At 44.0% G+C, this 72,089-nt stretch overlaps 1 long non-coding RNA gene across 1 annotated transcript; it reads left to right on the top strand.

Annotated features, from left to right (window-relative positions):
• The first annotated feature begins 12,412 nt into the window (after window positions 1-12,412).
• Window positions 12,413-36,195, top strand: LOC115081236. The gene is made up of 3 exons (XR_003853753.1): window positions 12,413-12,470; window positions 30,395-30,679; window positions 35,880-36,195. It is a non-coding gene; the product is annotated as an uncharacterized LOC115081236 (long non-coding RNA).
• Window positions 36,196-72,089: the final 35,894 nt, after the last annotated feature.

The following is a 72,089-nucleotide window of genomic DNA, read 5'->3' on the forward strand; positions in this document are numbered from 1 at the left end:
TGTTTCACCATCTTTTAGTTGATTTTGACATTTGTCCTTTTATTTCTCCATAGTCAGCAGCGGTTTTTATTTTTAAATTATTTATTTATTTATTTTGATTTTTGGCGCGAAAACTCCCTATATATCGCGAGACTCCCTGCCTGGCGTCTTTTCACAATTTACCTGCAGCCAGACCAGCAATTACACAAACCGCAGATAAGCGGTACAATTTTATCGGGTGACCTCCGTCCACATGGTAGGTAGAGCCTAGTGCTCCATTTTAGTTTAAATATTTTTTTTGCCAATTTTACCTATCTAAATCGCTAGGTGTGGCTTATACTAACATCCAGCACTGCTATAGCTTGTTCCCAAAAGCTCGGGAGACTCAATTTAAATATTGTATTTAAGTTTATGGCAACAGACATTGTTTCAAATCTGGCGAGCAGTTTCCCATGTAGAGTCAGTGATCGTTTGAGACCTTTCATTTTCAAATGTGATAGCGTTTAAACTTTTGACACAATTCAGCTGGCAGTCAATTTACAACTTCTCATACAAAAATTAATTGAATACCTCTTATGTTTGTGCAGAGAATTCATTTAAACAGGTTTTTGTATTGGCTACATAGCATTGATAGCTAGCCATATGTCAATTAATAATTTGATATTGACATATAGCTTCCCAGTTTGGAACATCTTTCTTTTTCATTTTATTATTATTATTTTTTATCTTTCAAGTCACATTCATTTTACTCCCTGGTATTCCATCACTTTTAATCACAATAATTGCATCGTGATTGACACTGACACCAAGACAATCCTCTCCAGTGTATTCCCATCTGTCTCCATCATCTCTGTTTGCAATTACACCAGTACACAGACTGTGCCCTGCTTTTTCTCTTTCTACATTGTTCCTGCATTCCATTATGTTGTCTACACACATACATGTTGTGATTTGTATCATTTTTAACGTTTGAACACCCATGTATGTTGTTTTTTAATTTTATAATTTATTTATGTGTGTTTATTGATTTTTTAACTTCGCATATATATTTGTTTCTAGTTGCCCCTGAGGCAGCTCTTGACCTAAGAGTGAAACTTGGCCAGAGTCGGGTATTTTCAATAAAGGGCTTTTTGTATATACACCGATCTTCGCTTCTTCTACTGCTATACAGCCAACTGGATAGGCTTCCGATTTGTTTTCTGGGTCAAAATGGCAGATGAAATTTAATGTGGATAAGTGCAAGGTGATGCATATAGGGAAAAATAACCCATGCTATAGTTACACAATGTAGCGATACAGAGGCATTATGACATTTTCCGTTTTATTCACCATTCCCTTTCTAATAATTCCCAACATTCTTTTTGCTTTTTTGACTGCCGCAGCACACTGAACCGACGATTTCAATGTGTTATCCACTATGACGCCTAGATCTCTTTCTTGGGTTGTAGCACCTAATATGGAACCTAACATTGTGTAACTATAGCATGGGTTATTTTTCCCTATATGCATCACCTTGCACTTATCCACATTAAATTTCATCTGCCATTTTGATGCACAATTTTCCAGTCTCACAAGGTCTTCCTGCAATTTATCACAATCTGCTTGTGATTTAACAACTCTGAACAATTTTGTATCATCTGCAAATTTGATTATTTCCCTCATCATATTTCTTTCCAGATCATTTATAAATATATTGAAAAGTAAGGGTCCCAATACAGATCCCTGAGGCACTCCACTGCCCACTTCCTTCCACTGAGAAATTTGTCCATTTAATCCTACTCTCTCTTTCCTATCTTTTAGCCAGTTTGCAATCCACGAAAGGACATCGCCACCTATCCCATGACTTTTTATTTTTCCTAGAAGCCTCTCATGAGGAACTTTGTCATGTCTTGCCAGCACATCTCAAGATTACCACTGCCCTAGCATTGCCCTAGCATTTTTTGCTACTGGCACCTTCCAAACTCCTCCGCCACCTCCATGTGCGTTGATCAGGTGCTTGCTGCTTTTCTAAGGGGAACATGCTAGTATATATCCTTTCCTGTGTGCAGACGGCATCAAGAACAAATCATGTAGGATTTCTATCAGATAATCACAGAAATCAGAAGCAAAACACCTCTCAGAATAATCAACAATAGAAATAAACAGAGAGGGAAAAGGATCAAAGTCCAAATTCCATAAAACAATCCTTTAAATCTTTTAAATCTCAAATGACAATATCATAAACAACAGCTCCAAGATATTTTAATCTGCAGCCTCTCGCCACGTAATGGGCCGCAAGCTGTATTCAGCCTTTAGAGCAGTCTGAAATTTTAATCATTTATTGTCATTTGTGAAAAAGGTATTTCCTTATATGATTTTTATTACATATTTATTCCTAATCTAAATTAGACCAATAATTATTTTTATAAATCTCAACACTCCCAATTTATAAGCATCAAATAGGTCTGAGGAACGTAGTTAAAGATAGAATACTTAGCCCAAATAGTTGAAGTATTTAAACCAGCAAAAGCAGCTTATCCACCAAAATTCTCAAAGTTCCCAACATGAGTCATGTTTCAACTGTACATCAGTCTTCTTCAGGGGATTTTAATGTAACTTGTATAGGCAAATATTCTCCATTCCTACGAGTTAAAAACAAAAATAAAATCACACCCACAAACTTACAGGAAAAAAGTACTCCAATATTTAACACCACACCTCCTAAAACAACACAGAGAAAATAGTCTTATAGAGAAAACTTACCCGGACGACAAACCCCATCTCTTAACATAATTAAAAAATGGCGCCACCGCGTCTCAAATGAGTAACTCCTCCCTTTTGTTACTAAATTTAAATTATCTCCAAGACTCTAAGTCACCGGAAATCCGCATCAAACTACTATCAAAGAGAACTACATTTCCCATGATGCAGGCTGAACTACTCAACATCAAAATCTAAAAAATCGACCAGTCAATTTCTTTGTTGAGACTCTTTGGATCCACCGTGTTAAAGAAATATATCCATTTCTGTTCTCTACGTAATAAATGACTATCAAAATCACCCCCTCGATTACAAGGCAGCGGTTTCTCAATAACCACAAATCTCAAGTCTTCAAAAGTATGGCAAAACTGTAGACAATGTTGTACCACTGGAGCCTCAATTCTATTTCGTGCAATGGCACTCCTAGGCTCGATAATCCGAATTTTGAAGCTCCGTGCAGTTTTTCCAATATATAATAAAGGGCACGGACACCACAGTCCATAAATTACACCTTTAGATTGACAGTCTGTATAAGATTGAAATCTAAACTTCCCATTACCAAAAAAAAGTAAGGATCCACCTGCAAACGATTGATCACATACACTGCACTTATTGCAGGGAAAATGTCCCTTCTCAACTGCACACTCAAATACTCCTCGCATTTTCTCATCAGAGAAATCTGAACATACAATCATATCTCTCAAATGTTTACCCCGTTTAAAGGCAAATCTAGGTATGTCCTGCAGTCCCACATGTAAACTCAAGACATGCCAATACTTTTTTATGATATTCTGAACTTGATATACCTGGGGGGAGAAAGGTAACACACAGGTAGTTCTATTTAAATCCTGTTGTGTATTAGATGCTAAGAAAATAAAATCTCGATTAACCCAACGGGCCCATTTGTTCTCTTTTTTAATTATCCCAGAGGGATAGCCTCTTTGTTGAAAATTAAAAATCAAATTATTTGCTTTTAATTTATAATCAAAGACATCAGAACATAACCTCCTCAATCTTAGAAACTGTCCATATGGTAAATTGGACTTCAAATGATGAGGATGGCAACTGTCGTATCGTAACAGTGTTTTTATCCATAGGCTTACGATAGATAGAAAAAAACAAAACCCGTCAATTGTAGAGAAATAGAGATATCAAGATATGCTACTTGTCTTTTATCAAAGATATGAGTAAATTGTATGTTAACATCACAGCTATTTAGCCACATCATAAACATTGTAAATTCATTCTCCTCACCCTCCCAAACAACTAGAATGTCGTCTATGTACCGCCTCCAGAATTTTACATGAGTGGCATATGGGTTAACACGAAGGAATTTATCCTCAAAATCCCCCATATAGAGATTAGCAATGTCGGGAGCCATCTTGAATTGAAACAAGATTCGTCCGTCATAATTAAGGCTGCCGATAAAGGTGGAGCAGTGGTAGTAATGGATGTAGGTGATTATCATGAGGAAGTAGTTCATCAACTGAGTGATTCTGAATATTATCTAAGGTTAATGCAAGATCCTACTTTTGAAGTGAAAATGGAGATAGATTCCCTGGTAGAAGTGGCAGCTAGCAGATCTTGGATTACCTTAAGGGAGAAGAGATTTCTCACTGTGGATTTTCCAAAAATGCCTGTACTTTATTTATTACCGAAAGTGCATAAGTCTTTAGAAAAACCTCCAGGGTGACCTATTGTGTCCACTAAGGGCTCACTGCTTGAACCGTTATCAGTTTTTGTAGAAAAATGTCTTGCTCCTATGGTGAAATTATTACCATCATATGTTTGAGATTCATCGGACTTAATGTCACAATTAGAATCTATCACTCCGAATCTATTTCCTAATCCTCAATTGACACTTGCCACCATCGATGTAGTGTCTTTGTACACGAGTATTCCCCAAATGGAGGCTTTTGATATTGTAAAGGCCAGACTGTGTGGTATAACCTCTCGTATTCCGCCAGATTTTATTACATCACTGGCAGGTATCGCTCTAAGAAAAAAAAATTTCAAGTTTGAAAACAACTTTTTCTTGCAAAAAAAGGGGGTGGCGATGGGTGCCACGATGGCTCCCGACATTGCTAATCTCTATATGGGGGATTTTGAGGATAAATTCCTTCGTGTTAACCCATATGCCACTAATGTAAAATTCTGGAGGCGGTACATAGACGACATTCTAGTTGTTTGGGAGGGTGAGGAGAATGAATTTACAATGTTTATGATGTGGCTAAATAGCTGTGATGTTAACATACAATTTACTCACATCTTTCATAAAAGACAAGTAGCATATCTTGATAACTCTATTTCTCTACAATTGACGGGTTTTGTTTTTTCTATCTATCGTAAGCCTATGGATAAAAACACTTTGTTGTGATACGACAGTTGCCATCCTCATCATTTGAAGTCCAATTTACCATATGGACAGTTTCTAAGATTGAGGAGGTTATGTTCTGATGTCTTTGATTATAAATTTAAAGCAAAAAATTTGATTTTTAATTTTCAACAAAGAGGCTATCCCTCTGGGATAATTAAAAAAGCGTACAAACGGGCCTGTTGGGTTAATCGAGATTTTCTTTTCTTACCATCTAATACACAACAGGATTTAAATAGAACTATCTGTGTGTTACCTCTCTTCCCCCAGGTATATCAAGTTCAGAATATCATAAAGTATTGGCATGTCTTGAGTTTACATGTGGGACTGCAGGACATACCTAGATTTGCCTTTAAACGGGGCAAAAATTTGAGAGATATGATTGTATGTTCAGATTTCTCTGATGAGAAAATGCGAGGAGTATTTGAGTGTGCAGTTGAGAAGGGACATTTTCCCTGCAATAAATGCAGTGTATGTGATCAATCGTTTGCAGGTGGATCCTTACCTTTTTTTGGTAATGGGAAGTTTAGATTTCAGTCTTATACAGACTGTCAATCTAAAGGTGTAATTTATGGACTGTGGTGTCCGTGCCCTTTATTATATATTGGAAAAACTGCACGGAGCCTCAAAACTTGGATTATCGAGCATAGGAGTACCATTGCATGAAAAAGAATTGAGGCTCCAGTGGTTCAACATTGTCTACAGTTTTGCCATACTTTTGAAGACTTGAGATTTGCGGTTATTGAGAAACCGCTGCCTTGTAATCGAGGGGGTGATTTTGATAGTCATTTATTACGTAGAGAACAGAAATGGATATATTTCTTTAACATGGTGGATCCAAAGGGTCTCAACAAAGAAATTGACTGGTCGAATTTTTAGATTTTGATGTTGAGTAATTCAGCCTGCATCATGATAGTAGTTTGATGCAGATTTCCGGTGACGAAGAGTCTTGGATATAATTTAAATTTAGTAACAAAAGGGAGGAGTTACTCATTTGAGACGCGGTGGCGCCATTTTTGAATTATGTTAAGAGACGGGGTTTGTCGTCCGGGTAAGTTTTCTCTATAAGACTATTTTCTCTGTGTTGTTTTAGGAGGTGTGGTGTTAAATATTGGAGTACTTTTTTCCTGTAAGTTTGTGGGTGTGATTTTATTTTTGTTTTTAACTCATAGGAATGGAGAATATTTGCCTATACAAGTTACATTAAAACCCCCTGAAGAAGACTGATGTACAGTTGAAACATGACTCATGTTGGGAACTTTGAGAATTGTGGTGGATAAGCTGCTTTTGCTGGTTTAAATACTTCAACTATTTGGGCTAAGTATTCTATCTTTAACTACGTTCCTCAGAACTATTTGATGCTTATAAATTGGGAGTATTGAGATTTATAAAAAAAATTATTGGTCTAATTTAGATTAGGAATAAATATGTAATAAAAATCATATAAGGAAATACCTTTTTCACGAATGACAATAAATGATTAAAATTTCAGACTGCTCTAAAGGCTGAATACAGCTTGCGGCCCATTACGTGGCGAGAGGCTGCAGATTAAAATATCTTGGAGCTGTTGTTTATGATATTGTCATTTGTGATTTAAAAGATTTAAAGGATTGTTTTATGGAATTTGGACTTTGATCCTTTTCCCTCTCTGTTTATTTCAATTGTGGATTTCTATCAGATGGCATGTTTCCCGCTGTCCCTGGGGCAATTGATTGCGCACACATCCCTATAAGGGCACCAGGGGGAGATGAGGCTGCCTACTGCAATTGTAAGGGATTCCATTTCCTCAATATGCAGGTGAGCAGTGACATAAAGGGTTAAAATAGGTCTGGCGATGCGGATAAAGCCCCAGGACGGGTGTAAGTTCCGGGGCTTTACTAAAGGGGCGGTCCGGGGCGGGAGCGGTCCAGGGGTGGGGCCAGAGGCAAAAGGTAAGATAATAATTTTGGCGGGTTAGAGTAGGGCTGGGGGGGGGAAAGGTGAGGGGAAGGGGTGGGAAGGTTAGGTTAGAGGGAAGGGAACTGGGAAAGGCAGCGTGGCTTGGCGCGCGCAAGGTGCACAATTGTGCACCTCCTTGCGTGTGCCAACCCCCGATTTTATAATTTGCACCTGCGCGCGAAAGTTATAAAATCGGGTGCACATGTGTGCGCGCCGGATAGCGTGCGCACATGTACGCCCGCACGCAATCTTTTAAAATCTACCCCTAAGGGACTCATACTGGACGTTGTCCTCAAGTTTCAGGGATCCACTCATAATGCCTACATCAGGAATTCATGACCGTTTCCAGGAAGGTCACATCACGGAAGGGGGAGGGGGGGCTGGTTACTAGGTAAGAAACAATCCATTGCTAACACCATATCACAATCAACCTCCTCTGTGGGTGTCCCACATCTCTACATGGGTTGTCTGTCCTGGAGGAGAACTCTGACCTAACCTAATCCCATAATGTCCAGTCCAACCAGAAATCCTAGATAACAGCTTACCTCTGGTTTCTCTTTTGCAGGTGATAGAGGCTATCTATCCCCTCAAAACCTGGCTCATGATGCCATGTGGCCACCCCAAAGAGTACAACGGAGGTGCAATACAACAGGGCCCAATGGATCACAAGAGCAGTCATCGAGAGAACCTTTCGCTTACTCAAAATACGTTTCCACTGTCTCAGATGAGGGGGATGCCTTCTCTACAACCCACCTGAAGTCTGTCATATATTCCTAGCCTGCTGTATGCTACATAACTTGGCCAAAACCAGACACATGCCTCCTCCAGAGGGACTAGATGAGGATACAAATGAAGAAGGAGGAACAAGAGATCAATCGGGAGGATTTGCAAGTGATACATCACCACAGTCAAAGACATGCTATAGAGGAAAGGAACACTCTTATATAAAGATATTTTTGTAGGTGAATGTGAATTTATTGAAACGTGAAGAGAAAAAAAATAAAGTGCTCTATATAATAAGGTTAATGTCTATCGCTCTTGCTTTATCTTTCTTGGGATATAGGGGGGCGTTGGGTATGCTGTGCCTTGCCTTCCACCTTAACGATGGGCCTACAGAGGGCACAGGACCAGGCTCTTCATGAAGGTGGATGCAGAAGGGTATGGCAGGTTGGTTAAGGACTGCTTCTGGTGCTGGTGTTAGCTGGGGTTGCCAAGGAGGAAATCTTGTCAGCAAATCCTTCCATACTTTGGTCTGCTCCGCTATTTCCTGGCGCAGATCCCTCAGCTCCTCCCTTAGCCCCTATCCCTCTCGCTCAATCACCTCCTGCAGGTTGTGGAGTTCTGGACACAGTGCAGCCATCTCCTCAAGCAATCAGCTTGATCAGGAGGCATTCTGCAAGCCTGCCCTCCACTTGTGGGTGTTGTGCACCCTCCTCCTCTGTAGCGGTATCAATGCCAGCTTGCTGCTCTTCCCTCACTGGCCCCTTATGCACCACATCCTCCAGCTCTTGCTTGCCACAGAGTTGTGGCTACTCTTCCCTCATGAGTGGCTCTTGTTGTAGCTCTGTTGCATCCTCCTCCTCTGAGGTATTGGGTAGTTGCTATATGCAGCGCCATGGCCTCATCTTGGCTCCCTGCAACAGTAAACGTGGTACATGTTGATGTTTCACATCATAGGTGTATAAATGTCTAAACATTGTCTATGTCAGTGGTTCCCAACCCTGTCCTGGGGATCCCCCAGCCAGTCGGGTTTTCAGGATATCCACAATGAATATGCATGACAGAAACTTTGCATTCCCTGCCTCCATAACATGCACATTTTCTCTCATGCATATTCATTGTGGATATCCTGAAAGCCCGACTGGCTGGGGAGATGGGGGGAGCATCCCCAGGACAGGGTTGGAAACCACTGGTCTAGGTTCACAATCATTTCAGGTCCTCAACTCCTCTTTCTGACCTGCAGATATTCCCGTGAAAATATCAATCATGTACCCCTTCCAAACATCTTGTTTCTCTTACCACATACTTTTACTCTGCTAGGCCTAGCTGCTGAGGTAACCAACTATCTGCATACAGTCTTGAAAAGGGTTACTTATTGGCTCTAGATCTGGTGCTCTACAAGCTCATCTATCATATTTAAGTCATATGGTTGAATATGAATGTAACCCTTAGTTGGGTGCTTTAAGTCCCAAGGATACAAAATATTATTTATACCTTATGGGGCTGCTCTGGCTAACTATTCACTCCCTCGCTGACTCATAATCCCTGGGGAGGACTCTATTTATGGGGGGAAGCTCTCGCTTATGGCCCAGATGATGAAAAAAGTTACTAGTGTGTGTGCTATATTTTAAGTGCTTCTCATGGGGTGAGAGTCTGTAAGAACTCAGACAGGACCAGATCAGGGTATTAAAATAAAGGTTAACAAAAGAGCATAAGATATGCCTTACTGGATCAGACCAAAGGTCCATCAAGCCCAGCATTGTTTCCAACAGTGGCCAATCCAAGTCACAAGTATCTGGCAAATACCAAACATTAAATAGATCTCAAACTACTATTTCTTATTGATTAATAGCAGTTTATGGATTTTTCCTCTAGGAACTTATCCAAACCTTTATTAAACCTAGTTACACTAACTGCTGTAACCACATCCTCTGGCAATTAATTCCAGAGCTTAATTGTGCATTGAGTGAAAAATAATTTTCTCTGATTAGTTTTAAATGTGCTACTTGCTAACTTCATGGAATGCCCCTTAGTCCTTCTATTATCCGAAACAGTAAATAACTGATTCACATTTACCCGTTCTAGACCTCATGATTTTAAAGACCTCATAGGGGAGCTGTTCCCTCCCATTTATCATTTTAATTGCCCTTCTCTGTACCTTCCCTAGTGCAACTATATTGTTTTTGAGATGCGGCAACCAGAACTGTACACAGTACTTTAGTGATGAAGGAGAGAGAGGCAGGAGCTGATGTTGGTGAGGGAGAGCAGGCTACACTGACAGTGCAGGAATAGAAGATGAGTGAATCCTCTGCCACAGTTTCTCAGAGTCCATCTGTCTCCACCGTCACTTCAGTGCCAGCATCATCCACCCACAAGGATGTAGACAGAGGCAAGGGATCACAAAAGAAATCTGTGATTTGGAGGCATTTTCAAATCAGGGAGGACTCACTCTTAGCTCATTGCAACCACTGCACGAAGGAGATCAGCTGAGGGAGGCAACTGGGCCATTTAAGTAATTCTGGGATGGAGCATCACCTGAAGAAGCAGTACCCCTTTCAATTTGCAGCTGGGGATGGTAGTAGCAGTAGTCAGAGGACCCCTTCTGCAAGGCAGAGGACACTAGTATTTGAAAAGGGGCAAATGTTCCTCAAGTTGCTTCCAAGCCTTCAGCTCCTTCTACCACTCAGGTGGCAGGCCAGCAGCAGCCTTCCCCAGCTATACCTAGGAAGCGACAGCCAACAATGGAGGAAATGGGGTGATGTTCGGTGGCACTGTCACAGGGAAAGAGGCAGGCAGCATCCAAAGTGGTGACCAGGAGCATTGGCAAGATGATCGCTTTAGATGATCAACCCTTGTAGATAGTAGAGAAGTTGGGTTTCAGGCATTTGCTGCAGCTGTTAGCACCAAACTATAAAATGCTCTCCAGGACCACTTTCAGCAGAAAGGTCATCCCCTGTTTGTACAATCATTGCTGCGGTCACATCCAGGTGCTGCTGGTGAAGACACAGGGGGAGCAGTGTGCATTTTACAAGCAACATATGGAGAGTCACAAATGCCTCACACTCTTTCCTGAGGTAAGGGCAGACAGCAGCTCCACAGGGGATGCAGCAACAGGGCACATGTGGGCTTTGCTGCACACTCACCTGCAGACGGTGCCCATACCTCTGCCAATATTTTAGGAACTATTAAACAAAAGCTGGATCAGAGAGACAGAAGTCTAAATGCAGGGTTCTTTGTCACTGAAGGAGGCCCTGGGGCTGGGGGTCCAGGGACCTGGAGCATGTCTACCTGCATGGTTTAATAAAGAAGTGTAGGAAACTAGCTGGGCACTTGCAATGAAGTGCGAAGGTGAGCTTCTCTGTGAAAAGCAGGAGGAATTAGACATGCCTCAAAAGCATATCATTCAAGATGTGGGCACCCACTGGAATTCTACCTACATGATGCTGCAGATTCTAATGGAGTATAGGGAAATATCTGGGGTCTTACCTCCCTCCCCTCTGCTTCCTGTTCCAGAATTCCCTCCAGTTACTCTGAAATATATATACTGAGCATTTGTTTGAGTAAAATCTTATTTATTAAGGAACTACCATAATGACACATATACAGGGACAGCACTTATCATTATGGAAACAAAAATAAGAAAACAATGGTTACAAAAGCATGCTTGACATCCAATTCTTATCAGATTACAGTTAATACTAGCCTCATCTCCCCTAGCTTAGACTTGCATACAAGAGCTAAAAAGCCAATCTTTCTGACCCATTGATAGGGATGGAGTAGAACTCTTACAACTAAATTTTAAAAGGAGCGTGCATGCACCCATAGACTCGCATATTGGGCATGCGAGCAAAAATAAACTCAATTTTATATTATGTGTGCAAGTACATGTATCATTTAAAATATCCCTACCAAGCATGTACTCACAAGTGACCATGTTTGGGGGGGGGGGGGGGGGGGAGAGTGAGAGAGAGAAAGAAAGAGAGAGAGACTCTTTTAAAGAGCCAGTCTGACACTCTATATATCTCCTACTGTAAGAGGGGTACTCTCAACCTAGGGTAGGTTTTGGAGGGAGCAGTGTTACAAGGGTCTACAGATCCTTGCGCCCTAGGCAGACCAATGTAACACCATCCCCCTAAACCCACCCTGAGTTGAAAGTGCCCCCTTATAGTGGAAAATATATAGTGTCAGACTGTCTCTTTAAAAGAGTCTCTCCCTCTCCCTCACCCCCCAATGTTCAGGATCTCTCCAGCCCAAAATCTCCAGACTTGTGCCTCATTAGGACCAGTGATAAGGTTACACAGGTAACATGATGCATGTTGCCATATTCAGCCTTGTAAAATTCAGGGGCTATGCATGTAAGTCTTGGCCCCATCCTTGAACGCCTATTCCCCACCCCTCTTCTGCCTCCTTATTCTTGATGCACATCTTCCTGGCTTCTTACAACTAATGTTGCTTGCGCATGGCCCACATACGCGTGTATAGAGCTGCTTTTGTGCGAACAACGCTTTTAAAATCTACCTTTTATTTTCTCACCAACGCAGCAGACATTCAGTGCAATGGATGACTCCTACCATGTGACAGGGGCCGGCCAATGGCACCAGTAGTCCCCTGTCACATAGTAAAGGCAAAAGGCTGCCGGGTGCCATTTTGATCACTGGCAGTGGACAGCACAGGAGTGAGATTGTTCCCAAGCCCCCCACTGGACCACCAGGGACTTTAGGTGAGTCTTGGGCAGGGGAGGGTGCGTAAGGCAGAAGGTTGCCTAGGGCACCTAACTCCCTTGCACCGGCCCTGGATGTTAGGTTCCATTTTAGGATTTACCACCCAAAAATCTGGGAGTCATAGCTGATATTACATTGAAAGCGTCAGCTCAGTGTGCTGGGCAGTCAACAAAACAAAACAGAATGTAAGGATTTATTAGGAAGGGAATGGCAAATAAAACGGAGGATGTGCCTCTGTATCATTCAATAGTTAAGTCTGCAGCTTGAATACCGTGTGCAAAGTATGACTTGGGTATATGTCTCTGGGGAAAGCTAACCGCAAGCCTAAGGATCTGCCCAGAGTGGCTGAATGTAGTCAAACTGTACTAAATGGATCCCTGGAGCTCTAGAAAGTGTTTTAGCTGGCTGTTTCCCGGGAGATTTGGGGCTTGAGCTGATACAGACAATAGCTATAAGCAAGGAATTCTACTTCCTTCCATTGTAGAATTAGTTAAACAGATTTGAGGGTACTTAGCTTTGCTCCAGATGGAGTAAAGACTCCACCTGGGCTTCTGACAACTGAGGGTCCTGGAGGAGAGACTGCGCTGCTGTGTGAGTGACTCGTTTCAGACTTTCAGGGGCTATCTTTCTCTTTCCAGCCATGTGCCTCTCACACCAGCTCTCCATAACTGCTGTAGAAACAGCACTGCTATTTGTTTCTGGAAGCCAGTGGCTTTCATAGCTCTTCCTCTTTCCCTTCTTAGCATGCACCTGGAAAATAAAGGACTAGACTCTGTTATAACTTTCCTCATAGGCTGGCATTTTCTCTGCGTGCCTGCCTTGTTTAGCTGGCTCCTGATTGGCTGTCTCCGTCACTGACGTGCCCGCCTTGTTTAGGTGGCTCCTGATTGGCTGCCTTCGTTACTGACGTGCCTGCCTTGTTTAGCTGGCTCCTGATTGGCTGTCTCCGTCACTGATGTGCCCGCCTTGTTTAGCTGGCTCCTGATTGGCTGCCTTCGTCAGTGACGTGCCTGCCTTGTTTAGCTGGCTCCTGATTGACTGTCTCTGTCCTCCAACCCTCCTGGCCAATCGAGCAGTGGCTCATTCATTCCCTGTGCGGTTAACCCCTGCAGCTGTTGTAGTTTTTAGAAACAGTCTTTCAGCAGCTCGGTAAGGCTCCATAGTTTAATTTATCAAGCTTCCTTCTTAAATTTCACAGTTCGTACAGAGGAAAAAAAAAATAAAGAACTGTACCCAATGATTCATTCATTTTTCAACACACAGATGCAGTTAGCACCAGCCCAATTCTTAGTGTAATGTTCTTGGTTACCAGCCATAACTGCAGGCTCAGATAGGCTCGTTGGGCTAGGTCACTCTGTTTTAAGGACCCAGTCACAGGAGTTAGGAGAGGAGTATCCCATTCTTATAAAAAGCACCTCTTGTGAATCTGCTGGGATGGTGAGCTCATGTTGGCATAACAGCAGGTGGGGAGAGAGAACAGCGTGGCATATTTGTTTAGCTTTTGAATGAGCAGAACCTACTTATTTTTATATTGGGAGGCATATCCCTTTCCAGTACATAATCTAACTGTTTTAGGTAAAACGTTCATTCTTTTTGGATATTGATTTTTGGGATTGTTTTGTGAATCCCTGCTCCTGGCTCAGGGAGAACAGGGGTAGAGAACATAAAAACATGAGACTTGCCATACTGGGTCAGACCAAGGGTCTATCAAGCCCAGTATCCTGTTTCCAACAGTGGCCAATCCAGGTCACAAGTACCTGGCAGGATCACAAGGGATAAATAGATCCCAAGCTCCTTATACCAAGCAGTGGATATCTGCAACTCCACCTTAATAATGGTTTCTGGACTTTTCTTCCAGAAACTTGTCCAAACCATTTTTTAATGTAGCTACACTAATAGGTTTCACCACATCCTCTGGCAATGAATTCCACAGCTTAATTATATGTTGAGTAAACAAACTATTTTCTCTGTATGTACCCAGATCAGTCCAGACTTCTGGGTTTTGCCTTCCCTCCCAGAAGATGGAGACAGAGGACGTTTTACTGACACTGACACTTAAACCGAGGTGCACCTGCATTACCGCACTATTTCTCTGTCTACAGCAGATGGTGGAGGTGCAAAGCCTGCAGCCTGACTTCTTTAAAAAAAAAAAATAGAGACCATAGCTAGGTCAGATCTGCACTTTATAGCACAGCTTGCCTCCTGGAGGGTTGCTAGGTCCTGGTGGGAACATCCCCTCTGGTGTTCGAGGTGGACGAGCAGGGGGTCAGGGACCCTTTTTTAGCTCGGTCACTCTTCTTGCCGGGCAGAACTGACACCCGGTGGATCTCGATCACTCACTCTGAAGGACCAGCAGAGCCTCAAGCCACTCACTCTTGTGCTTTGTGTGCTGATTAAAGTTGGTATTAAAAAAAAGTTTCAGAAGAGCAGTCGGGAGTAGCTACAAGGCCGTATACCTCCCGTTCAGAGGTTTCCTGTCTCTCCTGTTAGCTCCTGCACAGTCCCTTCCTGGTGCCTCCTTCCCAGCTGGCTCGGCGGGTCTTTTCCTTTTCCCTGGCCGGCCACGATCTTCATGCCTCATGGAAAGGCCTACTCCGTTTGCAGGGACGCGCGCACGTGTCTGTCCCGCAATAGCCTCTGTGCTTGCTGCCTCCCTGGGGAGAGGGACTTTCAGGCAGTGCTCCGGGGGATCATTCCAGCAAGCACTGTGAGCTTGAGAGGCTCGGGTCAGCAGCTCTCCTAGGACCCATTCCCACTGAGTGCGGGAATGGTGGCCATTTTGGCAACATTCAGTGCTCCCGCGCGATCCGTGGAGTGGGGCAGGGATTTTCCCCTTCATAAGAACATAAGAAATTGCCATGCTGGGTCAGACCAAGGGTCCATCAAGCCCAGCATCCTGTTTCCAACAGAGGCCAAAACCAGGCCACAAGAACCTGGCAATTACCCAAACACTAAGAAGAACCCATGCTGCTGATGCAATTAATAGCAGTGGCTATTCCCTAAGTAAAATTGTTTAATAGCCATTAATGGACTTCTCCTCCAAGAACTTATCCAAACCTTTTTTGAACCCAGCTACACTAACTGCACTAACCACATCCTTTGGCAACAAATTCCAGAGCTTTATTGTGCATTGAGTGAAAAAGAATTTTCTCCAATTAGTCTTAAAAGTGCTAATTGCTAACTTAATGGAATGCCCCCTAGCCCTCCATTGTCTCCGGAGGTTGGGACCTCCGGGGAGGGCCTGAGACTTTTGGGGCTCCTTTAGGGAGTGAAGAGGACCCTGGGGGGGGGGGATCTCTGTTGCATCCTCCTCCTTCTCCTCTGGCTTTTTGCTTCTCCTTCACAAGGCCTACAAGGCACAAAAGTTGGCTTGGCATAGGTCAGCAAGGGAGCCTCCGGTGAAGCAGTCTAAGCGGGTCAGGGCCGATGTGGGGGACATGAAAGTTAGGCGGTTCCTAGGGGCCGTGCCACTACCATCCATTACTGATACCTCTCTGGACACTTCTGACAAGGAAGACCACCAGGAACCAGACCCTCAGGATTTGGTTCCCGCTGGAGCTGAGCAAGACCCAGATCTGGCATCATCACATAGTATGGTGGTCGAAGGGAATGATTCCAAGGTGGTCTGTTTATTCCACAAGGAGGAGTTGTTTCCTCTCATTCCTGCAGTTCTTGAGGAGCTGGGCATCGACATTCCTCGGGAAGGTTCCGAGTTGGGTGCCGTGGACCCGGTCATGCTTGGTCTTCGAAGTCCGGCTAGATCTTTTCCTTTCCATCCTTCGGTCAGTGCTATCCTGTTCAGGAGTGTGGGATACCCTGGAACAGGTCTGAAGGTCAGCAGGGCTATAGATAGGTTGTATGCGTTGCTTGAAGAAGCGCTGGACCTTCTCAAGGTCCCCAAGGTTGATGCCTCTGTCTAAGCAGTTACCAAAAAGATGACCATTCCAGTTATGGGCGCTGCAGCTCTGAAGGATCTTCAGGACATAAAGCTGGAAGTACATCTCAAAAAGATTTTCAAGGTGTCTGCACTTGGAGCCCAAGCTGAGAGCGGGCCTGTGCTGGGTGCAACGGTTGCAAATGGACAAATCTTTGTCTGAATCTGAGGCTCTTCAAGCAGAACGGTTGTAAGATCTTCTCAGAACCTCGTCCTGGACCATGATGTTGGTGGTTTTGGCCCAACTGCTCCTCTGGCTAAGGAATTGGTTGGCCGATGTTTCTTCCAAGTCTCAGTTGGGGTTGTTACCCTTTAAGGGGAAGTTGCTGTTTGTTTAAGGACTTGGAAGAGATGATTAAGTCACTCTGTGAGAACAAGATTCATAAGTTGCCGGAAGGCTCTTTCCCTTTTCGCTCTCGCTTCAAGGGGAGTCACAGGTTTCGAGCATCCAGGCCTTCAGGAACCACTCAGAGGCAGTTCTTGGGTCGACAACAGTTCTAGAACCAGTCCTTTCAAGGACATGAGTTCGGCAGAGATGGCTCTTCCCAGGGAGCAGGTGGTACCAAATCTTCCTAATGATGCCAGACTGGTTCACTCCTCGCTTCCGGTAATAAGAGGCCGTCTAGGCTTATTTTACGAGGAGTGGACCAAGATCATGTCCGACCAGTGGGTCCTAAGTGTGATAAAACTAGGTTACACTTTAGAATTTGATCGGTCACTAACAGACCGCTTTCTGATATCCCCGTACTCTTATCGGGAAATGAAAATGGCAGAAAGAGACACCATTGTTGCCTGCGCCAATTGGGAGCCATTGTCCCAGTTCCCCTGGACGAGCGGGGGACAGGTCGCTATTTCATCTATTTCATCGTTCTCAAAAAGGAGGGTGTGTTCCGTCCGATCCTTGATTTAAAGAAGGTGAATGAGACTCTCAAGATTCCTCAATTCTGGTTGGAAACTCTTCGTTCTGTCATCACGGTGGTTCACCCGGGAAGAGTTTCTTGCTTCCTTGGATTTAACCGAAGCGTACTTGCATATAGAAATTCGACCTGATCATCAGAGATATCTATGGTTCATGATTCTTGGGGAACACTTTCAGTTTTGCACTCTACCCTTTTGGTCTAGCGACCGCACTTCGGACCTTTACCAAGGTGATGGTCGTGGTGATGGTGGTTCTCCAGAGGGAGGGCGTTCTGGTCCATCCATATCTGGATGATTGGCTGATCCGTGCAAAGTCAGAAGCCCTTTGTCGGAAGGCCGTGGATCTGGTTCTTTGGCGCCTGAAGTCTTTAGGATGGATGGCTAATTTTTCCAAGAGTCATCTTGTCCCCTCCCAGAGTTTGGAATTCCTGGGGGCACATTTTGATACGAAAGTGGGAAAGGCGTTTCTTACCGAGGAACGGATTTCCAAGCTTCAGGCCCATGTTCGCAGATTGTTAGACTTAAGAGTACCTACAAGTACTCGGTGTATGGTCTCTACCTTGGAGTTGGTTCCCTGGGCCTTTGGCCATCTGAAGCCTCTTCAGTCTGCATTACTTTCTTGCTGGGATCCCTTATCGGAAAGTTTTCAGCTTCCTCTTCCTCTCTCGGAGTTTGTGCATTCCAGTCTTTCTTGGTGGCTCCTCCCGAACAAGTTGAGCCGCAGTGTGGTTATCGATGTCCCGATATGGATGATCGTTACCACCGATGCTAGTCTCTCCAGCTGAGGGGCAGTGTGCCAGAGTCAGTCCATTCAAGGTCGCTGGTCACCAGAAGAAGCCTCTTGGTCCATCAATCTCCTAGAGACGAGAGAGGTACATTTGGCTCTGCTGGCATTTCTACCCTTGATGAGCAGAAAGCAGGTAAGAATCCTGTCTGACAATGCTACTACAGTAGCTTACATCAGTCAACAAGGAGGGACCAAGAGTCGGGCTGTAGCTCAGGAGGCCAATCTTTTGGTGGTCTCAGCACAGCAGAATCTGGATCACCTGGCAGCCTCCGACATAGCGGGCTTGGACAACATGCAAGCAGACTTTTTGAGCCAGTAGCAGATAGACCCCGGAGAATGAGAGCTGTCACAGGCAGTGTGTGTCTCGTCATTCGCAAGTGGGACTCGCCGAGTGTGGACTTGATGGCAACCTTCCACAATGCCAAGGCCCCACATTTCTTCAGTCGTCGAAGAGAAAGAGGGGCGGAAGGAGTAGATGCCTTGGTTCTGCCCTGGCCACTGGACGTCCTTTTGTATGTGTTTCCTCCTTGGTCACTAGTAAGCAAGATCTTATGGTGCATAGATGTGCATCCAGGCAAGGTTATTCTGATCACTCCAGAGTGGCCGAGGCGTCTGTGGTTTGCGGACCTAGTCATCCTAACCCAGTACAGGTCTTTACGGCTTGCTTATCTACCGAATCCTCTGCATCAGAGCCCCGTTTATCTGGATCAGGCAGATCAATTTTGTCTAGCAGCTTGGCTTTTGAAAGGCAGCATTTGAAGAATAAGGGTTATTCAGACGCATTCGTCACTACCCTCTTACAGTCTCAGAAGACTTCCAATTCTCTTGCTTATGTGAGAGTCTGGAGGGTTTTTGAGACCTTGTGTACCAGTCAGTGAGTGGATCCTAAGTGAGCTGCAGTGGAGCATATTTTGGCTTTTATTTTGTCCTTTAATTCTCTCAGAGTTCAAGTGGCAGCGTTAGGATGTCTGCGTGGTAAGGTTCACAGAATTGCTCTTTTGATTCATCCAGATGTGCATTTTCTTCGAGGAGTGACGCATTTATGCCCTCCGGTTCAACAGCCATGTCCTTCCTGGATCCTGAATGTGGTCTTAAGGAATATGTGAGTGCCTCCCTTTGAACCTCTAAGATGTGTGACTATGAGGGATCTCACCCTGAAAGTGGTTTTCCTGGTGGCTGTTTGTTCAGCTCGTAGAATTTTCAAGCTTCAGGCCTTATCTTGCAGAGAGCCATTTTTGAGAATCTCGGATGATGGGGATATTCTTGCGGACACACCCTTCCTTTTTGCCTAAGGTGGTATCATCTTTTCACTTAAATCAATCTGTGGAGCTCCTGTACTTTTCCACTTTAGATCCCTCGGAAACTTGTTTGAAGGACTTAAGACGTTTAGACGTGAAGTGTGCATTAATGCGGCACTTCGAATTCATCAACAGTTTCCACATGTTTGACCATCTTTTTGTTCTGTGAAGCGGTGCCAAAAAGGAACATAAGGCATCAAAAGCCACTATTGCTCGGTGGTTGAAGGAAGCTATTAGTTTGGTGTATATCTGTCTGCATCATCCAATCTCTGAGGATCTTCGGGCACATTCTACTCGTTCTCGGTTAGCCTCCTGGGCCGAGTGTCAGCTGGTTTCTCCACAGGAGATCTGCAGAGCAACTACTTGGAAGTCATTGCACACTTTCACCAGCCATTATTGTTTGGATGTCCATGCTCTGGAACTCAGGGGCTTTGGTGAAAGTGTGCTTTGAGTGGGGCTCTCTCAGTCCCGCCCTATTTAGGGAAGCTTTGGTACATCCCAGGAGTCTGGATTGATCTGGGTACAGAGAAAGGAAAATTGGTTCTTACCTGTAGTACCACAGATCAGTCCAGAGTCCTGCCCTCTGGTGGATTTGGGTAGTTGAGAGAGTTCACTCAATTTGTCTTTCTTCTCTATATGCTCTCTGAAGAATGGCAGAGGTTCCGTTAGTCCTACATGGGTTTTTTCTGTGGGCGCAGTTTCGTTTTTAGGTTTTCCTTCTTCCCCTGCTCGTTTGGGGGACTCTTGTTGGTTTAGATGCTTACAATCTGACTTGGGTACAGATTAATACTGAGGGACTGCAGGTGGTACCTTGGCTTAAGTGTCAGTGTTAGTAGAATTATAATGCTAAATTAATTGGATGGATCGGCAGACTGGATGGGCCATACGATCTTTATCTGCTATAATGTTTCCATGTTTCTATAACTAGAAGTCCTAGTGGAAATGTGGGTGCTCCCATAGGTCTGTCTGGCAGGCTATTCAAGTGACTTGGTAGATATTTAGATCATTCTGTAAAAATAGAATCAAACTAGCAGCTGGACTGCTAGCAGGCTGCAAGATCTGTAATTAACTAGAAGTCCTAGTGGAAACTCAGGTGCTCACATAGCCGGGTCTGTCTGGCAGTCTGTGCAGGGGACCTAGGTAACTGGATGTTTGTGCTAGAATTCTGGCTATTACAGAGTCTTGTGGACAGGCATGGGAAAGGGGGGGCATTGAGGAAAACTAAGAGATTGTTTGTTTTTAAAAGTATTGCTCATGCTAAAATGCCCATATGAGCAAGTATCTGGACCGCACACCAGCAATGCATATTTTAAAAGCCAGAAGTTACACTTGCATGTATGTGTGAAGGAGTAAAATGTAAAAAAAAGGGGAGGAAAAGGAGTGGAATTGGTGGCAGGGCATGGGTTTTTCTGGGGCGAGGCCCGTAGTTGCACGCGTAACTCCATATTTTAAATCCGGAGGCCGCAGTGGTTTGTTAGCCACTTATTTATTTATTTAACATTTTTTTATACCGATATTAGTAGCTACATCATATCGGTTTACAGCAGAACTGAAGTTAGAAATTACATTAAACGGGTGCAAGGAAGGGATTAAATGGGAACAAAGATATAGCTTGGAACTGGCAAACAAGAACAACAGGCTGCTTGCAATCACAATAAAAACAAGGAAACAAGATAAAACATTGTAACGCAACTTATACCAGGTATCAGGTTAAGAGCTGGTGTGACGTGTTAAGGGAGCAGGGAATCTATTCGGGGTAGGCCTGTTTGAAGAGCCAAGTTTTTAAATTGGTTTTGAATTTACTGGTGCAAGGCTCAAGCCGGAGGTTCGCGGGAAGTGAGTTCCAGTGGGTAGGCCCGGCAATGGAGAGGGCTCGGTCTCTCGTGGAAGTAAGGTGTGCCTTCTTGAGGGAAGGCACATGGAGGGTTCCTTTATTGGCAGCTCTGGTGGGGCGGCTAGAGAGTGTGAAACAGAAAGGCTCCTCAAGCCAGTTAAGAATTGTGTATGTAGATGGATTTGTGGATAATTGTAAGGGTTTTATAGAGGATACATGAGGGGATCGGGAGCCAGTGCAGGCCTTTAAGGATGGGAGTGATATGATCAAATTTACAGGCATTAGAGATGGTCCTTGCTACCGCATTCTGAAGCATTTGGAGTGGTTTTATGGAGGAATAGGGGAGACCTAGGAAGAGGGAATTACAGTAGTCCATTTTAGATGCAAGGGTGGCCTGGATGACAGTGCGGAAATCATTAGAGTGGAGTAATGGTTTTAGTTTTTTCATCACATTGATATTAAAGAAGCCATCCTTGAGGATTGTGTTGATGTATTTTTTGAGGTTCAGTTGCTGATCAATCAGAACCCCGAGGTTTCGGACAGAGTGCTGAGCGGAAATGATACTATACGCAGGGTCATTTGCGAGGGAGGGTTTGGGAGGATGGTGCTGTGATATGAGGAGCAGTTCCGTTTTGGAGGTGTTTAAGGCAAGGTGGAGATTTGTAAGGAGGGTGTTAATGGCTGCAAGGCAATTTCCCCAGAGTTTTAAGGAGTCAGATAGAGAGTCATGAATAGGTATGATAATTTGGACATCGTCGGCATAGAGAGAGAATTTGAGGTCCAGGTCAGATAGGAGCTGGCAGAGGCGTGTAAGGTAGATATTGAATAGAGTGGATGAGAGTGAGGAACCTTGAGGGACTCCCTGGGTGAGGGAATAGTGAGTGGATTCAGCATTGCCTAGTTTGACTGAAAATTGTCTATTTGAGAGGTAGGATTTGAATCATTGCAGAGCTGAACCTGAGAGGCCTATGTCAGATAGGTAGGAGAGAAGGTGTTTGTGGCTAATTGTATCAAACGCAGAGGAAATGTCAAGAAGGGCAAGGATGTAACTGTGACCTTGGTCCATACCTCTGATGATGTGGTCAGTGAGAGTGAGTAAGAGGGTTTCAGTATTAAGATGCTTGTGAAAGCCGAATTGTGAGGAGTGAAGTATGTTGTTATCTTCGAGATAATCAATTCCCAACTTACAGACTATCTTTTCCATGATTTTAGAGATAAATGGGAGGTTTGAGATGGGATGGAAGTTGGCTGGATCATTAGAGTCTAATGATGTTTTTTTGAGCAAGGGTTTGACCACTGCATGCTTAAGTGAGTCGGGGACTATGCCTGAGGAGAGGGAGCAATTAATAATGTCGGATAAAGGTTTGGCTATGGTATTAGGAATCGAAAGGAGGGCTTTGGTGAGGATGGTGTCTGTAGGGTGGGATGCGGGTTTGCTCTTTTTGAGGATTTGACTCAATTTCCTTGGAGGAGGTGAGATCAAGGGAGTCGAGGCTGGCTGAGGTTGGGCAGGGGCCCGAAGGGATAGTGTGGGGGGTGGGGGGGAATCTGAGGAGAATGTTTGCTATTTTTTTGTGGAAGTAGAGTGCCCCAACCCCAGACCCTCTTCTTTATTAAAACGTTGCACCCTCTCCCTGGAAGCCGAGCAACCCCTTCCCTACATAGCCCACATTCCCAACTACCCATGACTCACCAAATCTTCCCTGGTGGTCTAGTTGGGGCCCAGGAGTGGTCTTCCGGACCTTGTGCCACCATTTTGAAAAATGGCACCAGTCACCCTTTGCCCTGTCATATGATGGGGGCTACTGGTGCCATTGGGGAGTTGAGTTAAATGGTGCAGGCTGGGTCTAGGAGCAGAGCAGTCACTTCCAGGCCCCGACTAGACTACCAGGGAATATTTGGTGGGCCAAGGGAGTGAGCTATCGTGGGCAGGGAGTGTGCTCAGCTTCTGGGGGGGGGGGCTGCTATGTTTTAACAAAAGAGAAAGGTTTGGGGTTGAGGGCTGGGCCTGTGACAGAGGTATTTAGATATTAAATATTAGATTTTATGGGGAAACAGCCGCTTCCAGTGGTGGTGGTGGTCTCAGGGAGTCTCTGGAGAACTCACCGGTTGGGATGTTTATTAAGGATTCCTGTGCATACTGTTTGCAAATAGTGCACATAATAAATGAAAGGGAAAAAAGCCACAAAATTTCATTATTTTTCCCTATCATGTAGATTAAAAAAACAAAATGAAATGACATAGACAATATTATTGATATTGTCTACGTCATTTCAAAGAAATGCACATCCCTATAAGAGACATCTATAGAACTCCCCACAAAGTCACACTCTTTAGACATGGATCCAGTTTTGTGACTCTGTCACACTTGTATTTTATGGTGATGTCATCTTTAGTTCATTCCATTTTTCAGACCTGCTGAAGGAAGAGTATCTTCTGAAAACTAGTCAAGAAACATTTTGGTCCAGTATAAAGATATCACCTTATAATCAGGGCTCCCGGTCTCCCGCAATTGTGTGGCTGCAGGAAGGGTAGAAAAAATTGGCCATTGCTGTGGAATTGTCCAAACCTGGCCAAAATGCTGCAGGAGACCAAGGATTCTTTAAAAAAAAAAAATAAAAGCATCGGTGGCTGTGGACAACGTATTTCACTTCACCTTCCTGATTGCCCTTCCTGGAAGAAAAACATTGGTGGCAGTAGACAATGAAGTCTACCTTCCCTGTCCCACCCGTATCCCCTCACTCACCGGCCCCTATTCTTTTCAAACAGGAGGAGTATGGCAGCCTTTTATCTCCTCCGGCGCATCCCCCCACCTGCCTCTTTCCCTGTTGGGGCCTGAATGGCGTGCTTTGAACCACGTGGCAGGAAAGGAGGAAGGACATGCTGGGGAAGTTGCAAGGCTGCTGTCCTGCTCATGTTTGAAAATAATGGGAGCTGTGAGTGAGGGGATATGGAGGGAGTGAACCGGAGATCACTGGGGGTATTGGATAAAAAAAGAATGGGGACCGCTGTGGTGGAAAGTGAATGAACCGGGGAAAGTGAGGGGTGCAGGGGTTGGGAGAGGGAATGAACCAGAGTGAGGGGTTAATGGGGGAGGAACCAGGTGAGTAAGGGATTCTAGGGGAAGGGGAACCAAAGCGAATGAGTGGTTTGAGGAAGGAGTGAAGCAGGGTATTTGAGGAGAATGTGTGGTAGGAGGAGGAATGAACCGGGTAAGAGGTTTTTGGAGAGGGGGAGGGAGTGAACTAGGGTGAGTGGGGTGGAAGGGAGATGTAGGGTGAGTGAGGGGTTGGTGGTGGGGAGAGAGAAAGTGAAAGAGGTAGTGTGAGGGGATCAAATGAGCTTTGGAAGAGGAATAAGGGAAAGAGGATGGGGAGTGATTTGGGGTAGGTCTGTGACTTCCCTCTTTCTTTTCTTCATCCCAATCTTCTCTCCTCTTTTATTCCCATCCCTAATGCTCCATTGCTTCTCTCCTCCCTCCTTTGCCTGATCCTTCTTCCCTCCCTCCCTCCTCTCCTCCCATTCCTTCTCCTCCCTGAATTCCCATCCTCTCCCCCTGTTCTTCTCCATCCTTTATGTCTCTACCCCACCACCTAAGATTCCTTTTTTTATTTCCCTCCTCTGCAATCTTCGGTTTTCCCTTTCTCTGACCTCTTCCCTTCTTTCCTCCCTCCCCAGCCCCAATCACTAAGATCCCTTTCCTTCTAATAATTAAATTAAGTGGATACAGAAATGTCAGAAAAAGGATTCATTTGTATAAAGTAAAAAAATGTATTTAAATTGCAAATATATGCAAAATTAGGCAAATTTGCCATTTACTTGCCTCAGAATATTGAAAAATCTGCCGCAAGAAACCAGGGTCTCTTATAATATTTATTATGTTTATTAACCTTTTTTATGCTAAAATCAATGGCAACAATAAGTGTAAATAAATAAAGAAGCAGGTTTTAATCCGTTTACAGAAGATAAAGTAATCCTTTGTCAAATGTCCTTCTTTTGGAATTTGATTTCAAAGACATGTAATAATTATTGGCAGAGCTCTTTTTTGTGCATATTTTAATCTACCTCTGGCCCAGAGGTTCCCAAACTTGTCCTGGGGACCCCACATCCAGTCAGGTTTTCAGGATATCCACAATGAGTATGCATAAGACTCCATATATGCAAATGTATCTCATGCATATTCATTGTGAATATCCTCAAAATTAGACTGGTTATGGGGTCCCCAGGAAAAGTTTGGGAAGCCCTGCTCTAGACAAAGGTGGTACAGTAAGGAAAACCTCATTAACTGAACACAAAGCAGGCTTGGTTACCTGTGACAGGTGTTTTCCTAGGACCACAGGATGTTAGTCCTCACACATGGGTGACATCATCAGATGGGACCTGGCATGGAAAACTTCTGTCAAAGTTTGTAGAACTTTGACTGGCACACTGAGCATGCTCAGCATGGCCTAATCCACGTGTCCATGTGGGGTCCCTCTTCAGTCCTGTAACATAGAATTATGAAAAAATAAAATAACAAAGTCGAAACCCAGCTCTGCGGGGTGGTGGGCGGGTTTCGTGAGGACTAACATCCTGCTGTCTTAGGAGAACACCTGTTACAGGTAAGCAACTCTGCTTTCTCCTAGGACAAGCAGGTTGGTAGTCCTCACACAAGGGTGATGTTACGCTTGCCGGCTGCAGGATTGCGCAGTTGGCTTCCCTCGCCCATCAGGGCCCCAGAGCAGATCCTTACTCTTCTGCGGCAGCAAAAAATGCTGCCGCCACGACTCTTCCATTATCCAACAGATAGGACCCGTCACATACCAGTTGCTTCTACCTACTGCCATAAGGATTCACAACGTCTTTCACGTTTCCCTCCTAAAACCCTTGGTGTTATCCTGGCCCACCCGAAAAATTCTGGAACCCTCAAGGTTTCTTCAGCCGAGGATCAACTCTAGCAAGTCAAGGATGTCCTGGATGTCCGTCAGTGGAACCGAAGGTGGAAATATCTGATATCTTGGGAGGGATATGGGCCAGAGGACAACACTTAGGAACTAGCCTCAAACATATTGGATAAGATATTGCTTAAGCAGTTACATGCCCGCTACCCCAAGAAACCTAAACCTCCTTGAAGGGGGCATAAGAGAAAGGGTACTGTTATGTTTGCCAGCTGCAGGATTGAGCGGCTGGCTTCCCTCACCCGTCAGGGCCCCGGACCAGATCCTTCCTCTTCTGCGGCAGCAAAAAAAACGCCGCAGTTGCAACTCTTCATGGCGGCAAGAAACGCTGCCAGTGCTACGAACCCAACAGCACAGGTGCACATGCACGCCTCCCGCTGGGTCTTAAAGGAACCACAGCAGGAAAATTCTCGCAGTTCCTTGCCTTCATCATCAAGCAGGGACTATTTCAATCAGGTCCCTGCTGTCCAGCATTGCCTCTGCAACAGGTTTTCCTGGAAGCTGCTGACTGTGTTTTGGTTCTGCTCCTTATCTTGCCTGGTTCCTGTCTCATGTTGCCTTCAGCCCTTGTTCCCTGCTTCCTGGGAAAGAAGGTAGGCAGGACGATTAACTGGTTAAGATGGCACTCCATAACCACCTTGGGCAGGAACTTAGAGTGCGTGCGGAGAACCACCTGATCATGAAGAACTTCGTGTATGGAAGGTAATTCACCAATGCTTGAAGCTCACTGACTGCACGCTGAGATGACTGCCACCAAAAAGATGACCTTTCAGGTCAGAAATTTCAGGTGACAGGAGCTCAGTGGGAGCCTTCATCAGCTGAGCCAACACCACGTTGAGGTTCCAAGACACAGCAAGAAGCTTCAGGAGAGGCTTCAACTAAATCAAGCCTCACATGAAGCGACTCACCAAAGGTTGAATGGAGATGGGCGAACCATCCACACCCTGGTGATAAGCTCCAATCACGCATAAGTGCAGCCCAACAGAGTTGGTTTTCAAGCCAGCTTCTGAGAGGTACAGGAGGTAATCAAGCAGTTTGTGAGTGGAACAAGAGAAGGAATCCAGGCCACGTTGCTTACACCACACTGAAAACCTCCTCCACTTAAGCCCATAAGTTTTTTCCTAGTGGAAGGTTTTCTGGAAGACACCAGGACCCGTGCTACATCATTTGAGAGATCAAGGGGCCAAAGAATCAACCTCTCAACATCCAGACCATGAGAGACAAGTGCCCGGAGGTTAGGATGTCGCAGCCTGCCCTGATCCTGAGTGATGAGATCTGGGGATATCCCCAGGTTGATCGGCTCCAAGAGAGAGAGATCCCAAAGGAGTGTGAACCAGACCTGCCTTGGCCAATGTAGGGCTATGAGGATCATGGTCCCCCGGTCCTGATGGAGCTTCAAGAGAGTCTTCATCACCAGAGGAATCAGAGGATATGCATACAGAAGACCCTGGCTCCAGATGTGGGCAAAGGTGTCCGAAGCTGGGGCGCCGTCTGCTCGATATAGGGAGCAGAAATTAGCCACCTTGCTGTTGCAGGGGGATGCGAACAGATCCATGTCCAGGGTTCCCCAGAAACGAAAGATCTGATCTGCCACCGCCTAGTTCAGGGACCACTCATGGGGCTGGAAAGCTCAACTCAACTGGTCCGCCATCACATTGTCCGGTCCGGCCAGATACATGGCCTGGAGCACCATCCCTTGGGCCAAGGCCCAAGAAAAGATCTGAACCACTTCCTGGCACAGGAGGAATGTCTCATGCCCCCTTGCTTGTTGATGTACCACATCGCTACCTGGTTGTCTGTCTAGATCATGACCACCTTGCTGGCCAGCTGATCGCTGAAATCCCAGAGAGCGTACCTGATCGCCCAGAGCTCCAGGAAGTTGATTTGGCATTGTGCTTCCTAGACGATAGTGAGAAATCACAAGGAATACAGGAAAGCAGACAGACTTGGGTGTCAGCTACAGGGACCCATGGAGGGCAAGAAGCCTCTAATTAAGCAATTGCGGGAACAGGTATATTGAAGGCAAAGCCGATGCTAGGGGTGTGTAGGGAAAAAATGTTGTTTTCGTTTTCAGGAGACTTTTTCCCCACAAATTTAAATTTGTGGAATGTTTGATTTGTTTTATTCATATGAAAGAAACAAAACATTAAAAAAACAACAAAAAAAAGGTCCAAAAAATGAAAACAGGGACAAACAGGGCCACCTACCTGCAAAAAAATGCCTGGGCCAGGATCCCTCTGGTCCCCACTTACCCAATCTGTTGGGGATCTGCCGGTGAGGCCTAGGCAGATGCTGCGACCCAGCCTGGAGGGCGGTTATTGATGCCAGGGAATCAGCCCGGACCCAGGTTGGACGTCGCAACCTGACCTGGAGGCCGGGTCCCAATGCCTGGGCCAAGCCAATCCAGGTCGCAAGAACTTGGTAGATCTACTTAATTTTACTGATTTCCAGAGATAGCAATACCTTTCATTATTCTACCTTGTTATTAATGTTTTATAAACTTTATAGATTAAAGAAAACTATCAGTGTCCTCGAAATGAGTAACAGGGATTAGATCTACTTTATAGGATCTGCCAGGTACTTGGACCTGGATTGGCAACTATCAGAGACAGAATGCTGGGCTTGATGACCCTTGTTTTGACCCATCTTGACATTTCTTATGTTCTATGGGATGGGGGGAAAGAGTAAGAGAGCGAGCTATCTTTATCCCTTCTCTGGTTCTGCTCCCTTTCACATCCCAACCACATCTCTAGCCTCTCTTTCTCTCTCACCCTGAATCCTGCATGTTTTATCTTGCGTATACATCCCCCTTCCCTAGTTCCCACCAACTTGAAGCCTACCCCCTAATATCATTCCTCCCAACCAGCTAGCCTTGCTCCCAGTCATCCTGTGCCAACCATTTCCTGACCATCAGCCATCCAGCCTGCAGGCTAATGCCCTAGTCAGCAATTCCCAAATCCTGCTTGTAGTGCTTCCCTCCTCAAACCACAGGAAGAAATATATGGTTAAGCCATGACATGCTTACAGTGTTGTCACTATGCTCTGGCAGCTCCCGCCTTCCTTGCAGTGCCTCTCTATGGAGCTAAGACTCAATAGTATAGCCATTTTTTTCTTTTCTGATTGGGTAGCCAGTGTGCCCTGTTCAGGACTATTCTTGCCCCCCTTGAAGGCTCATCCCCCAGTTTCCTCACCCCTGGCTTATTCAGTGGGAGCCCTGCTATGCCCATAATTTAAAGCAGCCCTACTGATGATGCTCATTTAGTCCTGATGCTGCTGGTAGTGGCCACTTTTGCCTTCCCATAATCCTGACATTTTCTTACTAAAAGGAGAATATCTCAGAGGAGAGGAACACTCATAAATATCTGTATTGGCAAATGCAATGCAATGGTCACTTGATGTTTCACCATATATGGTTCTAAGCCTTTTCTCCCATCAGATGTGATCCACTGCAGGATAGGTGTCTGCTGCTACTGCTAGTCTGCAGTGGGGGTAAGTATCAACTATTGCAAAGGCAGCGGATTAGCATCTCCTTTCTCTGGGCAAGATTACTGATGGCGAGGTATTCTCATAGCCATTCAGTATTCTACTGCTTAGTATGTGACCATATCTTGTTGAAGATATCTTACAGTATATTGGTGTCAGCTTCAGGGGTGGTATTCTTTCACAAGGCCCCCTTGGCAGGCTTTGATTCAGAACACATGTGTGTGATGCAAGGCCTCCTCTGGCCTTTTGTTTCTATCATTGGCTGGGAAGCATCCAATGATACCTCTTCCATCTGGGGTCAGGGGTAACATGTGGACTGTTTTGGCCTTAGTATGAATATGGATCCTGGCAGGCACAAAGCAAGGTAGGGCATCAAAGAATAGGGAGTAGGCCCTAAGGCAGCATAGCTGAGGATTTTGTTTCGTGTTTCGTGTTTTGTTTTTTTTTTTTTTGTGAAAGCACCAGCAAAAGAAGAAAGGAAAAAAAAATTTAACAGCGCTCCCTTCTTTGGGTAGAGGGAAGAAATCAAAACAGGACAGGAAATCCAGGAAACAAAATGTTAACATGTTTTTATTTTTTGTTTTATTGCAAGAGATTGAGGAGAGGCCCAGAAAAATTACTTTTCCCTTAATAACTGTTTGTACTGTTTTTTACTTAGTAGCTAACTAATGCAGGAATAGAATAAACCTATGCCTCAAGCTGTCATGTTTTATTTTATAATTGCTGATGCAGGAGGAAGAAGTGCAATCAGATCGTATTACTTCTGGGACTGTTTCAGACATGGAGCAAGTATGTCATCAGCACACTGGCGAAGCCACAGGTGGGCCTGGGTGGACAGTTGCCCACCTAATTTGGACCCAGGCTCACCCAACTGGAACTGGCAGAGAAGCACCGGAACTATAAGGAGGATCCAGGCCCGCCGTGACCAGGTGTGCCATTCCATGCAATTGCACGGTAACGGAGGAGCACACATGGGGGAGCCCCCCCCCCCCCACCGGCACCTCTTCCCTCCCAAAGGTATAAATAAAAATCATGGGGATTCAGTGGAGTACTCCCTCTCTCCCCCCAAATGTATCCAAAAAGTCATTGAGGTTCAGGAATCCCCCACACTCACCACCACATACTCCCAGGTACCCCTTGACCTTCTCCTGCACTCCCTCCAAACCTTGAAATATAGAGAACTTCCCACCATGGGGCTGGGGTACCCCTGGTCATCTGGCCTGGTTGACTCCATTCTTCTAAATGGCACTAACTTGACCTTGGCCTTATCACATTGGCCCCAGGGCGCTAACATCGTATTTCATAAATTTTGAAAAGGTGTTATTTTATCATGGCTGACTACTTTCTTGACATGCTTTACTCCTCTTAAAAATTGGACTATATCAGGATGCAAAGAAAGAGGAGCTGCCTCCTGATACAGACCAGAGCCCCAAGAGCTGCCACTTGTACCCTCAAGGAATTGTAGGCCAATCCCTTCTCCAGACCTCGCAGTAAGAAGGATTATACATGAGCTATTGATGCGTGACGTGGAGGTATGTTTACGGATGCACACCAGGCCTTGAACACTTTCCAGACCACTTTCCAGATCAGGACATAGGAAATGGAAGTGGATGTATCCGGGCCTTGAGGAGCATGAAAATAACCTCTTCTGGATAGCCTCATTTCTTCAACCTCCACCGTTCAAAAGCAATGCCGCAAGACAGAAGCGATCTGCCCGGTCGAAATATACTGGAACTTGCCGTAGAAGGTTTTTCATACGTCCCACGCGGAGAGGGCCATCGACAGCTATATTGACTAAGTCTGCAAATCACGGTCTTCATGAACATTCCGGCACCACCAGTATGACCGGCCCTTGATGAATCTCTATTCTCCGCAACACTTTGCCCACCAGGGGCCATGGCGGGAATACATAGAGAAGGAGATTTCATGGCCAAGGAAGGACGAGAGCATCCACTGCCTCTGCGATGTGCTCCCTTCTGCGGCTGAAGAAGCGTGGAGCCTTTACCTTCTTTAGGGTGGCCATCAGGTCCAGGTGTGGGGTCCCCATCGATCGACGAGAAGTGCTACTGCTTCTTTGGAGAGTTCCCAGTCCCCTGGATCTATGTTTTGTCGGCTTAAGAAGTCCGCCTGAACATCGTCCACCCCCTGCTATGTGGGACACTGCGAGGCGAGAGAGGTGGAGCTCTGCCCACGCCATCAACCTGTCTGTCTCCCGAGAGACATGCCGGCTCTTTGTCCCTCCTTGGCGATTGATATATGCCACCATAGTTGCGTTGTCGGATAGTATCCGCACCACTTGGCGACGAACCAATGGGAAGAAACTCTTCAACGTCAGATGGACTGCCCTGGTCTCCAGTTGATTGAACGGCCATGTTGATTGGACAGCAGTCCATTGTCCCTGAGCCGACTGCATTTTGCACACTGCTCCCCAGCCAGAGATGCTTGCATCCGTGGTGACGATCACCCACTGTGGGACCTCCAGATCCACTCCCTGCATCAAGTGGTCGAAGCTGAGCCACCAGCTCAGGCTGTCTCTGGCCAGTTCTGATAGCGGGAGGAGGGCATGAAACTCCTGAGACACTGGCTTCCAGCGGGAGAGTAACGCCCTCTGTAGGGGACGCATATGCGCAAAAGCCCATGGCACTAAATCTATAGTACAAGCCATCGTGCCTAGGACTTGGAGATAGTCCCAAGCTGTGGGGAGTTGGAGGCCCCGAAATCGTTGTACTTGAGCTATAAGTGACCGAGCCCGGTCCTGGCAGAGGAAGACCTTGCCCACGTTGGTATCGAAATGAGCTCCTAAGAAGTCGAGTGCCTGAGAACGAGTAAGGCTGCTCTTGGCAAAATTGACGACCCATCCTAGGGAGTGGAGAAGGTACAGGACTCGCTTGACCGCCTGCTGACATTATTCCCTTGACTTTGCCTGAATGAGCCAGTCATCCAGGTAGGGATGGACTAAAATTCCCTCCCTCCGTAGAGCAGCCGCGCCACCACCACCATGATCTTGGTTAGGTGCGGGGAACTGTCGCCAGGCCGAAAGGCAGGGCCTGGAATTGAAAATGCTGACTGAGAATCTGGAAACGCAGAAAACGTTGATGTGCTTTGTGAATGGGGATGTGGAGATAAGCCTCTGTCAGGTCCAAGGAGGCCAAAAACTCCCCACGGTGTACCGCTGCCACCACTGACCTTAAGGTCTCCATTCGAAAGTGAGGAATCTTGAGAGCCTTGTTGACCATCTTGAGGTCCAGGATGGGATGGAAGGAGCCCTCCTATTTGGGAACTACGAAGTAGATGGAATAATGGCCTAATCCTTTTTCCATCGGTGGTACTGGTAGGATGGCCCCCAAGGCCAGGAGCCAGTCGAGCGTCTGTCGGACTATAGTCTGCTTCTGTGCTGCTCCACAGGGGGAGAAGAGGAACCTGTCTCTTAGGGGTTGAGCAAATTCTAAAGTGTAACCGCGCCTTAGAATATCTAGGACCCATTGATCCGAGGTGATTTTGACCCACTCCTCGTAGAAGAGAGAAAGACTTCCGCCTATCCAGGGGATGGAAGAGTGGGTCAGCGAGCCTTCATTGGGAAGACTTGGCAGATGCCCCCTGAGAGAGGTTATCCCGGGCTGTTCTCTGGCCCCGAAAGGAATGAGACCAGGACTGCGAGCGTGAGGACGGTGATCTCTGAGCTGCCGGCCTTGACTGGCGAAACCAACGTTGTCCCCGGAAGCGAGTTCTAGAAGAGCTTAACGTCCTTAAACTCCGTGGGCAATCCTCCGGTAGATTATGGACCTTATTTTCCCCGAGAGATTTGATAAGCTGTTCCAATTCCTCGCCAAACAGCAACTTTTCCTTGAAGGGAAGAGATCCATACTGAGACTTGGAAGACGAGTCCGCTGACCAGTTGCGAAGCCAAAGCAGCCATCTAGCCGAGACCATGGAAACCATGGATCTGGCAAGAACCCAAAGAAAATCATATAGAGCATCTGCCCCATAAGCAATGACCACTTCCAGGCGCTCAGCCTGTTGAGCTTCAGCGGGCAGTAGTTCTTGGGCACTGAGCAGTTGTTGGATCCACTGGAGCCCTGCCTGCTGCATGAGAGAGCTGCAAACGGCCGCCCTGACCCCCAAGGCAGACACCTCAAATACCCGTTGGAGGTATACTTCTAGCTTGCGGTCCTGCAGGCCCTTCAGGGTGGCTCCACCAGTCACTGGCATCGTAGTTTGTTTCGTATCAGCCGACACAGACACGTCTACCTTAGGGACCTTGAGGAGATCTAAGAACTCTTCAGGCAGAGGGTATAGTTTGTCCGTAGCTCTGCCCACTTTAAGAGAAAACTCCAGGAAATCCCACTCTCTGGACAACAATTGCAGGAGCATGGGATAGAAAGGAAAGGCTCTTGTAGGTGGGCGCAGGCCGACCAGGACTGGGTCGCCCTTGTTTGCTGATGTAGTAGACGCAGGAGGGTCCTGTGCAGCCTCTATATCCAATTCAGCAAGGACGTGGGGGATGAGGGGGACTAACTCATCCCTCTGGAAGAGACGCAGTACTCTTGGGTCATCTCCCTCCATTTGCATGTATGTAGAGGGGTCATCCGGGTCTGGGTCAGCAGGTGTGACTGCATGAGGTACCACCCGTACCCTGGGAGCTGGCTGCTGCACCTCTATTCCTTGGGGGGCCTGAGGCTTAAGGACCCCCACAGCACCTTGGGATCCCGGAGGCTGAGAGCTTCCTGAAGGATCCAAAGGATCTGAAAGTCGAATCACTTTGGGAGGCAGCGGCCCTGCAGCAGTGCCCTGTTGCTGGCTCAGCTGGCCAAGTATGCACTGTGAAGTAAAAGGACAAAGTCCGTAGAAAAAGGCCCAGGTTGGAGGTCCTGATGGAGCAACCAAAGGGAAGTTCCCGAGGGCGGCACTGATGGGTGTGGCTCCAGGTCCGGGGGAGTCACCAGCGATAAATTCGGTGGTGATCTGGGGTCTGAGTCTGCATCTGGCTGCGCAGGAGCAATCTGCACTGAATCCAAAATGGCTGCCGTTCCCGTGCTAGACAGGAATGGGGCTGGCCTTGCAGAGACTCGCGCCTGCGTGCACGAGTTAGAATGCCCAGCCGACCGCGAGGGACCCTCCCCACCAGGGAGGCATCTCACGCATATGCCCTCCAGGGAGAGCTGCGAACCCGGCTCTCCACAGGCGCAGCATCTCATCGGGCACTGCATGTAGTGTGAAACGAGCCGGCAATGCACAAGCTCGCGGTCTGCCAGGAGCGGGTAAGGGAAAGAAAACCTCTGCTCAAAGTTCGACGACTCGATTGAAATCTTTAGAACAGAGGAATAACGCTTCTCTGACACTGCCCCGAGGAAACGACATCTCAGGGTAGGGCACTAAGTTGTTGAGACAGGAAAATCCTGACCTGAAAAGTAATAAAGGAAACAGCACTTACACAAAAAGTGAACAGAATTACTAAACAACAGAACCAACAGTTCTGCTTGCAAGTTTAAAAGCCTGAACACTGAGGGAGGGCTGTTCCCTTCTTTTTATTTATTTATTTTTTTAAATAAGAATCTTTTTTTTTTTTTTTTAACTGATCCATCCACAAATTAAATAAATATAGAAGAAAGCAAGAGAAGAAAGAAATAATCTATCCTTTCTAAACTATGTAGGGGAACCGCAGGTTCTGCCACCTTTCATCTGCTGGAGTCAGAGAAATACTGAAGGGATGCAGAGGGTGCACCAGCTTATAAGAGGCCACCCTTCGAGTTTTGCTTTGACTCCATCTGCTGGAAGGGGACATAACCCACTGTCTGGACTGATCCAGATACGTACAGGGAAGGACTGTTTTGGCCTTAGTATGAATATGGATCCTGGCAGGCACAAAGCAAGGTAGGGCATCAAAGAATAGGGAGTAGGCCCTAAGGCAGCATAGCTGAGGATTTTGTTTCCTTTTTTTTTGTAAAAGCACCAGCAAAAGAAGAAAGGAAAAAATGTAACAGCGCTCCCTTCTTTGGGAGAGGGAAGAAATCAAAACAGGACAGGAAATCTTGGAAACAAAATGTTAACATGTTTTTACTTTTTTGTTTTATTGCAAGAGATTGAGGAGAGGCCCAGAAAAATTACTTTTCCCTTAATAACTGTTTGTACTGTTTTTTACTTAGTAGCTAACTAATGCAGGAATAGAATAAACCTATGCCTCAAGCTGTCATGTTTTATTTTATAATTGCTGATGCAGGAGGAAGAAGTGCAATCAGATCGTATTACTTCTGGGACTGTTTCAGACATGGAGCAAGTATGTCATCAGCACACTGGCGAAGCCACGGGTGGGCCTGGGTGGACAGTTGCCCACCTAATTTGGACCTAGGCCCACCCAACTGGAACTGGCAGAGAAGCGCCGGAACTACAAGGCCGTCTCGGGATCCTATCCCCACGATGGTAAAGAAGAGGATCCAGGCCCGGCGTGACCAGGTGTGCCATTCCGTGCAATTGCACGGTAACGGAGGAGCACACATGAGGAAGCCCCCCGACACTTCTTCCCTCCCAAAGGTATAAATAAAAATCGTGGGGGTTAGTGGAGTACTCCCTCTCTCCCCCTCCCCCAAAATGTATCCAAAAAGTCACTGAGGTTCAGGGATCCCCCACACTCACCACCACATACTTCCAGGTACCCCTTGACCTTCCTCCCGCACTCCCCCCAAACCTTGAAATATAGAGAACTTCCCACCATGGGGCTGGGGTACCCCCTGTCACCTGGCCTGATTGACGCCATTCTTCTAAATGGCACTAACTTTACCTTGGCCTTATCACATTGGCCCCAGGGTGCTAACATTGTATTTCATAAATTTTGAAAAGGTGTTATTTTATCATGGCTGACTACTTTCTTGGTCGGCCGCAATAAAATATTAGCATCAGATTACCTAGTAATGAGCTGCTTTGCATGCATTTGCATTATTCATGCATGCAAATTGAATGCAAAGCAGCTCATTGTAATTTGAGAGGCAACATGGGTGGGGCCTTGGTTAATATCGCGCAATATACGATGTATAACATATGTTAGATCACTTCTGCAGTTTGATGCATCTCCTGGGGTGTTAATTTTAAAAAAGGCTGGAATCTACAATATTGTTTGTTCTCTCCCACCCTGGCCCACATCTTTCAATCCCTAGGATGTTTTCTTTTTAGATAGTTCTTCCAAGGACTTAAGGTTAGGTGAATAAGACAAATACCAATCTAACAACTTGTAAATTAGTCACTATTAGCAGAATGGGGAAGGAAAGACTCTGCCATATAGATAACTTCAATTTCTGGTTCAAAACATGGTGTAAAGAAAGTGGAATTGAATACATTGAAGGCTGGAGGCATGTATGGAGCAATAGAGGATTATATGGTAAGGGTGGTCTAAATTTGTCCATGGAAGGAAAGAGAATTCAGAACAAACATTATCAGGCATTTAAACTAAAGGGTGGGGTTGGCAGGAGGTGGCTAATGAAATTGGCATGCACCCCCAAACAATACAGGAAATGGGAGGAGAAAATAAAATCAATCAGCTAAAAAAAAAAAAATAAAAAGCAGAAAAAGAAGAGCAGCAAACCAAGGGATAAAAGTTGGAAATTTATCACCACAAATGCTCATAGTCTGGGCAATAAAATCCCAAACCTGCAAGCCCTGATAGTGGAAGTGGACTTGGACATCATTGCTATTACAGAGATATGGTTCACTGAGTTTCATGATTGGGATATGGCAAACCCAAGCTATATCTTAAGGACAGAAAAGAGGAAAGAGTAGCTCTTTATGTTAAAAACAATATCCAAGCAATTGAAATGCAAGGGACATATGATAGAGAAAGCAGAATTGCTTACCTGTAACAGGTGTTTTCTGAAAACAGCAGGATATTATTCCTCACATATGGGTGACATGATCTGATAGAGCCCAGATGCAGATAACATGTCAACGTTTTTAGAACTTTGACTAGGCACACTGAGCATGCCCAGCATGCCCTATACCACACATCCATGTGGGGTCCCTCTCCGGTCTTATAACATAGAATTATAATTAAAATAAAAAATTGAAGAAACCCAACCTGTGGGAAGGTGGGCAGGTTTCATGAGGACTAACATCCTGCTGTTCTCAGAGAACACCTGTTACAGGTATCAACTCTGCTTTCTTTGAGGTCAAATAGGATGCTAGTCCTTACACATGGGTGAATCCCTAGCTACAGGCTGCTCCCCAACACAAAAAGGGACAAACAGACACCAACCAGGTGCCAATGGGCACAACAACTGTGCTGTTGTAACAGAGAGGAAACAGCCTGAACCCATCAATGGGCCCTGGGCAGGGAGAGCTGGATTCTACACCTCAAACTGGTTCCGAAGGACAGACTGACTGAATCTACTGTTGCGTTGGCCATCCCTATCCAGACAATAGTGAAATTTGAATGTGTGCAGAAAACTTCATGTCACAGTTTTGCAGATCTCCTCCACGAGAACTGCTCGCAAGTGGGCCACTGGTGCTGCCATGGCTCTGCCAGAATGAGTCTTGACATGATCCCAAAGATGCAATCCCAAATGGACATAACAGAAGGAGATGCAATCTGCTAGCCAATTGGATAGTATCTGTTTGGCAACAGCAACACCCAGCCTATTCCTATCAAAAGAAAAAGAAAGAATGTGTGTAAGGTTGATAAGTCACTAAGGCCTGGAGCTCGTTGACCCTGCATACACTAAGGTGACTGCTACCAAAAATATGACCTTTCAGGTCAGGTACTTCAGCTCACAGGTACACAGCAGCTCAAAAAGAGCTTTTATCAGCTGACTTAACAACACATAGAGGTCCCAGGATACAGCAGGAAGCTACAATTGAAGCAGGCCCCACATGAATTATACAACTATAGGCTGTACAGAGATGAGCATACCATCTACACTCTGGTAGTATGTGCCAATTGCACTGAGATGAACTCTAATGGAGTTGGTTGTTAAGTCAGCTTCCAATAGGTATAGAAGGTAATCAAGCAGTTTTTGTATGGGGCAGGAGAACGGATTTAGGGCCTTCTTGTCACACAACACAGAAAACCTCCTCCACGTCAGTCCATAGGACTTTCTAGTAGAAATCTTTCTAGAAGCCACCAGAACCCGAGATATATGCTTTGAGAGATCGAGCAGCTGCAGGATTAACCTCTCAAACATCCAGGCTGTGAGTGACAGGGCCTGGAGGTTGGGATGCCACAACCTGCCTCGATCTTGCATGATGAAATCTGGGGAAGTCCCCAGACTGATCGGTTTCCAGATGGATAACTCTTGTAGGAGTGGAAACTGTACCTGTCTTGAGGATCATAGTATCCCCTATCCTTGGAAGCTTCAAGAAAGTCTTCGCCACTAAGGAATTGGAGGAAACGCATACAGAAAACCTTTGTCCCAGTGACTGGCAAGGGCATCAGAGGCTGGTTTGCCATCTGACCTGTACAGGGAGCAGAACCGAGGCACCTTCCTGCTGCAAGGGGATGCAAACAGATCTACGTCCGGGCTCCCCCAGAGGTGGAATATTCAGTTTGCTACCCCTTGGACCAGGGACCACTCATGGAACCTTTAGGCTTGACTCAGCCTGTCCACTACCAAGTTCTCCGTCCTGGCTACATTGCTCTGAGCACTATCCCATGGGAAGGGCCTATGACCAGATCTGGACTGCTTCCTGACAGGACGTACGATCCTGTGCCTCTTTGCTTGTTGACATAACACATGGGTACCTGGTTAATGATTTGGATCAGTATGACTTTATTGAACAGCCGATCTCTGAAAGCCCATAGCCCGTACCTGATCATCCAAAGCACCAGGAAGTTGATTTGACAAGTGTTTCTGAATGGACCAGAGACCCTGGGTGTTGCACCCACCCCAGGGTGGACGCATCTGTGGTTAGGACAATTTGGGCAGGAGGACTTCGAAAAGAGATTCCCCCATTCCAGATTTGAAAGTACCCGCCATCAGGAGAATGAGTCCCGGAGAGACAGGGTGACTTGGATGCAATCCTGGAGGTTCTGAGTGGCCTGGTGCCACTGCAATCTCGGGGTCCATTGGGCTCTGCGCATGTGTAAATGTGCCCAGGAAGTGACATGGACAGTTGTGGCTATGTGGGCCAACTGACACTTGCTGGCTCTATTAAATCTCTGGGCGAAAGCACGCAAAACAGGCAGTGTAAACAGCACACACATATATTTAATATACAACAGAGGAATAATGTGTGGCAGACAATCAACTGATCAATATAACTCAAATAGACTTCTAATAAGTCCATATAATCACAGGTGTGTCACAAAATGTTACTTAGATATACATTCATGAAACAATGGTAGAACAAGGACCCCGACACGGCCGTGTTTCGCATCAGGGGCTGCGTCAGGGGGATCACAATGTTTAAGAGTCTATAAAACAAAGATCATTCAAATATTGAGCAGGTGGGTGAACATAGTCAAAAATCAAATATCATTTCAACACAGTGGAATACCAGGGGGAAATGCAGAAGGAGAGGGGAAGGGGGGAAGGGGAAAGGGAAAAAGGGGAGGAAAGGAGAATGGTTAGGGAGAGAACAAAAGATTCAAGAATAGCGACCTGAAATTCAAGGGCAGCTCAATGCGAGAAATCGTGGATTGATTGTATGCAGTCTAGAGAAAGAAAAATGAATATCAGTGAGAATAATAGACAAAAATTGGAAAAATGAAAACCGATTGTGCAAGAAACTGAATAACTTACTTGAGGAGTCCTGTTAGGCTTGCGAGCCATTAATTCTGAAAAAGAGATAAGGAATTGGTAATAAAATGGACAAAAGAAGCTATTTGGTGCTGTGCTCAAGAGAAGGAGACGTGGAAAAAATATACCTGAAGTGTTTAGAGAAATAATACATGGAATTGCCGTGGGAATTGCTCACTCAGTCAACCTTAGCCGCGGGTTGGGCGAGCCCACCCGCGGAGCTAAAAATGGTCAACACAGGAATTGTGCGCTTAAAGAAGAGGTGAGGCAATTGTGAACAAAAAAGGCAATTTTAAGAATTCGCTATAAAGCAAACAAAAAACAACAAACAAAACGCCATCTGATCAAAAGGTATCAATAAACTATAGAGGAAGAGAAGCAGAGAAGGCAGCTCACAATTTAAGAAAAATATACTCATGCTCACCTTAAGGGTATCGAATGGGTGCTTTGTCAAAAAAAAAAAAGGAAATATAATTTTTAATTTTGATGCATGACCACTGAAGCTAGACTGGATCCGATAAAAAGACAAAGAGAAGGGAGAGAAATGTGAGCTACTGCAAAGTTGAACACAGTGGAAGAGAACAAGAAATAAAAATAGCTGAACAGACCTTTTTGCAGAAATCTTTGTGTCCGGCAGACAGAACGGCAATGTGGCAATTCAATATAGAACTGTCTGTGTCTGAATTAAATAAAAAAAATATCGCGCGAAAAGTTGGCCACGTGATCCAGGATGCAACAATCGGGGTATGCACAGTGCTGATAAGTGGCTAGAAAAGGATACTGTATATAGAATTAGACTAAGGGCTTGATTTTAAAAAGCATTTACTCACTTAAAACTGGATTTTACTCGAGTAAATGCACTTTACTCGTGTAAGTGGGTTTTTGAAAATTGCTACAATATATGCCATGAATTGTCCATAGGATTTGCTCACGTAAGTGTCCATTACTCAAGTAAATGGCTTTTGAAAATTGCTACAATAGCAGTTACATTTATACGTGTAAATCCTTATGAAAATTACCCCCTAAGGCTATAGTCCCAGGTATGAAGAAAACAAATTTAAAAAAATGTTAAATTATAAAAAGGGGAGTTGTAAAGACAAGAAAGTCACCTAATCGTAGGGTATACAAGTAGGCTCGGGAAGCTGGATAAGCGGCTTAAAGTATAAATCAAATTAGCCTTAGGGGCACTATATGAGTGCTGTCAAACCTGAGAAAGTATATTAATTACATATAAAGTTTAAATCCTTAAAAAGAAACACCAACAGTAATGAATCAAGCCTTTGTTGTGCTGATATCAGAGCGGCAACGTAACATTTCAAAGGAAGGCTGTAGGAGAATGAAATAAATAGAGAAACCGTGCGCCAAATGACACCAGAATAAACACAAGAGTGGATGACAGGTAAGGGGAGAGGGGAAGGAAAAAGAAGCTGGGAAAGAAGGAGGCTAAAAACAGGGAGGGGAAGGGGAGGAGGGGAGAGAGGGAATCAGGGAAAGGGAAGGAAGAGGAAAAAAGGGGAATAGGAGGGGGGGAGGAAGGGGGAAGAGAGATGGGGTTGTGGGGGGTATATATCGGGAGAGAGAAGGATGGAGGGGAAGGGGATTAAGAGAGGGGGAGGGGGAAAGGGAAGATAGGGCCAAAAATAAAAGAAAAGGGAAAAGCTTAAAAGAAAGATGACCACTCAACCTCACGGTTAAGACCCGAAGGGGTTAAAGAATTAAATTCAAAGATCCAATGCTGTTCTGTTCGTGTGAGAACAAGAGAAACATTACCACCTCGTGCGGATAACCGTGGTTGCTCAAGGACGAAAAATGTTAAATCCCCAATGCTGTGATTAAGAGATTGCCAGTGATCAACCAGGGGAGCCTCAAGGCGACTTGACTTAGGGCATGACCGATGTTCTATTATCCTGGCTCGTATTTGGTGGGTAGTTTTACCCACATAGATCAGGGAGCATGGGCACAGAATAACGTAAATCACACCACTTGATGCGCAAGTGGTGCGAGATTTCAAAGTATATTGCTTTGAGGACAAGGGGTGTGTGAAGTAACTGCTAATGTTCATAGAGTGTACACACACTGAACAGTGGCCACATGGGGAGTGGCCCCCGGTGGCAACATGATCAGTGGGAGCTGAAAGCTGAAGTTCAGAAGAGACAAGCAAGTCTCGTAAGTTCCATCCGCGTGTAAATGAAAAGCATGAGGAATCTTGGAAAATGGTGTGTGGATGAAGAATATCCCAACGTGTTTTGATAATGGAAATGATATCATGGCTATGTGGAGAAAAAGACAAAATACAAGTGAGCTGGGATGTCGGGTCTTGATGGCGTGGTATAAAGGGATGGTCCCGATACATGTAGAGGGCGCGTTTATAAGCTCGTTTAATGATTCTTGTAGGATAACCACGTTCTTGAAAGCGCAGAGACATGGATTTTGCTTGTAAGGAGAATTAGCAAGGAATGTGGATTCAAAGTGGGCAACGTATAAACACGCTATTGATGGGGCCATAGTGGCCCCCATAGCGGTGCCTTTAATCTGCTGAAAAAATTGACCTAAAAACTGAAAGAAATTTTTTGTGAGAGCTATACGGGTTAGAGAGACCCGAAAAGAAGAGAGAATACGTTCATGAGGGCTTCGTGTAGATAAAGTAGATTCTATAACTGAAATAGCTTCCTCTTGAGGAATGTTAGAATACAGTGAAACTATGTCCAATGTTACTAACAAAAAAGGATCAGAAGGAAAAGATAGCTGTGAGAGCAAAGAAATAAAGTGGCCTGAATCACGAATGTAGGAAGGACACAAGGGGACATAAGGACGTAGGAAGTTGTCAATGAATTTGGAAAGTAGTTATAATAGAGCCAATACCCGAAACAATGGGCCGGGCTGGAGGAAATTCAAGAGATTTATGGATTTTTGGTAATGTGTAAAATACCGGAGTTTAGACCTCTGTTGAAGTCACTTCTGGTATCTGGGTAAGTTGGTGCAGCGCGTGGAGTTCAGATCGGTATAAGTCGTGTATGGTGAGTACTATCTGAGAACATGTGTACTAATTTTGTTGTAGAAGCAGTGAAACAGCTTTGAAATGAATGATAAGACAGCAATGAAAAGATGTTATATAACTACAAAGATGCCGAGGTCCGTAAAGTGCGAAGGGATTATAAATATTGCATATCCAGCATACCTCTCTGCTTCAATGGCAGGGGAGAAAGACTGATACTTCACGCATATCCAGCATAGCTCTCTGCTTCAATGGCAGGGGAGAAAGATTGATACTTCAAGCATGTCCAGCATAGCTCTCTGCTTCAATGGCAGGGGGAATGAAGAAAAGTGGATCTATATACAGACAACAACCAACAAGGACTGAACTATTTAGTTTGGGTAAACAAATAAGCATGGGTGTAGCTTGCTTATTGTGGCGGCTTCTACCCCTAACTAATTAAACTAGGTATTTCATTTAGATGCAGTTCCAACACTGCTTTCTCATTAATGGTGGGGGTGGAAGGGAAATAGAACCAAAAGGTTACTAAGAGCCAAGAGTAACAGATAAGTATGAGAAAAAAACATGTGAAACTTGCTGGGCAGACTGGATGGGCCATTTGGTCTTCTGCCGTCATTTCTATGTTTTTATGTTTCTATGTATAAAGGATGAGTGACTGTAGTAATATATGGGTTAGATTATTGTATAAGAGTAGGTAGTTATTTAAAATTGTCCATTACAATTATAGAAACAGCTGTGAAAGGAGGTTTGGAAAGGTATCCCGTTAAATTGAAATTTCCCTGAGGAAGCCTATTGTCGAGTGGGCGAAACAGAGAATTCTTTGTCGGATAAGAAATAAAAGAGGTACAAGTCGAGTGGAAATATAAGAACATGCCATACTGGGTCAGACCAAGGGTCCATCAAGCCCAGCATCCTGTTTCCAACAGTGGCCAATCCAGGCCATAAGAACCTGGCAAGTACCCAAAAACGAAGTCTATTCCATGTTACTGTTGCTAGTAATAGCAGTGGCTGTTTTCTAAGTCAACTTAATTAATAGCAGGTAATGGACTTCTCCTCCAAGAACTTATCCAATCCTTTTTTAAACACAGCTATACTAACTGCACTAATCACATCCTCTGGCAACAAATTCCAGAGTTTATGCGTTGAGTGAAAAAGAACTTTCCCAGATTAGTTTTAAATGTGCCACATGCTAACTTCATGGAGTGCCCCCTAGTCTTTCTATTATCCGAAAGAGTAAATAACCGATTCACATCTACCTGTTCTAGACATCTCATGATTTTAAACACCTCTATCATATCCCTCCTCAGCCGTCTCTTCTCCAAGCTGAAAAGTCCTAATCTCTTTACCCATAGGGGAGCTGTTCCATTCCCCTTATCATTTTGGTATCCCTTCTCTGTAACTTCTCCATCGCAATTATATCTTTTTTGAGATGCAGCGACCAGAATTGTACACAGTATTCAAGGTGCGGTCTCACCATGGAGCGATACAGAGGCATTATGACATTTTCCATTTTATTCACCATTCCCTTTCTAATAATTCCCAACATTGTTTGCTTTTTTGACTGCTGCAGCACACTGAACTGACCATTTCAATGTGTTATCCACTATGACGCCTAGATCTCTTTCTTGGGTTGTAGCACCTAATATGGAACCTAACATTGTGTAACTATAGCATGGGTTATTTTTCCCTATATGCATCACCTTGCACTTATCCACATTAAATTTCATCTGCCATTTTGATGCCCAGTTTTCCAGTCTTACAAGCTCTTCCTGCAATTTATCACAATCTGCTTGTGATTTAACTACTCTGAACAATTTTGTATCATCTGCAAATTTGATTATCTCACTCGTCGTATTTCTTTCCAGATCATTTATAAATATGAACAAAACTGAATGTATTCTAATCACAAGAAAAAACTCTGGATCAAAAACCACACCACCCTTCCAAATTGACAACATCCACATTCAACTTAAAGACAACGTAAAAGACCTAGGCATATGGTTAGACAATGAACTAAACTACAAAAAACACATTACTACAAGAACAAAAGAGGGCTTTCATAAACTACAAGTAATCAAACACTTAAAACCGCTGCTTCATCCCCATGATTTCAAAACCGTCCTACAAGCCCCCATGTTTACCAGTTTGGACTATTGCAACTCTCTCCTGATTGGTTTACCTAAAACATCCTTAAAACCCTTGCAGTTATTTCAAAATGCTGCTGCCAGAGTCCTGACGGGTAAAAGAAAATCTGACCACATAACCCCCATCCTCAACAATTTACAGTGGCTACCGATAGAGAAAAGAATAGAATTCAAAGTTCTCACAATTCTTCACAAAGCAATTTATAAAGCAGACTACACAGCCCTGGATAACATTATACATATTCATAGATCACTTCGCACAACAAGAACAACAAGTAAACTCCAGCTAGTGATCCCATCTCTTCCACATGCTAAACTGTCCTCCACAAGAAACAGAGCCATTTCCATCATTGGCCCGAAGTTATGGAATTCGTTACCTCATCACCTGACCGCTCAAGAAAACATAAAATCTTTTAAAAAAGATCTTAAAGCCTGGCTACTCAGCCAAACTCTCCAAGACAACACTCTCAATGACTATAAAGGATAAATCAACAGATCTATCCCTTTGTGCCCTCCATCTGACATACTATCTCCCTACAATGACTAACTTTCTTTCTGACTACCAGAATCCTTCCCATTTTGTTCTATAGCAGATGTCCCCTACATGATTTGAACTCAGATTTTTTACATATTTTATTGTATATCTTAATCAGTTATATGCTATTGTTCTATACCAGTGTTTACAGTTTTGCTGTTAAATTACTTTAACTGTATCAGGTTGTTGTAACTGTAAACCGGAGTGAAGGCAACTCTGCTATACCTCGGTATATAAAATATGCAAAATAAATAAAATAAATAAATAAATAAAATATTGAAAAGTAAGGGTCCCAATATAGATCCCTGAGGCACTCCACTGCCCACTCCCTTCCACTGAGAAAATTGTCCATTTAATCCTACTCTCTGTTTACTGTCTTTTAGCCAGTTTGCAATCCAAGAAAGGACATCGCCACCTATCCCATGACTTTTTACTTTTCCTAGAAGCCTCTCATGAGGAACTTTCTCAAATGCCTTCTGAAAATTCAAGTATACTACATCTACCGGTTCACCTTTATCCACATGTTTATTAACTCCTTCAAAAAAGTGAAGCAGATTTGTGAGGCAAGACTTGCCTTGGGTAAAGCCTTGCTGACTTTGTTCCATTAAACCATGTTTTTCTATATGTTCTGTGATTTTGATGTTTAGAACAATTTCCACTATTTTTCCTGACACTGAAATCAGGCTAACCGGTCTGTAGTTTCCCGGATCACCCCTGGAGCCCTATTTAAATATCGGGCTTACATTAGCTATCCTCCAGTCTTCAGGTACAATGGATGATTTTAGTGATATTTTACAAATTTTTACTAACAGGTCTGAAATTTCATTTTATAGTTCCTTCAGAACTCTGGGGTGTATACTATCCGGTCAGGTGATTTACTACTCTTCCGGTCTACCACATCTTCTAGGTTCACCGTGATTTGATTCAGTCCATCTGAATCATTACCATGAAAACCTTCTTCAGTACGGGTACCTCCCCAACATCCTCTTCAGTAAACACCGAAGCAAAGAAATCATTTAATCTTTCCGCGATGACCTTATCTTCTCTAAGTGCCCCTTTAACCCCTCGATCATCTAATGGTCTAACTGACTCCCTCACAGGCTTTCTGCTTCGGATATATTTTAAAAAGATTTTACTGTGAGTTTTTGCCTCTATGGCCAACTTCTTTTCAAATTCTCTCTTAGCCTGTCTTATCAATGTCTTACATTTAACTTGCCAACGTTTATGCATTATCCTATTTTCTTCTGTTGGATCCTTCTTCCAATTTTTGAATGAAGATCTTTTGGCTAAAATAGCTTCTTTCACCTCCCCTTTTAACCATGCCGGTAATCGTTTTGCCTTCTTTCCACCTTTCTTAATGTGTGGAATACATCTGGACTGTGCTTCTAGAATGGTATTTTTTAACAATGACCATGCCTCTTGCACACTTTTTACTTTTGTAGCTGCTCCTTTCAGTTTTTTTCTAACAAATTTTCTCATTTTAACAAAGTTTTCCCTTTTGAAAGTTTAGCACGAGAGCCATGGATTTGCATACTGTTCCTCTTCCAGTTATTAATTCAAATTTGATCATATTATGATCACTATTGCCAAGCGGCCCCACCACCGTTACCTCTCTCACCAAATCCTGTGCTCCACTGAGAATTAGATCTAAATTTTCTCCCGCTCTCGTCTGTTCCTGAACCAAATGCTCCATAAAACTGTCATTGATTCCATCCAGGGAACTTTCTCTTTAGCATGTCCTGATGATACATTTACCCAGTCAATATTGGGGTAATTGAAGTCTCCCATTATTATCGCACTAAAAATTTGGTTAGCTTCCCTAATTTCTCTTAGCATTTCACTGTCCGTCTCACCATCTTGACCAGGTAGACGGTAGTATACTCCTATCACTATAGTCTTCCTCGACACACAAGGGATTTCTACCCATAAAGATTCAATTTTGCATTTAATTTCATGCAGGATGTTTATCCTGTTGGACTCTATGCCATCCAGGACATAAAGCGCCACACCGCCTCCCGGGTGCTCCTCTCTGTCATTGCGATATAATTTGTACCCCGGTATAGCACTGTCCCATTGGTTGTCCTCCTTCCACCATGTCTCTGAGATGCCAATTAAGTCTATGTCATCATTCACTGCTATACATTCTAATTCTCCCATCTTACTTCTTAGCCTTCTGGCATTACCATCAAACATTTCAAAGTTTGTTTTTTGTTTGTATTTTCATTCTGCTTTTTAATTGATAGGGATAAGTTTAGAATTTTTTAGCTCAGGTGAGTTTTTAGTTACAGGCACTTGGACTACTTTTCTTATTATTGTAACCTCACTGTTGGGATGCCCTAATTCTAATGCATCATTAATATCCTTTGAAGATACCTCTCTCCGAACCATGCGCTGCTGAGCCACTGTCGGCTTTCCCCTTTGTTCTAGTTTAAAAGCTCCTTTTTAAAGGTTAGCGCCAGCAGTCTGGATCCACCCTAGTTAAGGTGGAGCCCATCCCTTCGGAAGAGACTCCCCCTTCCCCAAAATCCAAACAGTCTAACTTCAGTTAGTCAGCCAGAGTGACTCACTGCTCTCTTGATTATCAAATGTTGGTGCCTAATCAAACCAAATCACACTACCTCAACACCTTTCCAAGGTGAGTAACTGAACTGAACTTTTCAACCTTTTTACTTAGGTATATACTGCTCCTAGCTTATTTCTAGCTTCTGGCTACTTTTTTTTTTTTTAATACAAACACTCAGTTCTGCTTACTAGTTGCCTTACAGATTTTTAAAAATAAACTAACTACTGCTTACTAGCTGCCTTACTGACTGACCATTTAAAAATACAAACAGACTAACTTGTTTATTTGCTGCCTTACTGACTATTAAAAGCACAAACACACTAAATAATATTCCCAAATAGTTAACTTTGCCCCAATACTTTTGAAAAAGACAATGTCCCAAGCAAAAACTTATTGATTCCTTTCAGCCACCAGCAAGGTGATCCTCTCCTCTCAGTACAAGTCAAGTTTGAGTATGGGGAACATAAGGGAGGAAAGTGAATCGAAGTATAATCAGTGACGTTTGAACATGGGTGATACAAACAGCAAGTTTGGATAAACTGATTTGAAGTAGTTACAGTTGTATATATTTATAAGAAAAATTGTTTGTATAAATTCTGTCCTTGTTTATACATAAGTTCTTTGTGAGACCTTGTGTCCAGTAATAAGGAGGTTAGCTCCTCTATATTTTTATTTGATTTGATTTAATTATATTGATAATTATAATAATTACCCATCTGTTAATTAATTATTATTGATTATATATATATATATTGTTTTTTGTGATATCTTGTTTTCAGTATTAAGGAGGTTTGCTCCTCTACATATATACTCTTATTTGATTTGATTTGATTTAATTACATAGATATTTGTTAATTATCTGCCTGTTAATTATATACATTTCTTGTAGTTTTTAAAGGTATACTTACCCCTGAAGAAGCTGCGAGGTTGCAGCGAAACATCGGCCGCTGTCAGGTATATTGACAGTGATATTACAACCATTGATACTGTGTGTATATCATTTTTAGATTTTTTGTTAACCAATTTTGATGGATGTTATCTGAACTGTTTAGACGGGATATAAGTCTAAACTATAAAATAACTATTGACAACTTGTGAAAGAAATATTGATTATTGTTTTGGAGCCTCCATCAATATATAATTATTAGTGAGTGGTGCCTTTTGCTGTTTTATTTTGATACATAGGACCCGATAAGTGCTCTTTTTGTTTTTTTGTCAAATATTTTGAGCCATGTCTGGGACAGATTCTTTAAAAACACTAAGTTACTCTGAAGCTGAGTTACAAGTTCTTTTATTTCGACCATCTATTTTTGGATCCAGTACTGCTACTTCTGAAAATCAATGGTCTAATTTAAATAAGTTAATGAAACGTTCTATACGAACTTCTTTGCATGCAGACACACTGCTAGATTATTGTAGACAACATAGAATCCCGAGAGGACTAAGTATTTTTAAAGAACCTCATTTATATAAGGAAGATCCCATCTTTATACAGGATTGGAATGCCATACTTAATAAATGTAGTCTAGATTTGATGATTCTTATTATAAAAACTGCTCAACGTAATGATGAAGAGATACAAACAGAAATTACCACTATTAAAGAGGATTTGAAAACAACTAATGATCATATAGCTTTTACAGAGCAATTTAATAAACTTAATGAATCTTTAGAGAAATTTAAATCTGACATAAAAAAGTTAAAATTTGATAAATTCCATAGAGATATACGGGATTATACCCAGGGATATGTTTACCCCTGGATGAATGATTCAGCAAGATCTAGAATTAAAAAAACTAATTTTGGCTCTGGCAGTGATGATTCTTCCGGAGATGAACTTGTGTATCAACCTACAACTAATCAAGAGAACAGAGGAGACAATTGTTTTTTAGGCCAAGGCCGTATATATCGTCACCCACCTCGGTCGCAGGGTGTCAGATGGCAGGACGACTCTCCACAGAACAACAGACAAACTCGTTCCAAAACTCGTCGGAATCCTTAATTTGTAATTTATCTTCAGTAATACTTAACTCTGTACAAATACAGGTGTTAGAAAAAGGACTTACTTTTATTCCATCTCCTAAAGCTAATTTATTTAAATTAGAAGTTGCATTGTTCAGATTCATCCGGACTTTATATATTAAACATTTTTTCACAGATCAACCTAGTATGGTTGATATGTCAATATTGAAAAATAAATCTGCTTGGTTTCCTCCAGGTCCATTAGACCCTATTATCTCCACATTTCACCGGAGGATATTAAGAGATTTAAAAGACAACTTTTCAAGTAAGCGTTCTTTTTCAAATCTGACACGCCAAGAAATGTTTGCTTTGTAATCACTTCGAGATAACACAAATTTGATTATTAAACCAGCAGATAAGGGTGGCAAAATTGTGCTCTTAGATCGTATACAATATAATGCAGAGGTTCTCAAACAATTGAATAATCAGTCCTTTTATCGTCCATTGCAAGCTGATCCTACCATTGAACTAACTGTAGATATTGAAAAACTTGTTAAAACAGGCTTAGATACAGGTTTTTTGACTACTCACGAAGCGTCTTATCTAATCAAACAACATCCTAAGGTTCCTGTGTTTTACATTCTCCCTAAAATACATAAAAATATTACCTATCCTCCTGGAAGACCTATTGTTTCTAGCAGAGGTTCGCTGCTTGAGCCCTTACCTAAATTTGTGGATTATTTTCTGGCACCCCATGTATCACAACAGATATCTTATATTAGAGACTCTCAACAAATGATCCAAATAATTGAAAGTTTTTTGGGTGATGTAACTAATTTGTATTTGGTTACATTGGATATAGAGGCTCTTTATACTAATATTCCTGAATTAGAAGCCATTGATATAGCTACAAAATTTTTTGAGGCTCGCCCTCAACCACAGAGAATACCTACTCATTTTTTAAAGACTTTACTTCACATTGGGGCGGATTTTAAGAGCCCTGCTCGCCTAAATCCGCCCAAATCCTGGCGGATTTAGGCGAGCAGGGCCCTGCGCGCCGGTGAGCCTATTTTACATAGGCCTACCGGCGCGCGCAGAGCCCCGAGACTCGCGTAAGTCCCGGGGTTTTCTGAGGGGGGTGTGTCGGGGGCGTGTCGGGGAGCGGGCTCGAACGGCGTGGCGTTTTCGGGGCGTGTCGGGAGCGTTCTGGGGGCGTGGCCGCGCCCTCCGGACCCGCCCCCAGGTCGCGTCCCGGCGCGCTAGCGGCCCGCTGGCGCACGGGGATTTGTCTCCCTCCGGGAGGCGTAAATCCCCCGACAAAGGTAAGGGGGGGTTTAGACAGTGCCGGGCGGGTGGGTTAGGTAGGGGAAGGGAGGGGAAGGTGAGGGGAGGGCAAAAGAAAGTTCCCTCCGAGGCCGCTCCGATTTCGGAGCGGCCTCGGAGGGAACGGGGGTAGGCTGCGCGGCTTGGCGCGCGCCGGCTATACGGAATTGATAGCCTTGCGCGCGCCGATCCAGGATTTTAGCGGATACGCGCGTATCCGCTAAAATCCCGCGTACTTTTACTTGCGCCTGATGCGCCAGCAAAAGTACGCAAATCGCGCGGTTTGAAAATCTACCCCAAAGCGCTTATAAAGAATTTTTTTGCTTTTGAGGTAATGTTTTTTCAACAAGTTTGTGGTACAGCTATGGGAGCCACCATGGCCCCCAATTTAGCTAATCTATATATGGCACATTTTGAAAATCATTATATACATAATAATAACCCCTTTAGGTAATATATAGTTATGTGAAAAAGATATAGTGATGATATTTTTCTTTTGTGGTCTGACACAATTGAAAAGTTTAATGATTTTCTACAATGGCTTAACTGTTGTAATGCTTACACTTTACTGCAGATATTCAGAAGGAGAGAATTCATTTCCTTGATTTTATTATTTTTAAGAACAATGGGACATTTAATACTACATTATACCGTAAGCCAGTTGCCAGTAACACTTTTTTACATTTTTCTAGTGCTCATCCATGAGTTTTGAAAGAAAATCTGCCAGTGAGCCAGTTTTTTCGAATTAGGCGGTTGTGCACAACTAAAGCAGAATTTAATTTTCAGGCACATTCCTTAGGGTTAAGATTTCAAGCTAGAGGATATCCCACCACATGTATAAAAAGAGCATACACAAGAGCTAAATTTGCTCATAGAGAATGGCTTTTTCTACCACAAAGCACTATTGATGAAGATATTTTAACGTGTAAACATCATCCACAAACATTGACAACTTATAAAATGCTTATGCAATCTGTATTCCACAAACAGAATTAGCTGCCTGGATTCTAGTGGCCAAAGGTTCCAAAATTTTTTTATTTATTTATTTTAAATTCTTATATAGAATACAAATCACACTGGTTTACATTGAAGCATAACAGCCGCTAGGGAGCGAATACAAGGAACATTTAAAACAGTGGCTTAAGAACGATGCAAAGAACATTTGAAACAATTGTACATATGGAGATGGGGGCAACCCTATCAAGTGCTTCTTGCCACTTTAAAGGAGCCAGAATACCTACCATTCACCTTCACACAAAAATAGAAAAGGCCAGTGGAGCATATCAAAGGCCTTTACTGCATCCACAGACAGAAGAATTGAAGAAAGATTTTCTTTTCGTACCCACCAGATAATATCCACGCTTTTACATACATTATCTGCTGCCATTTAATTAGGTATAAAGCCAGCCTGGTCTCTGTGAATCAAGCTAGAAATAAATTTAGCTACAATTTTCGCTAAAATATTATTTTTAAGGGAAATAGGTCTATATTATCCACAAAGGGAAGGATCTCTTCCAGGTTTAGCTAGGATAGTTATACCCACTAAGTTAGAATTCTGCACCAGAGATCCTTCATTTTTTTTCTGTCCTCTTCGTTACCCAGGACTAGAAGTTTAAGAACTGCTTCCCATAAAGGCCTTTCTTTCAGGAAGGTTCCCTGCTATCAATGGGTGAAGAAGAACTTGAGGGAGAGAAGAGGAGGAAGACCCTTGGAGATTCCCAAGGAGTTTCCACCTGGGACACATGACATGGCCATTTGGAGTTTGGGAGTACCATTTGGACATCAGGTACTATGGAGGAGAGGACATCTGTCAGAGTTAGGGTACTCCCAGCCAACTCAGGACAACTGCAATTAATCAATAGGGAATAGCCACTGCTTGTTGCCAACATTAGTAGCATGGAATCTATTTAATGTTTGGGTACTTGCTGAGTACTTGTGACTTGGATTGGCCATTGTTGGAGACAGGATACTGGGCTTGATGGACCCTTGGTCTGATCCAATATGGCATATCTTCTGTTCTTAAAAAATTAATCATCTTAGTCAAAGGAGAGACCAAAATAGTTACACATACTTTATAAAATGTAGCAGTGAAACCATCCAGTCCTAGGGCTTTACACATTTTAAAATCTCCACAGTTTGAATTTCTTGGTCTAGAAATTGCTGTTGCCCCTTAGAAAAAATGGGTAACATGTTCGAAATAAACTCATTCTCTGAAACAGAAATCTCAGAATCCAAACTATATAGAGGTCTATATTCAGACACAGTTCTGATAGCAAAGTTAGCCGGATAATTGTATTCAGCCAAATTTGGAGGCATTTTCAAGAGTGCAACCACTCTATTGACTATAGCTGGCTATCTTATTTAGTTAGCCAGCTAACTATAGTCGGCTAACTTTAGCACAGCTCTGACTCAACCAGACTTAGCCGGCTCTGAATATAGGAGTTAGCCAGTTAACTTAGCCGACTAACTCAACTCCTACCAGTTATGCCTTTAACCGCCACTAACTTATCTAGCTAAATTCTAGCCTCCTAACTTAGTAGCTGGCTAGAATTTAGCCAGATAAAGGCTGAATATAGCCAGGTAAGTCATTTAGATGGATAACTATCCGTCTAAATGGCTTTTGAATATGGACCTCATAGTTTCTTATAAAATTATAGAAGTTGTTGTTTTACATCTGAATTTGTTGTCATTACTGATCCATTGCTCCCCCTAATCTTAATTTGATTTTGCACTGACATGGATTTTAACTTTCTGGCCAATAGTATCCCTGCTTTATTATCACCTTCATAGTGAGACTATTTAATTAACTCTATTTGATAAGCTACGGTGTCAGCATTTAATGCTATAAGTTCCTCTTTAGCCGCATTTAGTTGCAACAAAATAAATTCTGATATTGTGTGTTTATGTTGATGTTCTAATGATACTTTGTTTAGCAGAAGTGTTCTGATCCTGTCCTTTTCTTATCTTTTGTAGGAAGCCCTGGATATAAACTTTCCTCTTATTATTGCCTTTAAACGCCTGTATTTCCTTAAATCCCCTGTTTCCCCTGCTCTTGTTTTATGTAACTTTCATTTTCTGTTAGCAATGTTCGATGTAAACCGGCATGATGTACCTACGAATGTCGGTAGATAAAAATCTTAAATAAATAAACATTCCCAGAGTGTCTTTGGAGCAATAGTTTCCACATCATCTGTGGTCTGTCCCGCGACTGGCCACCCTTACCCTCTCTTCTGGCTCGCCGCGCAGTCCCCGATGACGAAGGTGCGGCCGACCACTGCAAAGGCCTGGCACATGGGACTAGAGACACCACTTAGCTGAGCAGCGTGTTTCTAGGCATGCACACGTGCGGCTCATCACCATTTAAAGGGCCCACAGATGACATCACAGGCTCTCCTGCATTTAAAGCCAGTTCGGACCTGCTACTCATACCTCAGCAATAGGTCTCACTCATTGAGTAGCTGTTTGTCATGCAGTCCATGTGCTCTGTCTTTGGTTCCGGTTTCTTGCTTCCTGTTCCTGTTTCTTCGTTGATTCCTGTCTCCTCATCTGGTGGTTCCTGGTTTGTCTGCTCCCTGTTGTCTTGCCTTGTCTTCCTTTCTTCAGATTGAATCTTCAGCTTTGCACCTCAGCTTGAACTTCAGTTTCTTCTTTGGTATTGGATTAGCGGCTAACCTTGGACCTCCTTGACGTCGCTGAATTGCTACCTCCCCCGACCTTGGTTCGTTGTTTCTGCTGCCTGCCTCGACTTCTGCTTGAACTGACCTATCTTCCTCTTGATGGCCTTCTTCTACCACGATGGACTCTCCTTCACCCAGAGGCCCACGCCTAAGTCCTACCAGCCCCGGCACCCAAGGGCTCAACCTGCGAGGAATGTGGGCTGGTATTGGTGAAGTCCCTGTTGGGCCTCTGCTCCACCTGCCGACGGTGAGGACCTGCAAGGCTCCTCCCTGTGGGTAACGCTAACCTCACCTTGGTTAAGCTCCAGAATCATTTCCCATTATCTATATGTGCTGAAAAAATATCAATCAAGCTATAATATTGTGTATGTTTTTCTTATAAACCGCCTAGACGGATAGACTCCTAACCCACAAGGGTGGATTTTAAAAGCCCTGTTCGCGTAAATCCGCCCGGATTTACGCGAGCAGGGCCTTGCGCGCCGGCGCGCCTATTTTCCAGAGGCCGCCGGCGCGCGCAGAGCCCCGGGGCGTGCGTAGGTCCCGGGGTTTTCGGAAGGGGGCGTGTCGGGGCGGGGCTGAACGACGCAGCGTTTTGGGGGCGGGACGCGGCATTTCGGGGGCGGGCCCAGGGGCTTGGTTTCAGCCCGGGGCGTTCCGGGGGCATGGCCGCGCCCTCCGGAACCGCCCCCGGGTCGGGTCTCGGCGCGCCAGTGGATTTACATCTCCCTCCGGGAGGCGTAAATCCATGGATAAAGGTAGGGGGGGTTAGATAGGGCCGGGGGGGGGGGTGGGTTAGGTAGGGGAAGGTGAGGGGAGGGTGAAAGAGAGTTCCCTCCGAGGCCGCTCCGATTTCGGAGCGGCCTCGGAGGGAACGGAGGCAGGCTGCGCGGCTCGGCGCGCGCCGGCTGCCCAAAATCGGCAGCCTTGCGCGCGCGCTGATCCAGGATTTTACAGGATACGCGCGGCTACGCGCGTATCTTATAAAATCCAGCATACTTTTGTTTGCGCCTGCTGCGGAAACAAAAGTACGCGATCGCGCAGTTTTTAAAAATCTACCCCACAGTGCGGTATATAAAAATCTTTTAAATAAAATAAATTAATAAAAATAAATCCATAGTGGTACATGGTCACACCAAACCTGCTTAATCATCGTTTTCTACACCCATACGCAATCTATCCTGGAGTACAAATTACGATTTGGAAAAGAAAGTGTAATTTCTAAATTTAGGAAAGCAGTGTCTCCAAACATCAATAAGATTCTAATTGTGGAGAAGACTCTTAAGTTTAGCTCTATGAGTAGGGGTAGTTTGCAGGAAAATATCAGCCCAGGGGATTTTTATAAGTATTCTATGCAGCCTGTGCTTTTAACAGCTCCCAAAAGTATACCAACCCAATTGTTGAGAGGTATCATCATATCATCTGGAGCTGGCAGAACTGAGATAAACAAAATCTCTTAACAAATGTCATGTATTTTCTAAACAACTAAGTAAAGCACATCCTAGACCAGGGGGTGAGCAAACTGAGCTGCAGTCCCACTTCCATTCATGCAATCGGTTGGCCTCCCCACAAGTTTGGTTATATCTCTCATATATCCTGGATTCTTTGTCTGGTATTAAAGACTTTTGCCAACCAGTTACCAAGTAATGAGATAACCATACTGACACACACAATCAAACACAGACAAAGACACACACAAAGCCATTTGCTGCTGTGCTGCTGTTCATTTGCTGGCTAATTTTAAAAGGAATGCCCCTCTTCTGCCCCTTATTCCGTATGCATGTACTTTGCGGTTTCTTAAAATCCGTGTTGCGCACGTGCGGCCCACATACACATGGATGTGGCCATTTCTGCGCAAGTAATGCTTTTAAAATCTAGCTCTCAGTGAGTAACCCCTTGCCCCAGTACTACCATATCATTACGTAAAAGTTGATGCTTGCTGCCAGCCCTTCCTCAACCTGCCGCAACCCCCTCCCTTCTCTAGTCTCACCCCTTCTTGGTACTATCACTTGTCAGGAACCTCAGTGCTTCCACAGCCAGCTGTCCATCTCAGCGCTCAACCAAGCCATCTCAGACAGAAGCCTCAACAGCTCCTTCCTCTTGCTATGAAAGTAGCTTGTCTGTGCTTCTCAGAACCTCCCCCACTCCAGCATATTCTCATTGACTCTACTACACAGAGTCTGCTTTTTTTATGCTTCCCTAGGACTGTGTTTCTCAACCTTTTCACACCTAAGGCACACCTACATTAGAAAGCTAGACAATATCAGTTTCTCTAAGATATTAATCTGGTTTTCTAAAGACCTCAGTGTGTACAATTTTTCAAACTGTCATGAATATTGTCTCTTCATTGGGTCTCACTATAGGTGAATCTAAGTTCATTGATTTTCATTTTAACTTTTTACCATTGGGGTTAATCCTTAGTCCTTGTTCTTTACTTAAAAGGTATAAGATAAGTTCTATAAATACTTCCTGTGCAAGTAGGGGGGGATTGTGGAGCCGATATTGGCGCCTCAATGGCTAGGACTAGTTTAAAGTCCTAGCCATTGTGGAGAAACTGATATGGTCTAGCTTTCTAACATTAAGGAAAATGGGTAATGAAAGAAGGGAACATGAGACCTGGAGCCACACATTTTCGACTTTGTTTCATGATTGAACAATTAGGAGTCAGCAGACTGCCTCTAGTGCCCAAGGTCAATAAGGGTAACTGCTTTACTGGCAGATAACTTTCTATTGTGGTAATCCACAGGATGTGGAAACACATATTAGTCAGATTTTTTTTTTTTCTGGAACTGTCTTGGCAATGAGTTGTCTTACATAGCTCATTGCGGTATCTGCCTGCAAAAATTGGCCCGGGTAGTTCTAAGGCTCCCATTGGTCCAACACACGTCCTGCAATCTCACAGCTTGGCTGTCCTCGGGAGGGGAGGGGGAGGCATTTGAAAAGAAATGAACATTTATTCTGCATTTACTGTCAGTTCACTGCAGGTTTTCTTGATATAAATCCTTTTAATCTCAGTAAAGGGCTGTCTTAGTTGATGGATATTTTCCCTGCATGGAACTTAAAGCAGCTTGTCAATATTAAGTCACTTAAAGTCCTTGGGGCTGCTCAATCATACATATGCTCATTGGGACAGGTACCCTGGTCACATTGGTTTTAATTATTGGAACATACTACAAGGTGCCTACATTGTTGGAGTCCTGATGATGAATGTCCCAGTTTAGAGTCCAAATGTGATGTTTTCTTAGCATCTAGTCAGATGAATCCAGAATAAGTAGATTATGCACCTCTACCAGCAGATGGAGATGGAGCAAACTGATGTCATAGTACATATACCCCTACAGTGACATCAGCCTACCAGTATTCTCCGTCTCCAGCAGATGGTGGACATGCATCTCCCTATTGGGGATTGCTTCATTTTGAAATAAAGGAGAATTAAGGATATTATATTCTCCCTGCTTTTTGCAGTGATACCAAAAAGTCTTTCCCACAGTTGAGAATTCCTGAGGTGATTTCCATGGTCCCTTAGATGAGTGCCTTGGTCCGGTAGGTGATTTTTCAGCCAACGTGGACTTAGCTACTTAAAGATGAACTTTAAAAGCCCAGTGCATGCCAAAATTGAGAGATGTGTGCGCATGTAGGGCTTACACATGCCCACCATATTTTAAAAGCCATCAACATACATGAATATCTCCCACTGTGCGATTATCTCACTCAGAATCAAAAAGCAACGTAGTGTGGGTGGGGCATGGGCATTCCAATGCAGGGCCAAGGGATGTGCGTGCAAATACCTACATGCCTGGGTGCACACCCAGTTCTATTGCTGCGTAAATTTACTTTTCTATCAATATCAAAATTTCTTAGTCTCCTAAGATTATACTATGTGATGTATATTTATTTTTATTTATTTATTTAAACTGTTTTCTATACCATCGTTAAGCTAGAAGCCATCACAACGGTTAACAATATCTGTCCATGTTTGTCGTTCAGCTTTCCAGCTTCAGACTGTATATTTTCTTGTTATGTTCTGTTCTGTTCTAAACTCAATAAAATATTAATAACAAAAAAAAACCCAATAAGGCACTTAAAATAATGTTGCTTAACTGTTATTTTAACCTCTAGACAGGTGCCTGTAAGGTATGGTACAGAGTTTCATAACATAACATAAAACCAAAATAACTAATGCATAAACACATAAAAACTTCTGCTATGGAGGAGGTGAAAGTTTAAAAAAAAAAAGCCATCCCTGAGGGGTTTAAAGGGTCTAGGGTAACTCAAAGGAGTGCAGGCTATTAAACCAGGGGGGTTTGGAGGACCTAGCTCTACAGTGGGCGAACTAGTGGCCAAACTGGTGACACTGGCCTTGGCTTGGACGTGCACCAGTTATAAAATTCCCTGTCTTATGTGGCTGAAAATCTATTGGCGCGGTTGGGCGCACCTACTTAAAAAAGTAGGTGCACACATACGTGCACCAAGGCTGTTTTTATAATGTACGCATATATGTGCACGAATGCTATAAAATCGCCAAATCCTTGGGCATGCGCCAACACACAAGCATCAATGTGTGCCCACCTGACCCTTTGAAATTTACTGACCCCTAGATCACGCCCCATAAATTGTAATTTTCTTGTTTTATAGTTAAAGGAAAAAAAGGAAAAGAGTATTAGAAATAAAGCAAAAAAGGGGAAGGGAGAAAGTGGAAAATCAGGTGCAGCTATTATTTGAAGAACAGAGTTAGCATTCCTGCTGCTAATAGCAAGTTCTTTGTGCTAGAATAGGACAGCCCTCCCTAGTGTCAAATCAGGATTCACAATTGCCCAGCTGGTGACATCATAACCAGTTACTTGCAACAAAATAATGCTAACATCATTATGAGATTGCTTATTTTTTTTAGCATCTTGGGAAAGTAGATTTGGGGAGGATGACATCTGGAAATATATTTTGAGTAATATAATATGAAATTTTCGTTTCAAGGTCCATCAGGTGATGCAAATGGCCTATCGCATTTTCTTCTTGCTTATGGCCTGCTTCTTACTAAATGTTACATTGCCAGGTCCCCGTGTTAACAAAATGATATAACACTTGGGCAGAAATATGCAGGCTAGGACACCAGCGCTGGAGGACAGAATGGCAAATATCTCCACGGCGACCATGTATTTCCCACGTGTGCTCAGATAGGCTGGTAGGAAGGAGGTCCAGACACTAAGAAACACAGTCATACTTAAAGCAATCCACTTGGACTCATTGTAGCGGTCTGGAAGTTTCCGGGCTTGAAATGCTATGAGGAAGCTGATGCCAGCCAGCAGGCTCAGGAATCCCAGCATGCAGTAGAAGGCGATCCGTGAGTTCTCATTGCACTCCAGGAGGATTTTGGCTGGAGAGTCCTTCCAGTTGAACTCTGGGAAAGGGGGATATATACATATCCAGGTGAGGCAGATGATGGCCTGAATTGACAAACAGCTCAGGATGATAGTGACTGGGGTTCTATAACCCAACCACCTTCGGTACATACTGTCTGGGGATCTGGCCTTGAAAGCCACCACAACCACAGTGGTTTTGGCAAGAATACAGGCCACGCAGAAGGAGAAGACTAGGCCAAAGGCAGTCTGGCGCAGGGTGCAGCGGAGCTCTATGGGCTTTCCGATGAAAATGAGGGTGCAGAGGGAGCAAAAGATGAGGGAGGTTAGGAGAAGGTAGCTGAGACCTCGGTTATTGGCCCTGACAATGGGGCTGTGTCTGTATTGAATGAATATCAACAGGAGCACAGTAGCAATCAATGAGAGGAAAATGGCAGCAGCTCCCAACCAAGCCCCCAAGGTTTCACTGAAAGAAAGGAACTCCACCACTCTCCTGATGCACCGATCTCGCTTCTGGTTGCTCCAGTGGTCATCAGGACACTTGAAACACAAAATGGCATCTGTAAGAATATAAATAATAATTAGTGCAGTTTCAAATTATAGATTTATAAAATTCATTCATGAATAAAAGAAGTTGAAAGTTAAAAGAATTTGACACAATCAATCTGGACTCTTAACTACTGGATCAAAACCAAACTAACTAAAGCAAGTTTCCTAGACTTTAGAATGACTGACTTCAAAAAAATTAATGATTATGCTAGGGAAGCCTTATGAGGGATAGGGGGCTCTAAGAAATACAGAGGAAGAAAGGAGAACTGAAATAGCCATAAATATTTGAATCAGGCATATTAGCAAGGGAAAGAGAATAAAAGGACCACTATGGTTCACCAAAGAAGTCAGAGATAAAGCAAGAGCGATAAAAATGACATTGAGAAAATACAGGAGGACAGACAATATTATGAAATGAAACAAGGGTAGGCAGGAGAAATCATTTGACTGACAAAGATTCAAATAGTGGAGTATATTGCTCAATCAGTAAAGGTAGAGGATAAAACTTCTTTAGATAAGTAGCCCCTTCCCAGGTTCTCACCGCAAAGGGGGTCTGCTGGGTCTAAAGGTCCATTCCTAAGTAAGTAAAGAAGATACACTTCTAGGTCTTTGGGATCAAAGGTTGGACTCTAGCAGATAACTCGTCACACATTCATGAATACTGTGTACAATTCTGGTCACCGCAACTCAAAAAAGATAGTTACGAAGGAGATGGTACAGAGAAGGGCGACCAAAATGATAAAGGAGATGGAACAGCGCCCCTATGAGGAAAGACTAAAGAGGATAGGGCTGTTCAGCTTGGAAAAGAGACGGCTGAGGGGGGATATAATAGAGGTGTTTAAAATCATGAGAAGTCTAGAACGGGTAAATGAGAATTGGTTATTTACTCTTTCTGCTAATAGAAGGACTAGGGGGCACTCCATGAAGTTAGCATGTAGCACATTTAAAACTAATTGGAGAAAATTATTTTTCACTCAACGCATAATTAAACTCTGGAATTTGTTTCCAGGGGATGTGGTTAGTGCAGTTAAGGGTAGATTTTAAAAAATTGCGCGATCGCGTACTTTTGTTTGCGCACCAGGCGCAAACAAAAGTACGCTGGATTTTATAAGATACGCGCGTAGCCGCGCGTATCTTATAAAATCCGGGGTCGGCGCGCGCAAGGGGGTGCACATTTGTGCAACCTGCACGCGCCGAGCCAGGCGCGCGCTGCCTGTTCCCTCCCCCCACCTTCCCCTCCCTTCCCCTACCTAACCCACCCCACCAGCCCTATCTAAACCCCCCCCCTTACCTATATTCCATGATTTACACCTGCGAAAAGCTGGTCCGGAGCCCGCGGCCACGCCTCCGGAATGCCCCCAGGCTGAAACCACGCCCGCGTCGCCGCCCCCAAAATGCCGCGTCATGCCCCGGAAACGCCGTGTCATTCTGCCACGCCCCCGACATGCCCCCTCCCGCCCCTTTTAAAAACCCCGGGACTTACGCGCGTCCCGGGGCTCTGCGCGTGCCAGCGGCCTATGCAAAATAGGCACGTTGGTGCACGAGGGCCCTGCGCGCGTAAATCCGCCAAGATTTACACGCGCAGGGCATTTAAAATCCGCCCCGTAGTGTGGCTGGGTTTAAAAAAGGTTTGGATAAGTTCTTGGAGGAGAAGTCCATTACCTACTATTAATCAAGTTGACTTAGAAAATAGCCACTGCTATTACTAGCATCAGTAGCGAGGGATATACTTAGTTTTTGGGAACTTGCCAGGTACTTGTAGCCTGGATTGGCCACTGTTGGAAACAGGATGCTGGGCTTAATGGACCCTTGGTCTGTCCCAGTATGGCATGTTCTTATGGGAACAAAAGTATTGTACACCTGTTATTGGCGATTTCAAAAAGAGCGATGATTATTGAGAAAACAGATAGGACAGATAGGAAAACAGACTACAAACTATCATAAGAACAACAAAAACAAAGGCCTCCCAGAGAGCATGGACAGACAGAAAAAGAGACTATCATAGGAAGGACAAAGACATAAGCCTCCCAGAGAGGATAGATACATAGAAAAAGAGACTATTGTAGGAAGGACAAAGACACAGGCCTCCCAGAGAGCATGGGCAGACTGGAAAACAGACTATCTTAAAATCAACAAAAACACAGGTCTCCCAGTCTGCTAAGTTGTGCCAAATATGAAGATATTCAGCAACACATAATATTCCATATGTTAGCCGGAAGAATCTTATCCGGCTAACTTACATATACAATTTGTTTTAAGTATCTACCTCAAACTTGCTGAATTGTGACCATGACAAACTTTGGCCTAGATTTACAAGCAGTAATAAGGTGATATTGCAGGTTAAACATGAGATCGCCATAACTTGGCACTATTGCGTGATATCGCAGTATAACATGGGTTATTTTAACATGTTTCTTCCCCTTATTAAAATGAGCTGCTTTGCATGCATTTGCATGTATAACAACCTAATACATGAAAGCAGCTTATCAATAAGCAATCCCATGAAAATAAAATTTTGCACTGAATTAGAAAATAAGCCCATCATTTTAGCAATTTTTGAGAATGTGTAGTTAAAACAATATGGGGGCACTGGGATGCAAACATTCATCCAGATACTCCCCCAATGCTGTTTCTTTAAAGGCCAACAGGCCCCTAAAATATGCTTAAATCCCACTTGAGGGTCTTTTGAGACCCCTGACCCCATCACCTTCTGAGGTGGCAGCAACTCCCAGAAGTGTTAAAAAAGAATATGTTGTGCAGTGAAACCCCATCCCTTACCCTATCCCCTCCTCTTCAATATGCAGATATAAAGAACAGCCTATTGAATACATTGAAAATCCCTTGGCAGTATTTTGTTAATTAAGTCATTGCTTTCAAATTACTGATTTGGATCCTTCCAATATAGTTTTTCAAAATGCGACCTGTGTCAGAAGATTGCTAATTTACTTTATACTACTGGAATCACCTCTATGAAACTTTAATAAATCTTGCCTAAAAACAGCACTGAGTTTTGGACATTAAATTGTGCTCCCTAACCTGTTGACTCCTAATGATACTGTAGTTTAGGTTCTTTCCAACGAGATACCAGAACCTTCTACCTAGGAGGACATCAAGACCTTACACAGTCATGACACTAAAAAGTAAAACACAGCAGTACAGGAAGAGAGAGAGACTCCCTTCACAAGAACTACTGGACATTTTTTAACTTACTTCCAGAGCACAAGATGGTCAAATGTAAGTGTATGTTCAAAGTCAAGCACAATTCAGAAAAATACAAAAAACTTAATGCTGAATTTTGACATACTTTTTAACTATTTGTATATATTCTAGCATTTCAGCATATTTTGGCATGTTAACAACCTTGAATACTTTTGCAAGTCCGATCAATGCAAATTTAACAGTGCAATAACAATAGTTTGATAGGAAAACCTTTTCAAAGCACCCTAACAGATGCGCTAAAAAAACAGCTGTCCAAAATCCACCACTGTGATCTCATGGAAAGGATGAACCTTGGGAGTTGACCATTCAGCCATTGAGAAGAGGTTGTTGGAGGACTGATAGCAAAAAGATCACCCACCAGCCTAGATAAGAACATGCCATACTGGGCCAGACCAAGGGTCCATCAAGCCAGCATCCCGCCTCCAACAGTGGTGGTTATTATTATCTAAGTCAACTTAATTAATAGGTAATGGCTATGAAAACTATACTAGCAGTGTGATTCTCCATCTTCCTCTTGCCTATTGTATCCGGTCACATCAGCACAGTTTCTGCATATAGAATCATGTAACTAACTGCATATTGGGATGGTAACTTAAAAACAAGTGCTCCTTATAGAGGCTTGTAGTTTTCTCAGAACAGCACAGAACACACCCCTCCCCCTTCCACTACCCCTCCTCTGTTTTTTAACAGGCAAAAATGTTGTTATAATAGCTGAAGATGTTTTACAAGGAAAAGAGGACAGAAGCACAGACCCTTTGATGTACAAAACACAGAGGAAAAAAGATATTTTGAAAGCAGCGCTTTAGAAAAATGAAGTTTAGTCATGAAAAAAAGAACCCCCATGGCCCCCCTGCTTTCCTCACAGCCCCTGCTTGCTCCTATGTAGGTTGCCAAGGCAACCTCAATGGCTCCCTGGCTTCTCATGAGGTCATAAATAAGAAGTGCTGTTTTGATAAAGGGTCCAGATATATTTTTCTTTGATTTTCTGAGCAGGAAGTGTTCAATTTCACCCCCTCTGTACCACCATAATCTCCACCATCCTCTGGCAGAATGATGCATTGTAGTTTTTCAGCACACCCCTTCTCCTACCACCTCCTCCCCAGCAGGGCCAGTGGAAGCACTAGGCAAACTAGGTGATCGCTTAGGGTTTGGGGGCGACCCAGCAGCCACCTACTACTTCCATCGGACCTGCTAAGAATTGTGAAAAAACTTTGTCCCGATTCCCGACCCTGGTGGCAGCTGCAGGACCTCCTTCTTCCAGCCCTCGAGAACTGGAAGAGAAAATGTGTTGTGGGCCCGCATGGGCAGAAAGAAGACTGCCCAATCGTAGCTGGAAGGAGTGGCCGGAAGAAAAGACTGAGAAGATCAATTGCAGCATCACCCGGACCGCGCGGCAGGAGAGAGGCAGCGATCGGCCGGGCCGTGCAACAGGAGAGAGGCAGCGATCGGCTGGGCCGCGCCGCAGGAGAGAGGCAGCATATCTGCTGAATGAGGAAGACAATGGAGGCCTCCTGATGGTGTGGAAGTCCAAGAAGAAAGCTGCTGCTGCTGCCTACACCTAGGAGGGAGAGTAAAAGAAAAGAGTACATGCGTGTGAGCATGTGTGAGTGCATGTGCACATGGGGAGAGAAAGAATGTGGGGGAAAAAAAAGAGTATGTGTTTGTGAGAAAGAGTATGTGAGGGAGAGTGAGTGTGTGGGGGAGAGAGCATTTGTGTGTGAGAAAGCATGGGGGGAGAATGTGTGTGTGTGTGCGCATGTTAGGGAGAGAGAGCAAGTGTATGTGTATGTGAAAGCATGTGGGGGAGAGTGAGTATGTATATGAATATGTGTGAGTAAGGGAGTATGCTTGTGTTGGAGCGTGTGTATGTGTGAGAGAGAAGAAAGTCTTTGTATCACATCCACCACCTCCTCCCATTAATCCATGACAAGCTCAAACTGAAAATCAAAAGTTCCCAGGTATGAGTGTGGGAGATTTTTTATCCTTATTTTTAATTATTTGGTGGTGTTTTGGTGTTTGCTGTTTTGAAATATTTTATTGGTGTTTGGGAAAGCTTTCAAAATTTGCATGAGTCTTTATTGGATATTCTATTCATCAGCTGTTTTGAAATTATTTTATTAGTATGATTTAACTATTATGATTAATGATTTATATATCTTGATTTTATTGTTTGTTTCATGAGGAATGGTGAAAGTTTTGTTTTTCCATTGTTACACTGTATAGAGTCTGGCATGTTGTGTTTTACAATTCAGTTTTTATCTGCACATTTCTATTTATACTTTATGTGGCTTTATTCTGTATTTGGTGAGGGTTTGTGTTCTGCATGCAAAGACTGAGATGAAGCATTCATTTGGCATGTGGTTTCTCTGTAGGGATCTGTAGTAGCTTGGCCTGTTCTGTTTTCCTGATAGGAGGTGTATTGATATTTTAGATTCTGGTATAATATTTGTGGTATTCTCTTTCATAGGTAGGTAGGGTTGTGACTGTTTTTGAGTGTTGGCAGATAGTACCGTGTTGATACGAGAAGACCATGCCGACACGAAACATGTTACAATAGGTGTGAACTCTGAAATATACCAACATGCAATCCATGTCCAAACCATTCAATGACGCTCGGGTACTTATATCAATTCTAACTTGATTTAAACCTCATGACCATCTTAATAGGCATCATCGTGATAGCTGTCGCTTTAGAACTCTGCCTTATATTTAATCATAGGTTAGAATTTTTCAAGTGATATAGAAAAATTTTTTTTTTTAACTTTTTAAATAACTGCACTTAAAATGTTTGTTCATGAACTACTTAACCTGCTTCAAAGACTTCCGTTTCTTCCATTAGACAGTTAGTCAATGGTCAATTACCATTATACTTATTTTTCAGTATCCTTTCTTTGCTGGTTATTCATGTGTCGCTTCTCCGCTTACATACACTGCTCACACTCTGGTCTCCCCGACACGGGACCGTGTTTCGGACATGCTTGTCCTTTCTCAAGGGTATTATTCTGTGTCAAAACACCTCACATATTACAATTGATTATGCATGATCGATCCTAATAATTCAACAAATAATGCGTCATAGAGCCATTACTTTCAGAACAGCACATTTCAGGTTACTTACTCGTATTGTCAAAACATGGCGGTATAGCGTTCTCTTCCTTTTAATTCGGGAAACCCCGGAACTGACCTTTAAATGCCACCTAGAATTCAACGCCCCTAATTGCGTCATTATGCTCCTCCCCTTTCTACTGTGAATCATCCTCCCCTTACTATTCTGAATCGTCTTAAATGAGTGAATACCACTCTATGGAGGTATTAAGACCTAATGGTGCTACTGTTTTCAATTTGAAAATCCACTGTTGTTCTTTATAGTTTAAAATTCTGTTAGGGTCACCCCCTCGTGGATTCTCCTGTATTTTTTCCAAAACCCTACATCGTAGGTCATCAAACGTATGCTTCAATTATTTACAATGCACTACCATTGGGGCTGTAATCTTGTCTGTGGTAATGCAACTCCGGTGCTCGATTAATCTTGTGCAGATGGCCCACTTGGTTCTGCCTACATAATACAGTTTACAAGGACACACATATACAACCAGTGACGATGAACAGTCAGTATATTGATAGGATACATGTGTGCACCGTTTTGTATCTTGCCAATCTTCTCCTGTAATGCTTGATCACAAACGGAGCAACGTTGACATGTCCAATACCCCCGAGGGAGGCTAATATCTACTGTTGATGATGGTCTCAAATATGAATGCACTAATGTGTCTCCTGTATTTTTCTCCCGACTATAAGCAATCACTGGCCGTTCAGCAAAGATGTCTTTATGCGGGTTCAAAACATTCCAATGTCCGATAATCATAGCACCAATCATAGCTGCTTTATCTGAGAACGGAATTGTACATACTAATGGGGCTGGACTATCATCAGAAGATATTGACAATAGCAACCAATCACGTGCTGTGTTGGACACGCGCTTTAAAGCCCGCTTAATGTATTTCATAGGATACCCGTGACTTAAAAACCTACTTGCCAAAATTTCAGCCTGATGAAAAAATTCTTGTCTTGAACTGCATAATCATCTAAGGCGCAAGAATTGGCCACAGCCAAATTCTTGCATAAATGATGGGGATGGTAACTAGTGTAATGCAAGAGGGTGTTTTTTTCACATGGCTTTCTATATAAGCTGGTGGCGATCTTATCTTCCTCCTTGCTTATCTGTATATCCAAAAAATTGATATCAGAGACATGAAATGTCATCGTGAATTGAAGATGGCTGTCCAGAGTATTGATCCACCTGTTGAATTGCTGTAATGAGGCTACATCCCCATGCCATATAAAGAAAATGTCGTTGATATAGCGCGTCCAATTCGACATGGGTTGGAATTCAACAGCATTTAACAATAGTGATTCTTGTAATAAGCTGTAATTTCGCTAACATTTGCTTGGTATCCTTGCGATATGACTGGGCCAACGGGACGAACTGCTGTAAAAAAAAGATCTACAAATGTAGATAGCGGCTCAAGGAAAGATATATTCGTGGTAATTATCGGTCTACCAGGAGGGTCAACTGGGTCTTTATGCACCTTAGGGACCATATATATTGTTGGTGCTATAGGACATTGTATTTATTTATTTATTTATTTAACGGCTTTTCTATACCGACATTAAAATACACATCATATCGGTTTACATCATAACGAAAGGTAGAAATTACATTGAACAGGGAGGGGGGAAACATGAGAACAATATACAACAGAGTAGGGGCTATGAGGAGGAGCCAGAAATCATTGTACTTGTAAAAATTTAGCTTCTTTGGGATATCATAACCTTATTGAAAAAAAATGGATCCCTACAAAACTCCTGAAAGACAGGCTATAGAAAGAGGGGACCAGCCCCCGGTTCTCAGGGTTGGTGAAAGCCCCGCTACATTCTTAGGGAGCTCAAAATGGAGTGGGAAGGATACCAGGCTGTAAGAATTGTGCATGATTCTCTGGAGAGCATTGCCTTTGCCAGCAGGGGCTGACTGATACAGAGATAGACAAGATGCCATTGGTGTAAAAATTGTTTGACTCCCAGGAAAGGAGTGATAACGAAGCAGACCGATAAACCCCCGAAAGACAGGTGGTAGAAAGAGGGAAAGAGACCATCATTCTCAAGTAGGAGCAAACGCTCCTTGAAGTTCTTAGGGACCGCATCCTTAAAGCGGAGTTGGAAGGGCAACGAGTTGTAGGAATTTTGATGGAATTTGCAGAGAGCATTACCAATGCCAAAGGAGATCCCAAGACCTGTTCAATAATGAATGCCAAGAAAATGCAGATCCAGTGACGGACATAGACAACGGCGACAAATGTATAGATTCTATGGACATGGAACCGTACCATGTAGCAGTGGATGCATCTCGTCTATCTCTGCATTGGCCGGGCCCCTCCAGAGAAGCATACACATTTTCTACAGCCTGGTATCCTTCCCAAACCACTTTGAGCTCCCAAAGTATACAGTGGGGCTTACACCCGGCCTTGAGAACACCCCCAAAAAAAGGACATATTACAGACATTTCCAAAATACTTTAACAGATGCACTGACAAAACTGCTGTCCAAAGATTAGGGGTGTGCAGAGGTAAAAAATTAATTTAGCTTTTTGTTGTTTTTGGGAGGTTTTTGCCTCAGAAATTTTGTTTCGCTTTAATGTTTAGTTCCTTTCTTTCATTAAAAAAAATGAACATTGAAAAAAAAAGGAAATGAGGCCTCTCACCCCCACTACTCTTCCCTCCCACCTGGAAAAATGCCAGGGCCAGGATCGCCCTGCCCCCTACTTACCCGGTCCGATGGGGATCTGATGGTGAGGCCTAGGCCCAGGCCAAAGCCTTGACCTTGCATAGACCAAGACCATGGTAGGTTACTGTGACCTCAACCTAGACTCCATGCAAGACAAGTCCAGGCCCAATGCTGGGGCCCAGCCCAGAGGCTGGGACTCTAGGCCGGGGCCTTGGCCCAAGGTCAGACCCAGGCTCTGAATCCAGAGCAGTGGCTGAGTAGGTCCTTTTCTTGTCTTCTTTCTTCTACAAATAAAGGTGTTCACTGGGGATGTGTCTCAGTAAATTAACTCCGGCATATCCTCCTCAGTGGAGGGTGCCATTTTGCAGTACTGCCTTGTACAGCATTGCCATACAGCAAAATGGCAGATCTGCAGAGGAGGATGCACCGGAGTTAATTTACTCTGGCACATCCTCAGTGGATGCCGTCATCTGCAGAAGAATGAAGACAATAAGATGCCCTTTGCGACCAGTGCTGTGGGCTTGGGGCCTGGGCCTGATGGGCATCCCAGAATCAAATCCTGGCTGGGCCCTGGTAAAGGGCCTGGGCCTCGGTCAAGAACCAGGCATTGGGACCCGGACTCCAGACAGAGCTCCAGTGTTGGGCCTGAGCCTGGGTCTGGGCTCCAGCCTAGGCCAAAACCCAGGCCTCGGGACCCAGCTTGCCCATGGCATTGGATTCCCAACCAATCAGTTAAGTGGGGGCTGGAAAATTTCCTGACCCTGGTAAAATTTGTTTTGGTGTGGCCTGGGCCTTTGCTTGGGTCTCAGCTGAGGCTTCGAAACAGGGGTGGGAAGGGAGCAGGTCCGGGGGCAGGTCCAGGGGTGGGTCTGAGGGGCAGGGGGCAGGTCCAGAGGCATGCCGGGGTAGTAATGATATGTAGTCCCGAGTCCTCCGGCACAACAGCCTGTGCTGTGGATGTCGCGTCGGGCAGGCGTAACTTCTGAAATAAAGGTGGAGCGACCTCGGAGGGAATGGAGGCAGCCTGCGCGGCTCGGCGCGCACAAGTTGCACAATTGTGCACCCCCTTGCGCACGCCGACCCTGGATTTTATAACATGCGAGCGCTATAAAATCTGGCGTAGATTTATTTGCGCCCGTGCGCAGGTTTTAAAATCTGCCCCTTTGTTTCTCCCTCATTCCTTCATTTTCTTTACCATTATTTTTATTTCATTCCTTTCTCTATATCTCTTTTCTGCTCTTTAATCCAGTTTGCCTTCTGAGGAGACTCCACAAAAAATAAATTAAAAATTATAAAAAAATCCGCCATGCAGTGATGACTGGGCCCCCTGCCCAAACCCTTTCTGAATCCAGTAATCCCCCCCCCCCAGTCCAATAAATGCCCCTGATCCCCCAACCCACCGACCTCCCTTTCCATATTATGTATAGGCCCCCCCACATTCCTAACCTCCCAAAATTATCTGGTGGCTTAGAGGCGCTCACTCCAGAGTCGTCTCCCTCCCCCCCCCCCCAAAACCCCGACATGACTTTAAAAAAATCATTGGAGGACCTGGGGTGCTCCCTCGCCCCAGGCCCTGTCAGTGCCTCCTGGTAGAGGCATAGGCTGGTTGG

This window comes from Rhinatrema bivittatum, chromosome 1, assembly GCF_901001135.1.
Source record: "Rhinatrema bivittatum chromosome 1, aRhiBiv1.1, whole genome shotgun sequence".
Lineage (NCBI taxonomy): Eukaryota > Metazoa > Chordata > Amphibia > Gymnophiona > Rhinatrematidae > Rhinatrema > Rhinatrema bivittatum.